Source organism: Tetrao urogallus, assembly GCF_951394365.1.
Source record: "Tetrao urogallus genome assembly, chromosome: 19".
In the NCBI taxonomy this organism is placed as follows: Eukaryota; Metazoa; Chordata; class Aves; order Galliformes; family Phasianidae; genus Tetrao; species Tetrao urogallus.
Window position 1 is genome coordinate 8,955,671 of NC_136832.1, and position 71,505 is coordinate 9,027,175.

General features: G+C 42.0%; 2 protein-coding genes across 2 annotated transcripts; both read left to right on the forward strand.

The window, feature by feature from the left end:
* Positions 1 to 5,210: 5,210 nt before the first annotated feature.
* RABGAP1 (RAB GTPase activating protein 1) lies at positions 5,211 to 57,646 on the forward strand (the record flags this gene model as incomplete). The annotated part of the gene is made up of 25 exons (XM_079544558.1): positions 5,211 to 5,360; positions 9,949 to 10,183; positions 10,707 to 10,911; positions 11,391 to 11,565; positions 11,880 to 12,037; positions 12,999 to 13,109; positions 14,161 to 14,227; positions 14,545 to 14,647; positions 15,435 to 15,604; positions 17,543 to 17,717; positions 19,502 to 19,595; positions 22,427 to 22,577; positions 42,695 to 42,808; positions 43,726 to 43,800; positions 45,945 to 46,070; positions 46,610 to 46,753; positions 48,352 to 48,393; positions 48,741 to 48,869; positions 51,234 to 51,326; positions 51,906 to 52,016; positions 54,553 to 54,657; positions 55,125 to 55,208; positions 55,972 to 56,043; positions 56,540 to 56,737; positions 57,524 to 57,646. 25 exons carry the CDS (start codon positions 5,211 to 5,213, stop codon positions 57,644 to 57,646), a joined length of 3,210 nt encoding a protein of 1,069 aa, XP_079400684.1.
* Positions 29,240 to 30,286, forward strand: GPR21 (G protein-coupled receptor 21; the record flags this gene model as incomplete). Its single annotated transcript, XM_079544575.1, has 1 exon — positions 29,240 to 30,286. The coding sequence occupies one exon, from the start codon at positions 29,240 to 29,242 to the stop codon at positions 30,284 to 30,286; it is 1,047 nt and encodes a 348-aa protein (XP_079400701.1).
* Positions 57,647 to 71,505: the final 13,859 nt, after the last annotated feature.

Sequence of the window (71,505 nt, forward strand, 5' to 3'; positions counted from 1 at the left end):
GGCAGGGCGTGCATGGGGCACTACTGGGCAGCTCCCCCACTCTGCTCTGGGCCAGGCTGCCTGAGGCAGCAGCTGTGTTTCTTCTCTGCGCTGTGGTTCCCAGGGCCTGCACTTTGTTTCTGGGACTGGAGGACCCGCTCGGTACGAGAGCCTAAAGTTAGAGTTCTCTCATCTGAGTTCAAATTAAGGTTAAAAGCAAAATTACAACTCTGCTAAGGAGTGTTAACAAAGATTGTGTTAGCTGAACTCCTGTGTGTTGTCTGATTCCTGGCTTTGCATGAAATGGGCAATGATTCTGGCAGCCCCTGCAATCTATGCTTCTCTGTGCCCACGGGGCAGTGGGGCTGTATGCTGAGGCAGTGCTACCCCCTGGTAGTGTCTGTCTCTTGAGCTTCATGGGAACCTCTGTGGCTGTCGGAGGCTTTTAAAATGCTCAGAAAATTTAGCGTTGTTGCTATTTGTATATTGTTTGCTCTCATTAATCATCCAGAACCTTTATTTTCACATGCAGTATTCCAGTGGTTTTATTGCTTCATTCTGCTTCTCATTGCCTTTGAGAATGTTTTGCACAGGGAAGGCGAGGCTGTAGTTGTTTCCTTGAAGGAGTGGTGGGTGAAGATCAAACATAGGGTTATGCAGGCTTAGCATGTGATACGTGCGAAGAAGAAGGCTGCTGGTGATTGATCTTCCTTGCATGTCTTTTTCCCACAGCTGCAATAGAATACTGCTGCAGGTATATGCTCAGAAGAATTCAAACCACAGCTCCTTTTCCACATCTCTCAGTGTGACACCAGTTTTGTTCTAACAATTTCTTGCTCTGCTCAGACAGAAAATCTGGGCAGCTGCCTGTCAGACAGCTTTAGCACTGTGCTTTAGCACTTACCAGGCTTTTTTTCAGACTCACTGCACATTTATAAAGCAATAAATGTGCATTATTTGAAACCAAGGGGGGAAAAATTATCACAGGTGTCAAAGCCCATAAAGAGCCAGGGATCCTAAAGAATGGTGCCTTATTTGTCATAAACCAGCTTTGGGCAGTCCTTCATAAAGCTTCTGAACTCCTCTACAAATTCCACCTCTCGCCCTGACTGAATCCAGGGAAGGAGAACTTCTGCTGACGTTGGGCTGTGGTTGTTGGTGTTGAGTTCTGTTACAGCAGAGAAATAGAACCAGAGATGATGTTACTTTCAGTGATGAATTTATATGCAGTCAGTCCCCTCAGTGTCCTGGCTGCGTGCTACCTCCTGTATTTCATGATTTTCAACACTGTATGCAGTGCATTTCTGTTATTTTTAGGGGTAGAGGATATAGGTTTGTTCTGCATGCCAGGCTTTTTAACTTTGTTGTTTAAATAATTTTGTTTTCAATAATTTAAATGACATTACTGTATCATTCCTCTTTACCTGGTGCATCCCTCAGCCATGCTGTGCTTTGTGCAATTGCTGTAGGAACTGCTTCAGAAATGTAAAAGCTGAAAGGGTTCTGGATGAGAAAAGATGACCTTTTCTCTCTAGTTTTGCACAGTTATGTTTATTCTCACTTCTGCCCTGAAAACTCCAGGGTTTTTTTTGTTTGTTTTTTGATTGAGTTCACCTCTAAATTCAGTGCTACTTCTGGTGCTGATGTGAGAGTAACTGCTGTTCTAAGCAGCCGGAGGAGTTCACAGCTGAAACCTTGTTTTCTTTTGCTTTCCTTCTGGCATGTTGTGTTACTGTGGCCATTGTAAATACTGCAAACCAGTCGGCCTTTGGAAGTGGGGTAAAGCAGCCCTGGTTGTGTGTGATTTGCTTCCCTTGCTGCAATGTCACAAGGTTTCATTTGGGCCTCGCTCTTTCGCAGTAATACAAGATGGAAGATTTTGTTATATTCTATTTGCTTTAACCTCTTTTAAATTTATTCTGACTGTACTTACAAGGAAAGTTTTGCTTGGGAGTTGCAGATCAGTCGCCAAATTCTTAGGAAAGGGTAGGAGGGTAAAAGATCTAGTTTAGGGGCATGGTGGGGATGGTTGGTGGTTGGTGACTTGAGAGGTCTTTTCCAACCTTAATGATTCTGTGATTCCAAAGGACAAATGTTTCTTAAATCCATTGAACCACTTTTGAACTGTGATGGGTTTGTCTTCCAGTTATGTGAGGTCTTAGCATGGCGCGTGGTGTCTGTGGTCTTAGATTGACATTTTCTTAAATAGCCAGAGTAAGGAGGCTGCTACAGCTGGGTGGTTGCTTAAGAGATAAACAAGAATACTTTTAAAATATAGTTTGGCTCTTGGATTTGCAATGTAATGTGTAACAAGTGCAAGCATAGAGTGAAGAAGAATCCTTCTGAGAATTAGAAATTTAAACAAAACTGAAAGCAGTGACCCAGGAGCCAGCAACATTGCAGTCCTCATTTACAGCTTTTTCCAATGGTCTGTTGTGAGGGGAGAGGCCAGGAAACCTATTTAATTAGATAAGCAGAGAAGTTAATAAAAGTTTGCCTCTCAGTATGCGTTGTGCCCCAGCATCTGTCTCCCATGGAGGTGTAAAGGCACCTTCAGGCAAACGCATTACTGCGGTGTAGTTGTGTGTCAGGGACAAAACGTGTGAAAGCTCGTATTTTATTTGCACTGAAACAAAGTGGGCTGAGATGTTGGCTTCTTCAGAGAAACCTTAAAACTCGAGCTCAGCCCATGGCTGGGTCCTTTCTCCCAATTCCCCATGCTGTAAGAACAGACATTTCGGTTCCTGGGGCGGCTGCGGGCGGTGCTGTGCAGTGCTGTGCTGTGCAGTGCTGTCCCTGCTGCTGCTGTTCTCTTTTTGATTTCAGAGGAGCCATGAGGCTGCTAGACGTCATTGCTCTGCTGGGCTTTGATGTTCATCCTTCTGCACCAGCGTGTGCTTTAATGAGCTCAGAGCTTTCTGCAGTGGGTTTTGCCATTGTGAGTTTTCAGTTCAGGTAGAGGGATCTGTGAGGCAATCTGCCTGAAAGAGTGGTACAAAGCAGTAGGGGAAGTGAAGTGCATGGGAACCAAAGTGAGGGAATATGGAAATTCTCCCTGACTTCAGAAGATATTTTAGTGTTTTTAGTATTTTAAGGCAGTGCTTTTGCAACTGAACCATTTGGGCGTTAATCTCATCCCCTGTTGCTGGTTCCAGAGGTATTGGGCAATGTGGCACATCACTAATAAACAAAAGCTTCTTGCAGTAATCTCCCCTTTCCTGTGCTTTCTTATCTTGTGCAATATCAGTGAGAGTTCTGCTCAGTGTAAAGTTGGTGAAGTTGGGCTAATCGGGACCTTCTGCTGTTGCAATTCTGTGTTGAGAAACTGCTGCAGGGTTGGGCTGAGCAGTGGTGCCCCTGCATGTGTGTGTGCTGTTTGCAGCACGCTGCCACAAGAAGGAGCATACAAAAAGGCAGCGTAATTTACTGTAATTGAAGTTAATGCTGGTAAAAGGTGTTGGATTGAAAGAATTTGGAAATTGGTGAAATTGACACTTCAAGATGGGCAGTATGGCACGATAAATGGCTGACTTGATCCTCGCCTGGTGATCTTTGCAGCTCGGTGTGATCAAAAGCAGCTCTTCTGCTTGTGCTGCCTTTGTGTGGCAGATGAGTTTGCACCGTTTGTATGAAGATAATGCAGCTGAGGGGATTTGCAAATGTTTAAAGCTTACTTACATTGTGTTTCAGTATATTGATTTCACTTATTTTCAGATTCTCTGTAGATGATGCAGTTCTTTAGAAATTAGACAGTGCCAACTTTAAAAATGAGAGCTTGCCCCACTTTTAAGGTATCTGCACCTCGTGTCAGATGGCTGCATGCAGTGGTGAAACTTTTAAAACTGCCTACATTTCTCAGCCAGTGATTGTCACTAAAAGTCAGTGCATCTTTCCAAAAAGGATATGTAAATATCGTACACACTTTTGAACGTGAAAGCCGGCGATCACAGGTATGTGTCAATGAACAGCCCACATCCATTATCATACGCACTGCTTCTGTTGTCCAGTGTAAGGTCATTCAGGACCGTGAAGGGACTCAATTCTGAGTGATCAGGTTAAAAATAACACAGAGGAAAAAAAGTGTTGTCATCCTGGCAGATGTTCAAGTCATGTTGGTGGCTGCGGAGGGGGAGAAGGGTATTGATAGAAATAAAAGCAGGCTTTGCTATTTTCAGATGCTTTGTTCTTGGTTCAGAGAGGAATGTGATGAGCTGTGCTGGACATACCAGCTCACTGCGCTTGGCTGCTCTGCTGCTCCCAGGTTGGGACTGTGGTCCTCCGAGTGGAACGCAGAGCTTGGATGGAAAAGGTGCTTGGGTTTGGGTGTGCTTGGGATTATGTAAAGCCCCAAGCCGTTGCAATAAGGGTGTGATTGGGTTTCTGGGAAATTTGATCAGCCGTTTTTATTGCAACAGTCTGTTTTGAGCCATTGATTCTGAGAATGTGTTGTAGAGTTCAAGGTGTGCAGCTGAACTTCACCTTTTGTTCTTTTCTTCAAATATCTCTGTGCCAGTTCTAGCTTTTTAAAATCCTCTTTTGGCTCTGATTCTCAGTACTGATCCAGCCCACGCTGTTCTTCCTGCTTCTTGGAATCTTTTATTGTTCCTTACAGTACAGAAGATTCAACGTAGGCTCACAGAGCACTGTATGTCCCACGGTTCTAGAGCATCTTTAGTGCAAAATACCAAGAGTTGGCTCTAGCTCTTTTCTTGGAGCTCGGAATGTGGCTGTAGTGTGCTCCAATAGCTACAGAAATTGTTGTGTGGTTTTTTTTGTGTGAGCACGGAGGAAGGGAGACAGATTATCTGAAGAAAGGAAATGGACCTTATAGTTCTGGCCTTAAGACGAGTCCCTTGTCACCGCGTGTAGCAGATGCTCCAAGGGCCCATTTCTGCTGAGTGTGGAGCAGTGTGTGATACGATCATGAAATCTGCAAAAAGATGCTTTAACTTCCCGTTTGTGAGCTATGGAAGCCAGTGATCTAATGGTAGTGTGCTTCTTAGCAAAATCAAAGCAGGACCGTTAGTGTACACGGACAGAAGAGCTGTGACTTGGTTACGCAGTCAGATGTTATGTTTCTTTTTTTTTTTTTTAACTAGTCAGCAGGTTTCTGAAGAGAAACATTTGAGCATTTCAGCATGAAGTTTATATAAGTATTTTTATGATTTTTGTTTTTCAGGAGTTTATAAAATATTTAATCTCATTCATGAGTCGAACTTCCTTTTTAAGTCATGGATGACAAGGCTTCTGTTGGAAAAATCAGTGTCTCTTCAGACTCGGTATCCACTCTTAACAGTGAAGATTTTGTCTTGGTTTCCAGGCAAGGGGATGAAACACCATCTACAAATAATGGTAGTGATGATGAAAAAACAGGACTGAAGGTAAGAATTAATAACCTGAGTTTGTTCACTATTCTTCTAATTCAAACTAACCATCAAAGAGCTTAAAGAGGGACTTCTTTATTGTGGAAAACTTAACAGAAAGGAGAACTTATTCAAGAACTGATTTTGCCAGTAGTTTCTACGTTACTTTGCTGATGTCAAGGTTTTGTGTAAGAGCTTTATCCATCACTACCTGTGGGTTGTTTTCTTTCCCACTTAACTTAATCCTTCATGAAGTCTTCAGTATGAAACAGAACTTGAAACTGATTTCCTCACAGCTTTTGGGTAGAAAGCAACATTAACACACATTTGATTTGAACGTATTTTTAAATTCAATTATGCATGAAAGTTTTCCCCAATGTGAAACATTCTCTTTAAGAAATGTAAAAGTAGTTGTAACTAACAACTTAGCACGAATCTGAGAATACAGGCTTACGTGGGTAGGCTTCTGTGAATTGGAAGGGCATTGACATCTTCTCACTTTTAGAAGGATGTTTCTGGACAGAGACCTTCATCGCTTCTTTTTCTTTTTTTCAGCTACTTAAGGGAAATCTTCCATCCCAATATATATTTCACAAGTCTTTAAGCAAAGTGACGCTAATGAGGTGTTCACTCAGAATTCTGTCTTTTTGATGTGTTAAGGCTGAACGTTTCCTGTAGTGTTTCAGGTTGGTGTGTTCTTGGTGGGAGATGGAAAGACCTATTCAACTGCTGCAAGAGACTACAGTCATTCACATCTATGTCTTTAAGATAATGTCTTTAAAGACAATAAGGAATTGTGTTCCATCTGGTGGACTGGGTATTCCTCTTTTCCGTAGCAGCAGTTGGTGCAGAGACTTTATTGAGTATTTCTTGATGCCTTTGCTCATCTTTTACTTCCAACTGCTTTCTTTGTTTTTCTTGCATGGATTTGAGTCCCGCACAGTTCAGGCCGGTGTAGTGGCTGTTTTCTTCTATAAAAGACTTCCGGTTAATTCTGTTTCTTAAGTCTCAAGATCTTTTGTTTAATCTGGCAAAAATGTTCACTTACAATTTATTGCAGTTGCAGAATTTTGTATCTTCACCTCATACATGGATAGTCTGCAAAAATTTGGAATTTCTTCAGTAATCAGCATGATGTTCTGTAAAACTTGCTTAAAGACTGCAACCTGACATGAGTCTGTAACCTCGTGGTAGGTGCTGCATATACCAGCAGCTATAAATACTTCAGAATGCAGTATGGTTTCCATCCATAGTGGTCCTTTCCTTGAGAATGCAGTAATGTAAGTGATTTACCTCACAAAGTCACAGGGCTTCATTTGAGACCCCAGGGGACGTTCACGGTCTACCAGATTTTTCATTCCATGCTGTTATTCCCAAACAAAGTTTGGACATGCAAAATGCCGTAGTCTGCAACAACTCTCACTCCACAAGAGAGATATTTGTATTGCTTGTCTAAACACTGCCTTACAGTGGCTTTCCTGGTTTGTTGGTATGATAGGATGCATCTTGTTGAGTACAATCAAAGCGTTAAAGTGCATGAAGTTATCTGCATAAGAATTAGAAGAATTTCAGAGAAGAATATCTGCAATCAATTTCAGTCTGACTCCTGAAACTTCCTACTGGACTTTTCTGTGTATGTTTACTTCCAAAGCAGTTTATAAAAGACTAGCTGCAGGTGTGCTCAGCCACTTGGTGAGGAAAGGAGAGCATTAGCGCAGCTGCTTCCCAATAATTAACAATAGCACAGGAAAGTTGTGCTGTTCCCTGGCTTGGTGCTAAATGTCACAGGGTTTTGCAGGTCTTAAAGATAAGCTTCTTTTTGAATTCGGTGCCAGGACTGAGCACAATCTCTGAACCAAGCAATTCACCTTGAGCCTTTCCATTTCCCAGCGTCTGAGCGTACATACTGCTCCATTGCTGGCTGTAAACTATGTGATTAATGGAAATGTTATGCCTCAGATAAGCAGTCAGTTTAAGTTCTGTCAATAGGAAAATTCCTGTGTTAATCTCCTTCCTTCTGCTTAAGGCTAGGAAGACCTTTCAGCGTGCCTTCAGGTCAGAAATAGTATTCTAGTGTTTTTCTACAAGAATATAAAAGCACTACTCCAGAATATAGCTTTCTTCTTTATCCTTTTTTCAATCTTCAAATAGCCTTTCAGTAGACAGTTTTACTGTGTTACTGAACTGCTTATCTGTGTTAACAGATAAATGGAGTTCTCAAGGTTGTCAGAGTACTGAATGTTAAAAGTACTGTCACAGTGATACCTGAGCATTATGAGTGTGTGGAAACAACATAACTACAAAATGAGAGCTGAAGTTAGGCATTTCATAGGAACAAACAAGGAGGAAGGGTTTTTAAAGGAGGAAACAATTGCTTTGATATATGTAACAAGGTTGAATTGCAGATGTCAAAATCCATTTGCTACGATGAGCCCACCAAGAGAAACAGAGAGTAAGTATAGGTTTGTGTTTGAGCACAAGTCTTTCTCTGGTGCTCTGTTTCTTTAGAAAAGCAGTTTGAGGATCCTACATTTGCTAAATGCAGTCTGATGATGGTGCTAGAATCTAGGCTTGTGTTTGCAGATTGCAATAGGCTGTTGAATTTGTAGATCAAACCTAAGCCTTGTATTTCAAGTCCTTTACTAAGTTAGAGATCTGTATAATAGTGCTGTGAACTGAACTGATGCACAGCAGAGTCCAGGAGCACGTGAGTGAGGAGAAGGCAGTAACCAACACTTCTAATAAATGCTTTGTGGCACTGTAAAGAAACCTTTGAAGGAGGCAATGTGCTGTGTGAAAGCTAAGGTCAAATTAGTTTGCAGTGTTGTGAGAAACAGAGAAACCATCAACCAGGCTAAATGGTTTCTGTCTTCCATCTTAAGCAGTCCTACATGAACGTACATTTTAGAGCCACACTGCTTATTCATTTCTGCCATTAGCTCTGCTCCACTCCTCTGTGCTGCCTCTTGTTGGCTTGGGGGTGCAGCAGAGTTTCAAACAAGTTTACACCTCATGTTTGCTCTTCCCACGGTGTGTGAATTTATGGGTTTGTGCAAGACTGGCTGAGGTGAAGTTGGCCTTTGTTCATATTTTAGGTCTTATTTCTTGGGCAGCTGGTTTGTTGCTGTTGATTCTTGGGATTGTGAGAACAACAGAAATCCTCAGTCCAAAAGTGTATTTGATGTTGCTTTCAGACTTCTTTTGGTGGGTAGCATGGCTTCAGTTCTTGGAATGTTTACTAGGAAGATTCTATTCTGCGGGCAGTTGTTCTTTGCTGATGCTGTGGACTTCACCTGTACGTTTTTATGCTATACAGTGGAATAGTTGAATCTAGACTTTCCTCAATTCTTAAAATACATGGAAGCAGGCATTGGCTTTGCTTTTCTTTACATGAATCTTATATGTTAAGTTGAATGAGTGCAGTGCTTCAAAGCTGTGTTCTGCTGCTCATACATTTCATTACATTCCATGTAAATCTTCCTTGTCTTTTTTCTTCCTTTTGTGCCTTTTTACTATTATGCTGTAAACAGCTTGAGCTTTTGCTTTACCCGTTCCTGCTATTGTTAGGAGCTTTTATTTTCAAGGTCATGTTTTATAGGGTGGAATATAGATGTAATTTATTAATATAAACTGTTGTACCAAACACAATAGCTTGGTGTTTGGAGTTGTTTGACTTGTAATCCTGGGCATGAGATGCTGGTTTGTGCCAGAATCCATAGTATATGGTTCCTGTAAAAACAGAAGTTACTTTAGTATTTCAAATACATGGGCTTTAATGGGGCAGGTAGGATGTTTTTATTGATCTGTCATGTTTTGTTGTGAAACATATAGATCGTGTACAGTAAAACAGTGTGGCATATCTTCTTCTATCATCATCTTTTGGAGGAACGTCTGCATAAACCTGGATAATAAACTTGATGCTTGAAGGGATTATGTCTTTGGCCACATGCTCGTGAAAGATTCTTTTAATTGCTTCTATAATGAATCATCAGAAAGAATATTAACATTGGGATGAAAATTTCACACCACTTTGGCTGCTGCATGCTTTCCTGTTGGCTTCATTGAGTACAAGGTCAGGCTGAAGATGAGCGTTAGGAAGTGAACATGACTTCTTGTCTGCATGATGTCAGAATCCTATTCCAGATTCTTCTCTTCCTGTGAAACCATGCGATTTTACCCATGAGCCACTTAGCATATTTAATTCTATTTGGTCTTCCTGGTACCATTTTGAGAATTAAAATAGACCACTGTAGTGGGTTCTTGTCTGAGTTTCCTCTGCCATAAGCCAACCTTTGTAGCCAGTGACTACAGGCTAGTTAAAAGTAATCTCACTTTTTCCTAGGAAATTCCTACTTCCAGCTCCATTTGTTAGTTTGTTAAAGCAGGGTAGATAGAATCTGATCTGTTGAGTGTTTGCATGTTGCAATTTGTGTTTATGGCTGTAACAGTGTTTAATTTGTTAACTGCTGTTTCCCTTGGTGGAGCAGCTGGTGAATGACCCTGTGTCTGGGAGGTGGTTGTTCGGTGGTGTGGCTTTTTTTTGTTTTGTTTTAATTTTTTGTTTTTAATTGAATGGTCTTTTGTGTCCCAACTCTGTGGCTCTTAGATTGTTGGGAATGGAAGCGAACAGCAGCTGCAGAGGGAACTTGAAGACGTGCTGATGGATCCACCTATGGAAGATCAGTCAATTGACCGAGACCATGGTGATGAAGTTAGGACTGATGGTGATGGGGAAGAACCTGTTGTCCTTGAAGCTTCAGCATCTTCTACCATTAACCCAGTGTCGGTGGCAGGACTCCAGAAACCAGAAATGAGTTTGCCAGTGAAACCATCCCAGGGAGGTTAGAACAAAATGGGGAATACCTGGTGGTATCTTCTGAAATAGCTTTATCTGGGGAAAGACAAGAGAGTTTTAGGTGCAGGTGTGGCCAACTGTCCCTGTTTCTCATTAAAATCACCTAATGTGGGTTGGGTGTTTCAAGAGTTACCATTTGCTGAACCATTTTCTTCTCTGAAAACACTTTCTGTACGAGCCTTGTGCAGAAATATTGCGATTATTTGCCTGGCTGTATAAAAAATTCAACTATTTAGCTTGTCTGTACATCTTACTACTGCATGGAAAGTTGGTGCACTAGTATCACAAAGCTCTCTGAGTGAACTCACTGATTGTAGAATTTGGATGGCAGTGTTCTCTGCTGTCAGTAACTTGCTTTCAGGCAGGGTTTATCTGAACTGTTTTGGTCTGGTCTGTCTTTCTGTAATGTGTTTCTTAGTTGCTTTTTACATGCAGTTGGTCAACCCCTGACAATCTTCTTACGTATGCCTTGTCTTTCTTCTTATGTTCAACTTTATGTCTTACCTTAGACTGTGGGGATTTGAGCCCTTTTACACCTGTGACTGATGAGGACAGTGTGGTGTTTAGCAAGCTCACCTACTTAGGCTGTGCCTCTGTGAATGCTCCCCGGAGTGAAGTGGAAGCCCTCAGAATGATGTGCATCCTACGAAGCCAGTGCCAGATTTCTCTGGATGTGACTCTGTCAGTGCCTAATGTCTCTGAAGGAACAGTGAGGTACGAAGCTCGTTCAGTTGCACTCTGGCCTTGTCCATTTGGTATTATTATCTTCCAGCAAAGGAAATAAGTTACTGTTTTCTCTGGGAGAAGTCTTGAGCAACTTAGGATTTCATTTAGCAGAAAACGGGGATTTTAAAGAGATCTGTGAAAAATGGGGCTTCAGATTTTTTTAACCAATATTTTATGCCTAAGGGGTCAGTAGGGTCAGTATGAAAAATAGTCATGACCCAGGGTGCCACAAAAGCCCACAGAAGGTGGGGGTGGTTATTGATTAAACACTTTGGAAATAGCTTGGAAAATATTTGGCTTGTAAGGCAGGATAGCTGCTGGTACACAAGGCTTAGCAGGGATGAGGCCATTTAGTTTCTGTATGATGTATATTCTCCAGTACTGTTGAATTGTTGAGGCTTGCAAGTTAATAGCTGAAATACTTCTTCTAAAACTGCAGGGTTTCCTTTCTGTCTCTCTTTTTACAGACTTTTAGATCCTCAGACGAACACAGAAATAGCAAATTACCCAATCTATAAAATCCTTTTCTGTGTACGAGGGCATGATGGGACCCCTGAATGTGATTGCTTTGCTTTCACTGAAAGCCACTACAATGCAGAACTCTTCAGGATTCACGTCTTCCGATGCGAGATCCAGGAGGCTGTAAGTTGAATCTTTTTGTTAAGTAATTATGTAAACGTAGAAGTTATTTCCAAGATAGAGCAGAATTATATCAGGTACTTTAGAAGTAATACAATTCATTACCTTTTGTACCTCAGATGTGAAATGAGAACATGTTTAATGTTCTGTCCTTCTAAGAAATGTAGGAAAAGTTAATTAGACCTACAGCAGCTACAAGCACTTTTATACAGTCATTTCTTATTGTGTTAATAAGTGAAAATTCAGATCGGTTTTCAGCTGCTAAATTCTGTTCACTTCAATGTTTCTGAACTTTCTTTGTCGCTGTGTGAATGCAGGTGAGCCGAATACTGTACAGCTTTGCCACCGCCTTTCGTCGTTCCGCCAAACAAACTCCACTCTCAGCCATTGCCACCCCACAGACTCCAGACAGTGATATTTTCACCTTCTCTGTGTCACTGGAAATCAAAGAAGATGATGGAAAAGGTTATTTCAGGTATAGGTCCTTCATTCTTGTGCATACAGCGTCTGTTTCTCTTAAAGTGAGAGGAAAGTGAGGGAACGGGTGTGCTAGAAGTTTTCTGTGTTGTGCACAGCCTATATCAGTGCCCTGAGACGTTTAATGCAGCCATTTATAGTCTCCTGTAATTGCTGAAGTGTCTTTATTTCAGCACGGCATGTCTGCCAAATGTTCTGACTTGTTGAGCCAAATATTCTGACTTGGCTCCCAGCCACAGCTTTAGCAGCATTTCTTTTCTTGGGTTTGCATCTAGCTCAAGCTTTATTTATTAAATAAATAAATAAATCACATCTAATAATCCAATATTTATTCAGCACCTTGCATTGTAGACGGTCCAAAGGACTGCTCAAGTGCTAGCAGCTGAAAAATGATTAGCTCAGAGCCCGAGCATGAAAGATACTGATGGTTCTTGGGCTCAGATGCAGCAGCAGCAATTGCCAGGATGTGTAACTACAGCACATGGTGGTGCACTAGGTGATGCTCAGTCCTGCTGGCATGGTACCAATGTTGGTGTAGCCACCATAGTGCAGGTAGTGTAGAGCCATCCCAGCAAAGTAGAATCCTACCTACTTTGGGTGTGCTGTGCAGGTTTTAATTCAAATAGCTGGCTTTAGAGGTTTGACACTAATTCTTGTATGATCTCTGAAGTTCAGACCTATACTTAGTATACTTATAGTAGAAATTAAAATAACTCTTAGAAAGATTTCTAAAAGAAACAGTTTGCCTCCCTTGTGAAAGAACAAAGTGATACACTGCTTTGTGTAAGTAGTAACATGCAATTGCTGTCTGTTAAGTAATATGAGGAATCAGTATTTAGAAACTTTCTTAAAATGCTGCTGGAAATCCCACGAGAATGTCTGATGATGCTTTTGGTACATGTAAAGAACACAGATAAATGATGTTCTGAGTATTTTTTTCCCTTTCTGGTAAATAACAGTGCAGTTCCCAAAGACAAGGACAGGCAGTGCTTTAAACTCCGCCAAGGAATCGATAAGAAGATAGTGATTTATGTCCAACAGACAACTAATAAGGAGCTTGCCATTGAGAGGTAATCATATAAATGAAAAAAGTATATATATCTTTATTTGATGTCTTGTGCTCTTTCTTCCGAGGCAGCAGTTTAATAACGTTTTATGAATACTCTGTTTATGTAACTTAATTCCATGCCTGTGAGTTGAGTGAAACTGTGCAGAAGATCTGGTTGGTTTGTTCAGCATGTGTGTAATGGGGACACAATGCAGGCAGAGTGAATTCTTGCACAGATCTGCTTGTTTAGCCAGTGGTCATATCTCCTCTAACCTGTTCAAAAACATTCCTTTCTTCTTGGTTGCATCTGAGAATATGTCTTGTACATATGCTTTAAATCTGCTGTGGTCTGGAATTCTAGAATATGAAGCACCTTTGTAGGGAAGAGGAGAGTTCAGATTTCAAATCTTTCACTTCGTGGAAATGAAGAGGCAGTTTTTGATGACTGACAGAGTTTAGTGTTTTTTGTAATACAGAGAAAAGGTGCAGCTTCTGCCAAACTTTGCAGTCTGACAAAAAGCAGGAACTTCAGGAAGTGTGGTCAACCAGAAGATGAAGTGCAATATACCTCAGTGAGTGGTATTTATGCAAAGTAAAACCATAGAAGACAGTTCCTTGCACTTCATGTGGAATCTCCTGATTCTTATCAGTATCAAAGGTGAAATTCTATGCAAACATGTCTCATACCCACCAACCAACCAAGAAAAAACGAAAAGAGAAGAAAAGAGGCACTATTGTCCTACCTGCAGAATAGGGAGCCCTTGTTAGGAGATTGTTTGACACGCAGTTGTCTTTGAAAACAGAAATAATTGAACTGTACAGGCCACTGTAGGCAGGATAAAATGGTAATGTAAATATTCTTGTGAAATTTTGCTTGACATTTTTAACATTGGCTTGACATTGTTTTGGTTGACATGCTTGATACTGGGCTCAAATGTCAAGAATTGTTGACATTTCTTACTGCATTCATGGGCTGCTTGTGGTGTGTGGTGGAATATGTACACAGTGAATGCTTATGACTTGTTTATAAGTAGTAATTTTTGCAGATTGATTTCTTTTGCCTGACTTTTCAGATGTTTTGGCCTCCTCCTGAGCCGTGGGAAAGATGTTCGGAGTGGTGACATGCACCTTCTAGATTTGGTAAGGGTCTTTTATTAAAATAATCTAGTAACTAATTGCTTATGATCTCAGGGTAGACAGGAAAGATTTAGATGCTTAGGCTTGCTTGCTGTGGGTTGTTGCTGTGCACCATACTCTTGAGTGTTGCCCTGGAAAATTGGGTTGAGTTGTTAATTCTGTTTTTATTTTCAGAGGTGATCTCTGTTATAGGATCATGCAAAATGAACTTCACGTGCCCTTTTCTCACCTTTGCTGGAGCTGTTTTATGTAGCTGAAGCTCTTGTAGTATAGAAGTTGCTTTAATTTAAATAAAGATTCATAAGCTTCCTTGTTTCCAGGAGTCGATGGGTAAAAGTTCTGATGGGAAATCGTATGTGATCACTGGTAGCTGGAATCAAAAATCTCCACACTTCCAGTTTGTAAATGAAGAAACACCGAAAGGTATGAACCTGGACAGATTTTATCCTTGGTCAAGGTAGATAATTTATACGGGGAGCATTGGATCAGTTCTCCTTTCTTTAAGGTGCATCTTGCACAGACTTTCTTCATAATATGGGATATAATCTCAGAAACAAAACAAGTATAGAAGAGAAGTCCTACGCTTAGGAATAATACCTTCTAGGAGCTGTACAGCTGTGGGGACAAGGTGCAGCCTCATTGTGCTCTGCTAGAGTTTAAGAATCCCATTGGGAATTGCACTGAATGGACTGCTGCAGGCTGCCTCTTCACTTGGTTTCGGTGATCAGTTCAGATTTTTCTGCTTCCAAGTTTTTAATACAAAAAGAAAAAGGATTTTGTACCTATGATAACAACAATGAAATAGTCCAACTGTAATCTGGAAGTAACTGATGCTGCATTGCTCTGTGGAGTTCTGAAACAGATCTGTCTTTACTTCTGTTAAGATGTCAGCTAACTGATCATCCCTGCAATGTATTGTCACAGTTAGCTTCAAAGGTTGGGAAACTCCATGGGAATTGACTGAGCGAAGTCCTAAAAGTCAGGTGCTGGGTACAGTCTGCTGCTACATTTGACTCCTTTTGGAGAATCGTAGTACGTAGTCAATGCTCTGAATTCACACAGCTGAGGGGGTCTTAACTGCTGGTTAGTGAGGTAAGACTTGAGGTTTTTTTGTAGGTAACTTCTAAAAATGCATAAAATATTACTTAGCTAGGTGATAGATGTGCACTGTGGGGTATTTCTCTTATTGTTGCTTGGGGTTTCTCTCTAGATAAAGTACTGTTCATGACTACTGCTGTGGACTTGGTGATAACTGAGGTTCAGGAACCCGTTCGATTCATTCTGGAGACTAAAGTCAGAGTGTGTTCACCTAATGAGAGATTGTTCTGGCCCTTCAGCAAACGTAGCTCTACTGAAAATTTTTTCCTGAAATTAAAACAGGTAACACTTTTTTCTTTTGCTTTTCTTTCACCTGCAGTTAATTTTGATTTGGCAGGGTTGTTTTTCAAAGGTAATCATGACATGTTTGACCATACCCAGAGGTAGGCTTGTGATGTAATGCAGAATAAATGCACATATGCTGAGGGTAAAGAAAATTGTAGCAGCTTTTATCTGTCAGCCATTCGGAACTTCACTACAGTTGTTTCCCATAGGTTGAAATAGGGATTTCACACATGCCCCTGGTTTCTGTAGGAGGAAAAAAATACAAGCAATCACATATAAATCCCTAGAACTTGTTAAAAACTTTACTGCTTCCTCCAACTTACTTTTTTACCATATCTGCTTAAATGGAAAGAATTATGTCTGTCCGGAATACTTACAGTGACAATAGGAGGCAATAACTTAGTCTGAAAATAAGGCTGGGAAGTTGAAGGTCTGGTTACTATAGAAATGAGGAACGTGAAGGAGCTGCCTGCTTTAGAAATTACTGCTTGAATTGAAAGTCCTGGTTAAAGAAATGGAAAGATACAGAAGCAAACATCATTGTGGACGTATGTGATCTTTCAAGGTTTCATAATTCTGGTTACAGTTCAAAAAAGCAAGGTTATGTATTGTTTTTAAAAGAAGATCTGAATGAGGTAGGATGCTTTTCGGTGGTGGCTTTTATTCCTCATTCACTTGTCTTCAAACACTAACGTATTGTGGCAGTATTTCTTGGTAGTAGCAAAGATGAGGTTTGCTAATGATTCTTTTTTGTGTCTCTCCTGTCTTTTACTTAAAATATGAACAAACATTTCAGGAACTGTCCTAAATTTCCTTCAAAAATTCGTTGAGATAAGTCTGTTTGCTTAGGATATCTTTGAGGTGGAATATGGAGATGTGGAGCAGTTAAGGCTGCTGAGCTATAAATATTTTACTACCTCTAAGAGGCACCTTCTTGTCTTGGTGCTTTAAAGGAAGTTTATCTTACCGAGCTAATTCTGTATCTTTTGTCTTACTAAATTCACAGGCGTTGTGACTTATCTCATCTAATTCTTTTCTTTCCAAAGCACTGTCAGACTGTCCAACTTCCAGTGTTTACTAATGGAAGATTATCAGAATTCATAGTGGAAGCAGCAAATATAGAATGTACTGCCTGATAAGCCTGGAAGGGAAACCTGTTTCTATGGAGCTGTGATTAGCCTATTAAAAATACAGCTGTGTAGAGTTGGCTTATCTTACTTTGGCAGTGTTTCTTTATTCGGAAATGGTGAAAGCAGAGACATTTTCTCAGATTACATTTAGTGATTTAGTAATTTTTAGTTTTGATTCATTTCTCCTCATTTTAAATACTCCAAAGAATAAAACTGAGCATTGGGAGCTTACTGTAGAGTATGATTTTAAATTTTATTTCTCTCTTTTCTTCATCCTTCCTTTTCTGTTCCCTATTTTTATTGCTTTATGACAAAAAAAAAAAAATCAAAATTCTTGGACTGCATTAAAATGTGGGAAACATTTCACAAGGGAAAAACTTCTTTTTAAAGCAAAGGAAGGTGTGAAAGTATTGAAAATTAAGGAGGGAACAGAACCACATAATAAACTTTGGAACCCAACAACTTGTGTGCATGTGTTCTCACGGCAGCGCATGCGCAGAGAGCTGACTTGGAAACGTTGCTGAAGGCAGTTGACATGTTGGGAAAGTTAAATGAGAATTTCTCCTCTCTCCAGAAGATTGGAGAAATTAGACTTCTTTTGAAAGGTCTGAGACGTGACATTAGGATGGAAGCGTTTGCAGGCCTGTGTGATGCGTGCAGTGTTCTGCAGGGGCTGGAGGTCATTCGCTGCAGAATGCGAGTAAAAATGTTTCTTTCTCTCCAGTTGTGTTCCGAAAAGAAGTACAACCTGTACGAAGTAACCTGGAGATCTTAGAGCTTTTTGTGGTACTTTTTTTTCCCGTAGATAAAGCAAAAGGACAGAAAGAATAACTCAGACACGTTATATGAAGTTGTGTGTCTAGAAAGTGAATCGGAGAGGGAGAGAAGAAAAACCACAGCGAGCCCCTCTCTTCGCCTGCCCCAGTCGGGGTCACAGGGCTCGATGATTCCTTCCCCTCCAGAGGATGACGAAGAAGAAGGTAAGACACAGATTGTGTGCTTTAAATTCTTCAGCAAATGAAAACCAAAAAACCCCAAAAGGAAACCAAAAAACCCATAGTTGATAAATCTTAGTTATGAAACACGTTGAATTAATTCCAGTCAGAATTTGGCCTACTGCTCATGGTCTTTTGGTTTTTGTTTTATTGTTTCTTTGGTTCTAAATCTTGCTTTAATGCTGTGAGTATTCAGTAACCAGTACCCCTGCATTCCTGGATCAGCCTCTCCCTTGTCTGACACTTCTGTGGTTTGTCTGTGCTGTGCTCTGCCCAGGCCTCACAAAATCTTCAGTGTGGTATATTTGGAACAATGTGAAAAGAGGCTGCTAAAAATTTGGGATTATCATGCAGCTTCTGCCCCTCCCTGAGCAGCTGTGAAAAGACTTGAGAGTGCAAATGAGAAGCTGGTATTTGAAAATGTAAGCAAGCAGTGTGTTTTAGTGAAGAGGAAAGTATAGACATCTGCAATACATAAAACTATACCAGGACTTGTCTGAACCTTAATGCATTTTCAATCTCTTTCTCTTTTTAAAAAAAAAAATAAATCTCTTGAGCTAAAATATGGGCTCTGAGCATCTGGCCTTACAGCTTTGAGCTGAATATAGATGACTTGAGTTTCTGCTTCTTCTGCTGACATTTAATGTGACCTTGAGTGGATTGTTTCACTTCTGTGCCTTACTGTACCTTTATTTAAAAAGCCAACAAAAAACAGATTACTTTCAAATTTAATTCTTTTGCAAAATGTTGTTCGTAAAAAATTCTCCCAGCCTTTGCTATCTAGGAACATACACACATATGTGCATATACATATATATACATACGTGTGTGTGTGTGTGGTTTTGTTGTTGTTTACAGTAGATATAAACTCTTGCATTGCTGACAGTTTCAAGTATCAGTTAAGATAGTATTTTTTATTTTTTTAATTTCAGTAATCTATGCTGTTTCATCAATAATGCAAAGGCAATGTTGACTGCTGTATCAATGAAGTGTATTTTTGTACGTGATGCCTGTTGTGAGCACTTAAGGATATCTGACAGTAGAGAAGTTTAGTACTGGTTTAAACAAAAGTTGTGTGATTGTGCTCATCTAAGCCCTTCCTGCTCAGCTCTCCCTCAGCTGAAAGTCTGATTCAGAAAGTTTAGTTTAAGTCAGAGATTGCATCAGAAAATACTGAGCTCCAAAGGAGAAGTGCAAAACAAAGTAAAATACTTTGTGGGCGTTCATGGATGCTAACAATGTGACAAGCCTGCAGTGGTCAGTAGAACCTCGTGGCTTCTTTTGTCTTTTCAGCTTGTATAGTGCTTTAGCTTTTTAGACAGGGAAGCTTGTGCTCTTTGAGAATTTTTATGATTTTCCAGAAGTTTGGGATATGATTACGAAGGTCTCTAGTCTTGCCTCAGTGGAAATCCAGCTAGATAGGTTGACCAGAGCCTTGTCCTGTTGTTTCTCACATCATCCAGTGATGCAGCACAGAGCCTCTCTGGCTCTTTGTGTCAGAGCTAGGCCATTTTCATGGAGATTTTTTTTTCTGTACTGGTAGCCAGAATTTCACAGGTTGCAGCTTGTCTTCTGCATCTTATCACATCTCTGTGCAGCTCTGAGAAGAGACTGCTTCTGTCTCTTCTGTGTTAAGCACACAAACAGTGCATCCACAAATGAGGAATTTCTCTTGCCACGAGCTAATGCAGTTGTAAAGCAGTGTTTGTATGTGCTGTGGTAAGGTAATGTCTGTTGATCTCATAGCATCCCCTCTATTCTGTTGGCAGACAATGACGAACCTCTCTTGAGTGGTTCTGGAGATGTTTCCAAGGAGTGTGCAGAAAAAATTCTGGAGACGTGGGGAGAGTTGCTGTCCAAATGGTGAGTGGCAAAATTGCATTCTGAAAATAAACATTCTGAATGCTCTCAGTCTGTTTGCTCCTTCTGTCTGGATTTTTTCTTATTTCCAGAAGCGAGCTGAAATTAGTTTGGGTTTAGTCTTCTTTCATCCCCATAACACCCCGTATTCTCTGGCTTAGGATTTCTTCAGGGAATATTTTTAAGTATTTTCAGTTTTGAGTGTGTATTTAAATACAGCATAGAAATTCTTTTATGCTGCTTCCTTAGGTGATTGTCTCTGAAAATGCGTGTTACATATATGTAAACTTCACTGCAGTTTTGTTACAGAAAAATCTAAGCTAAGTAATAAAAGAAGAGGTGCATTTTCTTGTCTTTATTCGCATAGATCTCTTCCATTCCTCTTTGTAATTCTGATTTATTTCACAGCCATTTTTCCCTGCAGCTGTCATATCTTAGTAACCGCAGCTTAAGAACATGGGAGATTTGTACTTGGATAGCAAAGATGCTTTTCCTCCCTTCTCTGAAGGAAGATGGCTCTAGAGCCTGCCAAGAGGGAAGTACATGAGTTCTATATTTTTTTTCCCTACAAAATGCCAATTTATAAAATGAGCGTCTCTTGACAGTCAAGCTGCTAATGCAACACCTGCTTTCCGTTACTGAAGGTTCCTTTAGTCACCCACCTCCAAGTAGCCTGAGTGATTTTAAGAAACTGGTGTTAATTATTGAAGAATTCAGGGTGTTTTTTTTTTCCTTTTTGCAAAAAGAGACGACAAGCACAACATCATATTGAGCTCAAATGTGCCATGTTTCAGCTCTTGCTTTAGTTGTTGCCTTCTGCTACTTAACATAATTGAAGAGCAGGATGAGAGCTGTACAGCAACCAAGGGCACTGGATCTAAGGAGTAGGACAGCAGATTAGATGGAGTCTAATGCACTTTAGCAGAGGGGAAGCACTGATGTGACCTCTTAGCCAGGTCTCATCAGTCTTTGAATTAAGGTTATCACAGCTTAGTATTATTTCTTCTGTGCTTGCTTGGTGCTCATTTAGACAACAGCTGGTTTGTTTTTGCGCTACTGTGTTGGACTTGGTTGATAGGAATGGGCGCAACAGAAATGGACACTCCATAAGAAGGGGGTGGCTGCGCTAAGGTCGTTTTTTCTTCCCTCTCCTGGACTTACAGAAGCTCCATTAACAGCTGAGCTGTGTTCATTTGTTGCTATAAGAAAGTTTCAGCATGAGTTTTTTGTAATTCTTCAGAGGGTTGAAAGATAATTAAGCTACCTGACTCCAATTGAAAATGTTTTGGCAGCTCTAAGAGGATATGAAGTGCTTCTTTGCTAATGCTGGCAACAACAGCTTTAATGTGTGTTAAAGGGCTTTCCTTCTTAACTAACAATGAGTATTTGGAAATAATGATCCTTGAGCTTTTAACATAAGAGGATTGAAAATCATAAAAATCAGAGTTCAGGTAACTTCATGCTAGGTTTTTAGAATCCTGTAATGAGATTTATACAGCAATTAAATGTGTGCTGGTATTTTGTGATTTCTTATTAACGTTTGGCTCCTGCTTTATAACTGGTGAGTCACAATTTTTTCATCTCAAGATAGTTTTGAAAAATGTGATAATGTATGGCCACAGCCTTAAAGTTCATGGCTGTATTCATTAGAATTACTGTTGTACTTACTCAGGTCTAAAGCCTTGATTTAATAGGCCTTTACTGACCAGTCTTTGATTTTAGTATTGTGTATGGTGAGTATTTTCTAAAAACATGTAAACGTGATATGTAAGTTTATAGTAATGGATGTATGTAGATGTAAGTGTAATTGTTGTATAAACATTATCATAATTACTTTGTTTAAAGAAAACAAAATGAAGGAGGATGTAGTGACCGTAGCCCCTGTGTGATACAAACTGAGTTGAATGTCCAGCATGGCCCAGATGGCTGCAGGTCGTTGTGCTGGAACTGGAGGAGGGCAATAAGGATTCCCAGACTGTGTAAAATTTTCTTTATGCCAGACTGTTAAGGCAGATTATTAAATACAAATTTGTTAAAGGAATGCAATCAATATAAATTAAGTTCAGCATTTGCCTTTATTTATCAGTGCTCTTAATCATTTTACATTTGTTGTTGTTGTTTTTTGGTGGTGGTTTTTTTTTTTTTTTTTGTAACTGCAGAAAAATGATACTTCCTTTGATTTAAGGGCTCTGGATTTGGGGCATTTAATGTATGAGCCACAAATGGATTGTTGAGCTTAACTTTCTGTGACTGCATAAATTAAGTTCAGTTTTTACAACTTGAGTGCTGTAATTTATGAGCTGTCAACCAGTCCCACTTGAAAGAAAGGGAACTGTTTAGTTGGGAATAGCTTGTGTAACAGTGGCAGCTCTTGAAATGTCTGGGTGTAGTTTGAAAACCCTGCGTGGTTTTTTGGTAGTTCTGCTACAACAGGGATCCGTGGTTACCCGTCCAGTGTGGTGGAAGGAGCAGAGAGCGCTGTTTGCTTCTGCAAAGCGTTCAGTTTTTTGGTGTCATTTGAGTTTGGACTTTTACAAATGCGGCACCTCTCCCCCAGTTCTAGTTTTTGCTGTGAGCTTTTGGTCTGTTGAGTGTTTTATAATGTATGCTTTTATTATATTTAAATTTCTTAGGAATCAAGAAAATAGTTTGCAAAGTTCTCCAAATCTGCTTTTGCCTTAAGTTCTCGCTTTGTTAAGGATTTCACTTATTCTTGACAACATGTGGAGCATCTTCACGTTCCTGTCATCTGGCAGGTGGTGCTGCACATCACTTGTTCACCTGCTTGTTTATTTCTGCATGGATAATCGTAACAAAGCCTTCCCCTACACCAGGCACCTCAATTTGAGCGTGAGGCCAAAGACACTGTCAGCACTGGTGAGAAGTGGTGTCCCTGAGGCCCTGAGAGGAGAGGTCTGGCAGCTGCTGGCAGGGTGTCACAACAACGATCACCTGGTGGAGAAGTACCGAATCCTCATCACAAAGGTAGAATGCTTTCTTCCATTTCCCTCCCTCTGGCGTGTTAATGTAAGGAAATGGAGAAACTCCCAAGTATGTAACCTCTTGCTTAAAGGCTGGTGTGTTGTCTGAATGTGGTGTGTCAACCAGTGAGGGCAATTCAGTCGGAAAAAAAAAACAAACCCAAAAAACTACCATGCAATATTAGTTATTGCCATATTTCTAGAGAGTTTTCGTAATCCTTGCTACACCCAGATGAGTTCTGAGTTAATTTGTCAGAAATTAATATTGTGTTAATTGCATTCGTAAGTGACAGATTCAGGGAGCTCATTTCCTTTGCTTGTTTGGATTTCCTGGATGAAAGCTGAATTTTGTTGTGTTGTGTTATTAATGTTTATGCTAAAAATCCAGTGCTAGTTGAATTGCAGCTTTTTTTTTTTTTCTGAGATAGAAAAGACAGCACGTTGTGCATTTTACACTAGAAGCAGTTTTTTAACTTCTCATCTTGAATGCTGACCTCAATAACATGGGAAAAATAAAAAAAACAAATCAGTTACAGCCATCATTGAGTGTTTCTGAAAGTTCCAAGGTGACAAAGAGGATGAGATATTTCTTCCTTATCGGAAAATCCATGTGCTGATTTGGTTTCAATCATTATCATTACAGATAAGTTCTATTTTACTATTTTTATGAAATGTGTGTCTCCAGAAGGACTGTGTTGAATTCCTTAATATTGCTACCTGCATAGTAGAACTGTAACTTGTGTTTATGGTGAATAAATCATATAGGTATTATGGAGGTTGAGTGCTCTTGCAAGGAGCATGTCGGAGCTACCCTTGCAGTGCTGTCACAACTGCTTTGTGACTGGATGATTGTGTCACTTTCCCCTCTGTTTCAATATTTCGGTGTCAGGATGGGAAAGGTGGTCGCAGTGGCGCAGTGGATGGCACATCGTGCAGCCATCTTTGTGACTGGAAAAAAGAAAATTGTGTAACATCTGGTGTTTAAGTCTGTGAGACCTTTCTGCTCATTTACGCTGGGCAGACACGAAGGAGATAACCTGGATGTGATGTGCTGGAAGCACCTCTGGAGTCCAAGTGCAGGGGTTGGCTGACCAGCGCTGTGCCCTGCAGCAGGGGGTGGCCTGCAGCGGTCGTTCAGCGTGTAAACTAATTAAGGAATTAAAGACAATGAGCACTCAATGACCATTGTCACGCCCTGCTGCCTACTGTTAAGTGGGTAGTGCACAACCAACAGTAACCAAGTCTAGCAGGTGAACGTGAATTCTGCTTTAGGATGGGAGTGCCTTATTAGACCACTGTTCTGGCTGTTTGCCTCGTGACTTAAATATAAACTACATGGAAATGGGCTGTGATTCTTTGTGTAGGGTGGGCAGAGAGGATTGTGCTTTTAGAGCAGAATTATCTGTTTGGTGAATTCACACTGCAGTAGTGACTTTGTCAACCTGCAGACAATGGAGTGAGAAAAGGTTACCAAAAAGGTTATCCAGAAGGTTATCGCTGGCTATGAGGACCTGAGCCAGGACTTGGAAAGATGATGTGTGCAGACCCATAGTGTGTAGTATCTGCTAACAGTGTGATGAAGCTGCACTACATCTTGTCCTTATTTTTTTTATTTTCAAGTCTTTAATACATTATTTGATAATTTTTAGTTCTAATGCAAATAATTGTTCTTACTGCTTTGGAAACAGCTGCTCAGTTACAGTCAGTATGCACCGGTGGCAAGGTGCTTTATAATGCGCTGCTTTGCTGGCCCCGTAATGCACTGTCGTGTTTTGCATGTCATTAATGCAGACTCCAGTCTAATGAGAGTGCAGTTGTTTGTATTACCATGCACTGGAAATGGTCTGCTGAGGAAGGCTGCTGTGGTGTAGCGTTGAGGAGTTGATGTGAAACCTTTGCTCTTCAGTGCAAGCAGGAGATGCAGTGTGGCGCTCTGAGTGCTCATAATCCGGTGCCCCTTCTCTCTTAATGTTGACCTCTATTTCTGTAGCTGTATTTGATTTCTGCCAGACTGTTCATGACCCCATGTGGCAGCACAGCCCCAAATTAATAAGGATCCGTGTTGACAGCTGCTTCAAAAGCATCTGGCCTCTTTCTGTGATTTTTTTATTGTGAGCAGGGTGTTGGATGTGGTCTCTCCAGCATTTCTTGTGATGTTTGCTGCTTTCCTGTGGAACTGTGGCTTCTGGTGCTTGGAGAATTGTGTTTTTAGCTTTGTTTTGCAAATTAACTGCTGCGAGAATAATTTCTTGTTTACTGTAGAAGTGTGGCTACCCAGCAGTTGAAAGAGAAATGTCTTCCAATGGGTTTCCCCAGTGAAGGCTGTATCTAGTTCTCCCAGTAAATCTGATTTGTGCAAGAAGGTGAAAAACAACACTGAATCCACAGCTTGAGGTGTGCTGTGTGGAGCCTTCGTGACATTCTTTATCTTCTTTCATTCATTATCTGCTCCGTATTGTTTTGGTAAGCACTGGCTGGGTTTGGACTCAGTGCTTTTATTGTTACAGCAGTGTCTGAGTTGCACCACTGTGGTGCTTCCACAAATTACTTTTGAGAATTTGTACACCATCTGTGTGCAATAATGAAGCTTTTAGCAAACTCCAGATTGCCACGCTCATGATGGAGAGTGTGGCTGAAAGCCAGCCCAATGAATTGAGGTCACGTCCCCACTGGGGGCTGGAAGAAAACTCTAGGTGAGACGATCTTGACAATCCTTTGAGAGGCATCTGTTCCTGGTAGGACTTTGGCAGTCATGGTTATGGCTGTTGATCTTTGGGCTTTGGCCCCTGAATGGGAGGAGCAGAGAGAAGGGGACTCGCTGCGGGTGTCAGAGAGAACCTCAAGGAGAGATACTGAATGTTTTTAACAGTCAGAGATGGAAGGAGACATGGCTGAATGCAAGACCTATAAAGCTGGTCGCAGAGGTTAAAAATAAATCATCATCACAGCAAAATAGACAATGCCTACTTCTCAGACCAGATTTTTAGAGGATTAATACGTCTCCTGAATCTTTCAGATCAGTGGAGGTCTTGTGGTTTTCTTGCAGATAAATGCTTCATAATACCACAATTTTAAGAACCTGATATTTGGAATATTGAGGGAACAATAAGAAGCTTTGGGTGTAGGTCTGTGTGGGAGGACATAAGGTGAAAGGATTAAACAAACGAAAAAATCAACCCAAACATGAGCTGTTGTACCAGGTAAATACACTGTATTAAGAAGAATTCAACATGAGAGGGACATCTTGTGGTACAACTTAAAGTAAATAAATAAATACAGTGCAGAGGCAGAGCTGTCCTGGGCTGTCACCCTGGGTAACATTTCTGACAGGAGTTGATCGTGGTTCAAGTTGGGCTCCTTCCAGTTTTCCTGCAGCAGGGCACTTTCTCATTTTCCTCTTCTTTTGTCTCCATGAGCAGAGGATTGCAGTACACAAGTTCTACCAAATACACCCTCAGTCTTGGTACAAATTACACTAATATTTAATGAAGAAATTAAAATGTCAGTACCATTATTTGAGTGAATGGGTTGCTTCACCAGAGGCATGCAGTACAGCAGTGTTCCAGCTGTGGGTGGCTAACATTTATTTTCTGTGAGTCGCAATCAGGATTCCACGTGTTTAAGAGGAATCCGTGTAATTTTCTAGGAGTACAGAGGGCCATGACTGTGTATAATTAATTGAAATAAAAGTTAACTTATGTGAAGCACAGTATGGAAGAAGTATGGCATAGGTTTGCTGTTGGTGCACCTGAACTTGCAGATCCCTTGTTGGATGAGTTTTGATCGTGTGGTGATAAAAGTTTAATTATCTTTTATAAGCAGTTGGTCTCCCAAGAGTTCTCATTGTAATTTTGAGTTCTTGAATACCTTTTAATAGTCTCAGCTGAGGTTGTACTGCATCACTGGGAGAAACGCCTAGATGTTAGAAGTATTTTCAATGATTGGCACCCAGAATCCCGGCTCTCAGCTACAAAAAATACCCATTTTCAGATCTCTTGGTTGGCTGCTTGTGCACTGGACCCCAGAGCTGCTCTGGTAGGGTTATATCCTGCTTGGTCACCTTTTTAGTTCCAGTTCCAGCCTTCCCAGTGCTGCAGGTCAGCACTGAGAGTCAGTGTGAGCTCATGGTCGTGGCTTGGGTGCATGCAGTGAGCAGCTGTAGGTTGGCCTGGACACGGAGCAGAGCTGTTACCCTGTGCTGAGGGAACAATGGGCTGTCAGCTAAAGGAAAACATTCTCTTACTAAGAAATGCCTGATGGCAATGTAGGAGTTAAGCCTGGGCTACTAATAAAAATAAAACATGGAGGACGTTTTGATTTAGAGGAACATCTTTTGTTTTGAAATTTGAGCAACCAGACGTTGTTCTGGGCAGTCTCAGGATTTCCAATACTACCTTATTTTTATATATCTGAGATATATTTAAAGTTCAATGTGTGCTGTTTTCCTAAGGATGTTTATAATGTGCCTATTCATGCCTAAGGAGCCAGAAATACTATGTGAATCAATTGGTATGTAAATCATTCTCTGCTTTGGAAAGATAGGAGATCATTTCTCCGGCAGTAATTCAATCATAGCTTGTTTTTTGTATAACCACAATACACTTGCCTAAATTTAATTCAAAGTTTATGTTTCCTAGCTACAGTTCTAGTACTTAATTTTCCATGGGTAGAAATGCCATAAATTATAACAGAAATGAAGGACAATGGCAAAGTGATCTTTTGGGGGAAAGGGGTGGAAAAGTAACATTTTTGGTTTCGGGATGCTGTAGGAGACACAGTAAAAATCTGCCGAGTCATGGTGTTGTCCAGCCAAGGCTTTTGACCAGTAAAAACACACTGCAAAATGGCTTTTCTGCCTACAGGTCAACTGAAATCCCAAGTGTTGCAATGTGAAGGCTTTGATATTCGTTCCTGTGGCTGTAATTCCATTTCCATTGGGTATCCAACGGTGTGACAAAAGTTTAGCTTACATTAACCAGAACCTTGGGTTTCGGTAAGATTCAGTGTGTGGATTTGAGCTGGTACTGGTGACAGTGGAATGCTTTCATTTTGGACTCAGGTTGCCGAAGAGCCTCACCTTGCTCCACTGCTGGTCAGCTCAGCGAGCAGCTCCGGGCCCTGGGCTCAGATCGAGCCTCTGCCTGTCTCCAGGCTGTGCTTTGCAGCACGTTGAGTGGGTGAGATGCTCTCAGGTGTTATCCTGTCGTTGGGCAAATGAGATAGCAGCATCCCCTTATGACATCCACGCCTTGGGTGCATAGGAGAGACATTTCTGGTCAAATATGTGTGGTGGGATTTGTTGCTGGTGTGACTGCTGTGCACCACTGCTCTCTGGCATGCCAGCAAGCTTTTTGTTTTGCAGAGCTGGTTTAGTTCTCGTTGGGTGCTGTCGGTGATAGTGACGCCTTTGCACTTTGTGTGCACGTACGCAGGAGGTGACTTTCCCTTCGGAGCAGCACCTGAATTACCAGTGAACTGCATCTCTCAGCTCGGATGCCCTTGGTTTCAGGTGTCTCCTAAGCAACACAAACTACGCGGGGAAAAGACGCCGTTTCCCCCCAGAGCTCGCACCGGGGCTCCTATCGAAAAGCCTTAAGTCCCGCTAGACGCTCGCCCTCTCCTCCCTGCTCGGTCCGCGGCCACCCGCCCCGCTCAGGCGGTGGGCGGCAGGGCAGGGCACGGCGCGCCCGCAGGACCGGGCGGCAGCCGCCGCGCTGCAGGGACGCCTGCCTTCGCCGTCGGCTCCGAGGTCGCGCAGGGTGAGGCACCGCGGCGGTACGGGGGAAGGCGGCGGCGATCCCGCGGGGCTCGGCCCTTCCCGGGGCGGGGGCTGCGGGGGAGCCCGGCCGGGTCCCCGCCGGCGCCGCGCCCTCCCCCGCTCTCCTGCCCGCCTCCCTCCCCTTCCTCCCGCCGTCCCCTCCCCCGGCTCCGCAGCGCCGGGCAGAGCGGAGCCGCCGCGCTCGCTGGGGACGCGCGGGGCTTTTGTTCGCCGGCGGCAGGTGAGGGCCGGGCCGCGGCCGCGCGGAGCCCCGGGCCGGGCGGGGGGCGACGGGGCCGGAGGGACGCGATCCCGGCGGGGCGGGCGAACAAAGCGGCGCGCAAGATGGAGCCAGGAGAGCGGGGCTGCGCCCCCCGCCCCTCCGCGCATCTCTCCGCACGGGCGTCCGCGGGAGGTGCGGACCGGGAACCGCCGCTCGGTGGGCCCGGGGCGGGCGGCGGGGAGCGGCGGAGCGGGGCGTGGGGCCGGAGGCGGCGGGAGCGGGGCGGGGATGATGCCGTAAAATGCTTTCCCCTTCTCTTCTGTCAGCGTTCGGGAGGACTCCCATCCGCGCTCGAGGAAGGCTCCTTCTCCCTCTTCCCCGTCCCTCAGCCCTCCTGAGCGAGGCGGCCCACCCGGAGGGCTCTAATAGCCGCCCTGTGTCAGCGTGAAGTTGCTGACATGACTGCCGCCGGGTCCCCGTGCACCGGTAGCGGCGCGGAGCCGGGTTTAAAGGGGAATTGCGCCGCAGACAATGCACAGCAGTGGCAGCTGGAGCAGCCCTGGGGACCCGAGCTCCGGTTCTGACATTGCTGCACGCAGAGCCCCAGCCGCAATGACAGCAGCTGCCTGGGGCGGCTGCAGGCAGCAGGCAGGAGCATGAAGTAGAGATCACTGCAGTGCTCAAGATGAACTCCTCTTTGGTTGGCAACCAGAGTGGCCGGCCATTCTGTCTCCTGGCCATTAGCTATTTGGAGACCATCAATTTTTGCCTTCTGGAAGTGGTTATTATTGTGTTCCTCATGGTGCTGATTATTTCGGGCAACATTATTGTGATATTTGTCTTTCACTGTGCACCTCTGCTGAACCACCACACCACCAGTTACTTCATCCAGACTATGGCGTATGCTGACCTCCTGGTGGGCGTGAGCTGTCTGGTGCCTTCTTTGTCCCTGCTGCACTACCCAGTTGTTTTAAGCGAGTCTTTGGTTTGCCAAATCTTTGGTTACGTGGTATCGGTGCTGAAGAGCGTCTCCATGGCGTCTTTGGCATGCATCAGTATTGACAGGTACATTGCCATCACCAAACCGCTGACCTACAACACGCTGGTCACCCCGTGGAGACTGCGGATCTGCATCCTGGTCATTTGGCTGTACTCCTGCCTGGTCTTCTTACCCTCCTTTCACTGGGGAAAGCCTGGATACCACGGGGACGTGTTTCAGTGGTGCGCCAATTCCTGGAACACCGATCCCTATTTCACTCTCTTCATCGTGGTGATGCTGTACGCCCCGGCAGCTTTCATTGTCTGCTTCACGTACTTCAACATCTTCCGCATCTGCCAGCAGCACACCAAGGAGATCAACGAGAGGAGGGTGCGCTTCAGCTCTCAGGATGGGGAGGCAGGGGAGGCACAGCCCTGCCCGGACAAGCGCTATGCCATGGTTCTTTTCCGTATCACCAGTGTCTTCTACATCCTCTGGTTGCCCTACATCATCTATTTTCTGCTGGAGAGCTCCAACGTCTACAGTAACCGCATTGCATCCTTCTTGACCACTTGGCTTGCCATTAGCAACAGTTTCTGCAACTGTGTCATTTACAGTCTCTCCAACAGTGTCTTTCAGAAGGGGCTGAAGCGTCTCTCAGGGGCGATTTGTGCCTCTTGTGCCAGACAGAGGGTAGCCAAGGACTCCTCTACCTCTAGGAGCAAAAGATCTTCCAATGGATGTCACGTTTAAGACACCTATCAGCTTGACTGGGAAGTGCAGGACAGCTCTGTAATTTGCAAAAAGTTAAATATGATTTTATGATGTCCAGATTTGCAAAAAGGTTTCTGAGAAATGCTGCTGACACAGAAGAATCAGGAGCACATATCATTGTGGTTTCACTTTAAAAAATTTATTGCTGTGGAGGCGGCTGTGGAGTTTCACCTCCATATTCGTTTTTAAGAATAAAGCTCTATCTTGACACTTACCTCTCCAGCTGGTGTGACTGAATGGAGTGGGTGTCTGAGAGCTTCAGCAAAATGTAGTCTTTCTTACAGTTCTGCTAGGTTCTTTTGAGATTCGTGCTTCACATGTAAATGATAGATCTGAAGTGGAAATGTCATGGTGTATGGTATATTACAGGGATTTTTTAATATATGCCAAAGTATATTGACAAAATTTTCCAGCGTTGCAACAGAAGGGGCCAAACCTTGTTTTTCAGTGCTGCATAGACAGGACTTCCAGAACAGTGGGGAACAATGTAATGTTTTCTCATGAGCGTGGTCTCACGGAGCCGTGAGTGCAGCGCTCTGATCTGAGCCGGCCCCGGCCCCATTCCTCTGGTTGGCCGTGTGTGCAGTCAGAGTACAGCGACTGCGTTTTCCTGGTTGTTGTCAAGTAAGAAAAACTTGAATCAGACCACATCTAGCAGTTAAATAAAATGTGTTTTGATAAGCTAAGAGAAAAATACTTGTCATTTTATGATACCAGAATTGTGGCAGCCACTTGAGAATGATGCCAACATGTGAAAATTATTCTCCAAACAGTGGAGAAATGCCACATTTTTGTGTGGAAATTTTCTCAAGAACAACTTTAAAAATAACATGTTCTTCCCCCCCCCCTTTCTTTAATCTAAATTCTTTTGATATTTTACATACTAGAACTTAGGGAGAAAGGAAAGAAAACAATTGTCTTCTAAACAGCTAAGGGAACTATGTTGTAAATTTAACTGTAGTATTTGAGTTATTCATAAGCGCACAGAGCTAAATCAGAGACATTTTTCTTTAGGCTTCCGGGGATTAATGATGGTTCGAATATAGCAGGAGCTAAAGCCTGTTGGCAAACACATATTTAACTGGTCAAACAATGTGCAGTATCTGAGAAACAGTTTCATTGACCACAGCTTTTCTCAGGCTTGCTTAAACAAAGTGTTTTTAGTATTGTGATGCCGTTAAGAATTCAGCACAGCCCTCAAATTGATTGGTTTTTCAAAAGAACGTCTTTTTACTGTGTTGTATTGGAATAGTAAAGCGTTTGTGAGCCGTGTCCTATAGCAGTGCATTACATCTGCATGGCCCTTTGCAGCCCTGGTGCTGCGTTGGGTGCTGTGACTTTGGGGAGTTGTGGTGGGTTTATACTTATCATATTGGGGAAGGAAAAAAAGAATAGGGAAAGTTAGTTTCAGAAATGTGTTTTAGACCTGGGGCAGTTCTCTTGGCCAAAGAAAGGACTGTGTGTATTTGTTCTCAGGTCTGCTGTTGTCGTTGAACAAGATGATCTCTGTTTTTTAGTGGTCCTGCAAGCACACTCATTCACTCCTCTGTGCTCTGTGGGGAGCCCCAGTCCCTGGGTTCATGTGGTTTGCCCCGGGACAAAGCCATGTCGTGATCTGCTTTCAGTATTCATCCATACTCCAGGCTGGTCCAGATGAGCTTCCTTCTTAGTTTATCTGAAAGTTTAAGGCTATCCTCATGCCCTCACAACGTTGCTTGTTGTCTTTCATATTAAGACGTTGTCTAGGTCAAGGGCTTACGCCGTCATCCTTGCACAGACAGCAGAGAGGAGGATCGTTCTGCTAAGCTGTGTCCATCTGCACTTTGGTCAGAGACACCTGGCTGTGCCAGGTAGCCTTGGCGGGTGGAGCAGAGCACAGTGGTGCAGTGAGTCATTTATAAATGGTGCATTAGCTCACAGCTGGCTAATTGCTCTCTAGTGTTTTGTAGGTGTCCTGGCACTGGAGGGCTTTAGGGAGCAGTTTAAGGGCTTTAGTCACTAATATCGAAGCATTCCTGTGTGGTATTTTTGGAGCAGCCTCTCAGGTAAATTCCCAGTAGCTTTTCTCTGACTCTTCACCTTAGCTAACATTTCCACAATGCAATCCAGCATTCAAAGCATTTGATTAAATTCAATAGAAGAAAAAAACCAATCTGCTAGGCTTAAAACCCTAAGTATGATCATTTCAGGTTAAAGTGGAAGCTGGAGGACAAATGTTTGGGTTTTTTTTTCCCTCCAAATTTTATGGCATGAATAAAAGGTTTAAGTAGGATTATTCAGTGCTGGTTTTTGAGAATATGGAAGTTTAGCATAAATTGCAAGGAGTTAATGATGGCATAGAGATTTAACTTGAGTTGAAGCAGTTGCTGCTTAAGCTGTAAGCCTGGACTTGTACTTAGTATAGTGGCTGGTACTGATTTAGATGGAAATTTGCAGCCATTGCTGCTTGCAACTGAACTTTAATTGTAATATTCGTAACAGCTTGGCTTTTGTTCACTCACTCATCTCAATGTCTTCAGCTCAGGTGATTTCCATGAGGTGAAAGTCAGAATCTGGAAGTCTGTTCCAAGGTAAGAAGAGCAGAATTGCAGCCAGCTGAAGCATTCAGGTTTCATCCCGCATTTTCAGGCAGTTTCTAATACTGCATCAGTTGCCTGGTTCATTAGACTGTATCTCTAGTTCTGTCCGTGTTCATTTATCTGTGTTTTAAATTTTAAGTTATATTTTCCCTGTCAGTTAAAGGCTGGTCAAGGTTTATAGGTGATGAAGGGGTTTAAATATCCGTATTGTCTGACCCCACTGTCTTCAGTGAAACTGCATGGAGGTGGTTCTTGGTCCCTGTGCCAACCGTGCAAGAAAGAATTTTGGAAAGTATTACCTTGTTTGCTCAGCAATCCATTTAACATCCTTGCTCACATAGTAAACGTGAGGCACAGTAGTTCTTTCCATCACCATATGTGCTATGAGTTGTTGGGCAGCAGGCTTTCCACTTGGATTGCTTTCATCTCTGTACACATGAAACTAATCCTTCTTGGCCGTATCTGTGTCAGTGTGTGCCTGGCCATTTAGAAATTGGTGCCAGGAGCACTGTGTATGTACATGCCACAATGGAGACAATGCAGAAATCAAATTATATCTTCATAAAAATTGTGTGTTGTGGTATGGTTTAATGAACTAACTTCGAGATTCCATCTTATTTTTTATTAGAGTTCTGCCTCATTTTCACATCGAGCTGCTGCAAGGTCCAATGTATGGGGTAGAATTCAGTAGTTTTTTTTAATGCCACAGGAGAAGATTTCTATACGCACAACTTCTCAGAATGTGAACATTTGCTTCATTGAAAAAAATCGTACTGGAAGTCTGGGCTGTGGTGGCATTGTTGTTTCCCAAATAGGCTGGGAGAAAATCTGTGAATGATCATTTTAATAATTGTTAATGAAGTGACAGTATTTTTAAAAACAACAGTTATCTTTTGCGTGACGCAAACGTTTTGTTGTCATCTACTGTTAGTTTTTTATTAAATATTACTGGTTTCTGTGGTCTTTATGTGCTTTTGGAAGGGCTGTACTTGTATCTCAAGCTTCTTATCACTCAGAAATCTGTTTCTTTCAGTTGGAATTCTGACGTGGCTCTGTATCAGTGCCAAGGGGCAGTCGTGAATATTTGTCGTAAATCTTCTATAGGGAGGAAGCGGGGCCGAGGATTGAGGCACGGGGGATCCAGGAGCTGCAGGAAGGGTCTTTCTCAAAGCAGGAACTTGAATGAGAATTCCCACATTTTAGCCCTGCGCTGCATCTCTGAGGCATCGCTCCTTTCCTCTTTGCATAGAGGTTTTACGTGTAAGAAGTCCTAAATTTCAGGAAAAAGTTGATTCCAAAGGATACGATGTGAAATGGAAATATTCAGTGTGAAAAATTGATGAGCAGCCTTCTGATATTTGTTGTGTTGTTAGCAGCTGTATTGAACCTTTGTGAGCTGGGAGGGCAAACTTTTCAGTCTGCCCTTATTCCACATCTGGGTTTGGAATTGGTTTAACTTGTATCCCTAACTCAGGTTGGTGCTTTAGGAAGTGTTCTTCTTAGGAACTAATATGTGAGCATGGGAGCCAACCTTTAGGTGTGACAAACAAAAGGCCCTTTTTTTTCCAATGGCTTTATTAATCTATTATATTTATAATTCAGTATGAGAAGGTGAAAGTTTTGAAGGTTTTATTTAATCGTTGTTTAAACACATCTTTAGTGCTGCATGCTTGAAGCATCTGCTAAAATATTTGCCTGACCTGGTCCTTGTGTTGTTCCTAAGGTTAAAAACCCTTTTCTTCCCGTCTCCCACGTTGCAGAATGCAGTGGCACATCCTTTCAGTGATACCATTCAAAATAAACTTGAACTTTACCTTGCCACCAATTCTGTCTGAAGCTGAGAAAGCACATTTGTAGCTGATGCAAGAGGTGTAAAGCCTCCACGGTGGGAGGAGGAATGGGCACTTCACAAACCCTGGGCTGTTCTGCTGAGGCTGCCAGGAAGGCAGAAGCTGGGCACGGTGGGGGAGGCCAGGTCCATTGGTTCTCCCCAGGAAAGCAGTGCTTCCTCCCTGTTCTGCAGGCTGCGTCTGTTCCCTGCTCATCTCTTTCCACTCTCTCCAGTCCCTCCTTTAGGATGATGAGAGAGTTCCCTATCGTGGAAATAATACATTTTACACTAGGAATGTTCTGACTTGAGGCCGGCATCTTAAAGCTTCGAGGTTGTCATTTCCCTTGCTGCCTATGCATTGCTGTCACCACTTTGAAAGATGTTTGAAAGCCAAGGCAAGCTAAAGTTATATACATAACAAGCTTTTGGAAGAGGAAAGCTTTTGAACGTTAAGATGTAGTATACGTAGAAGCAGGTCATTGTGTTTAGAGAAAGAAACTGAAAGTTGCTGCCAGGGGAAATAAACAAAAGAAACCTGTGGGACAGCACTGCATGTGTGCACTTCTGGTATGATGTAAGCTGCAGTTGTGTCAACACAATGGAGTATTTAGTTTGGGTCACATCATTTAGAACACATTGTTGTAAAGATGGAGTTAACCTTTCTTGTAGAGCTGCAGTGCTCGGGTTCTGCCCATACTGGGAGCAGGGATTCTCCTGCTCTGTTGCCGCCTGGCTGCAGTGGGGCAGCGTGGTGAGCTGCGTGGCCGAGCCTTGGTGTGGTACAGCTGGTGTAGCTGCTTTCTGACTCTCCTGTGACTCGAGGTTATCTGGGTGTGAAATACTGTTAGGCAGAGAGCTGTGCTCGTGGTTCTGTGCTCCTTACTGACTTGTGCTGCTCTGCAGCTCTTGCTCCCATCGCCGTGTCACACAAAGCCCCGTCTGTCTGCTCTGGGTGTGCGTAGCGCTTGGCGCAAGGAAGTGTTTGCGGCTTTCACCTGTAAACTGTTTGCATCTCTTGAGCTTTGGCACTTAGTGAAAATGTTAATGTAAGCTTTATGTTCTTGCATCCTGACCCAAGTTGTTTATTTACAACCTGACTGCACTGGGACAGTCTGCACAGTCAGAGCTGATCCTCCACCTCGTGAATTTGCAGTTACTGAAACCAAGAGCCAGGAGTGATCCCTCCCTGTGTGTTGGCCTGGAAGCAGATCCCAGCAGCGCGGCCTTGCGGGCAATGGGCTCTGCGTGTGGCACCATGAGGGTGGTAGGTCTGGATTTGAAGCATTGGATTCTCAGGCGTCGCTGGAGACCCTTCGGTTCAAAAGTTACACAGTTGAAGCAGCCCCTCCTAAAGATGAACTCAACAAGTCTTGCTGTGCATGTGTGTCATCCTTCACTGCTAGGGAGCTCACGTGAGATGAGCAATCAAATACTTGATCAAAAAAAGGCATTCCTTCATTGTAAATTGGAAAAAAGTTCTTTTGGGATTTCAGCTGTAAGTGAATCCTTGAAAATCAGTAATTAGATTACTAAAGGGTGACGTTTTAATATGCTGGCAGGAGTACTGAGGGATTTGTCAGGGGAAAACAGCCAGACTTCGCACTGAAGTGGCGTAGGTATATTTATAGTGCTAGTGATAGTTGTGTGTGCGTGAAGACTTTGGACTATTTTAATATAGCATAAGGCTTTGAGCTTTAGCTGACTGAAGTTGCTCGTTTTATGAAGTTACATTAGTACAACACTGTGAAATATTTTAAATATTAGCGTTGCTGGGTATTAAGAGTGTTTCATAAAAACATTTTTAAAAACATTTTCTAGGGATGCTGTCAAAGGAGTTGATGTTTAGCATACAAAGACATAACTCCCTGAGGGCAGTGAGGTGTGGGTGTGTTCCTGATCAGCTCCGTTTTTGGAGGATTCGGTGTTTCTCGAGGATAAATTGCCATTAAAAGCTATAAAAGTAATGGTGCGGTTAATCCTGGGGCCGCAGGAAGCAGTGCTCCCTCCAGCCGTGCTTTGGAACTGCTTGAAGGGATTTGACATCACGCGTGTTGTGTTCACAGCGATGTCTTTGGAGGGGCTGTACAGCACGGTGTTTTGCAAGTTGCTATGCTGATAAATTTCTCTCCATATGTAACCTCTGAAATCAAGTTTCTATTGTAATTCTAGCATGTAAACACTAGATTCAATTTTGTATTCCTTTAATGAATGCAACAGGATGGAAATGAGTTTGCGATTGCTAATGATGAGCTTTCTTACTGTTCTTAATACTCGTGGGTATGTCTTTTCTTCAGGGAGTTCAGAATTGTATTAGTACCTTTTAAATTGTTTTTCCACGTGCTGTTTACAATTAAACTGCAAGCATGGGAGGCTATGCATGCATGTGCTTTTAGGTTGCTTTGCTGAACAAAATACAGTGGAGCTGCATCCTTTGAAGGTTGCTCTCTTGTCTGCACGTTCCACCTCTGTCTGCTCCTTCGCAGCCATGGGGACAGCAGAAGCCACTGCTCTGATAATCTCAGTGTGTTCTGCAATGTTTGTTTGTCTGTTTGAGGGTTGCTGTGAGGAGTCGTACAGGGAGACAGTCCAGCTCTGTACACGAGCAGTGCCACGGCTGGTGCTTTTTCCTGAGTGTCATGGAAAGGCCAAGAATATACAAAATCACACATAGGGGTGTGTGTGTGTTTGTAGAAACTTAGTGCACCTTTCAATGCTGGAAATCGTTTTGTATTAAAAGATGAGCAAGAGGTGTGAGTGCGAAAGCCCTGCTATGAAGGACTGCAGGAAACAAATCCAACCGAAGCAGGTCAGAAAAGCAGACAGGTGAATTTGAGCCCTTCCAACCCTTCGGTCCCGTTGTGACGCAGTGCTGAGCGCTGAGGTCTCGGCGCTCCTCATCTCTGCCTGGATTTGTTTTGTGGGTATCTGGGAAGGGAGAGGAGGTGGAGATGGGAGTTTGGATGTTCGGGACAGCTGAGGAACAGTTATCATTGTGGCTCCAAAGATACGTATTTTGTGGCAACTCAGAGTTGTTGAAATGCAGGGCAGAGGGATCCTCCTCCCCCCTGTTCTCATAGGCGTTTCTGTAGCTGATTTTTTGGCTAAGGGCGATAATAGGAAAAAGTATAGTTGAGCCAAAACCTACAAGTGTTACTGATTTAAAATAACTCACATATTTTTAAATATTAAGTGAACTACGTTAAACTGAACTGTGTAAATACCTGATGCTGAATCTTTGCATAATTGTTTCCAAGAGGTATTTTTGCTATGAGGTATTAAAACTCAAAGAACTGCATTATTCCCTTTGAGATGATCTGTACTCTGGCTGTCATACATCTCTTGACTTGTTTCCTCTTTGCTGTAGATGCACATACATACAAATGTATGTATGTATTTTTAAAGCAGACGGTTTAATATGGTAGTATTACAGTCACACAGTTTAGGGCTTTGTAAAATATGTAATTTTGAGAATGTCAATGTGGTTCTTAGCGGATTTTATAAACACTTTTCTGAATCTATCAGCACTTCCCATCCTAAGAGAAACTGCACATATTTCAGTGATTGTTCCACTGGTTACATCTTTGTCTGCCATTTGTTTTGAATTGATGTAATCTTGATACTACTAAAATTTCAAGGGCTGTTGACGTGTTTCACATAGCCTAGATTGCCTGTTAGCCAAATGTATGGATCATGCATCAACAGTACTCAGTAGCCTTACTGTTCTGCCTAAAGCCTAGCTAATTTATTTGATATTCTCTCCTTAAAGAGAGGTCCTTGGAAGGAGCAGCATAGTTTAGGATGCTCCTTCTCTTTAAAGGGAAACTCAGAATTGAATAGCAGTACTTGTTGATCAGTGATGTTATTGTAGCCAAAGGATGCATGGGTGGTTACTAGGAAGTTTTTGCTTCGAGTTTCTTGATGAAATGTCGTGTTCTACAGAGCTGTGTGAAGAGTGTAGTTTTTTATTCTGAAATGCACTTGTACACTTTATTTGAAAGGTCTGAATGGATCATGAATACGTTTAAGAAATAAATGATACGTCACACGTTTTCACGTCTTGTCTCAGATGACTTTTATGTAAGTGGGCGGTGGTAAAGGTGTGTTCTTTGTGGAGGGGGTGGGTTTTTCACCTCCCCTTTGCTGTTCTCAGTAGTCTGGTTTTAATGCAGTCACGAAGAGCAGGACAACCTTCCATTGTGCACTGTGTGCCTACTGTTACCCATATGTGATGTGGGGAGCTGAAGGCAAACTCTTCTCTGTATTTTTCCTGTGGGAAACTTGAGCCCTAAAAGGAAATGAACACAGCTAAAGGGCTGGATATCACAAGGGATTCACTTTTATTTTTAGAATTGCTCTATATTGCCATATTTGGACTGAAAGTATGCTGTATCAGTGCACTATTGTATCAAATTGCAGGTGTTTCTCTAAACCATTCATTTTATTTCCACGAATCCCTGCATTTATTTGTGAGTGTTCTCTGGGTAACACTTCTGTTCTCAGCACAGCGTATCTCGTGAGAATCTAACGTGCCTGTTGCTTGGAAAGTGGCTCTCGTAGTACTTCCCTAAGGCCTCAGTACTGGGTGTAATTCTGTGTGCTAAAATCCTCTCGCGTTGCTTTGGTCCAAGGCACATGCAGGGAATGTCTCTGTGTAAAAGTCAGTATTAATACTACTATCAAAAGTAATCTTGGGAACACCATCAACCTGCACAGTAAAGAAATTTGGTGACGCGGTGTCATACGAACATCAAAAATAGCTGCCAAGTGACCTTTCAGCATTTTAGAATGTATGTGAAATGTGCAGATCTTATCAGAACCACTTACCCGTGCTGTGTAACGCTGTCCTGTTTCAGACAGCTTTGGCTTTTTCTGCTCCTTGCGACTGCTGGAAGCTGTGAGCTGACTCGTTGATCTCTCCAGTGCCTTGCCTGTGCCCAGCAGCAACGTGCCTTGTGCTGATCAGACCCCAATTGAAGCGTGTAACGTTTGCTGACTGATGGAATCTCCAGACCTTTCTTCTCATAGTCTATATTTCTGACTGTGTGACAAAACCATTGCAAAGTTACTGGGACCTCCCAGAGTAATTGCAATGTGAAAGTGGATTCCGTGGTGACAAGAGTGAGAGTTTTGCAGAGCTTGAGTTTTGTTTTCTTGTGAGGATGGTGTTTGAATTCAAGTTTTGTCAGCCTTGTGAGGAGGCGCTGTCAACTCCAGCTCTTCCAGGTGTTTAAAGTGTGGCTGAAGATACAGAAAACACTTTCAATATGGCTTAGTCTCAATTTCAAGACATGGGTCAAGACTGCAGCTTCATTTGCACATCCTGGGATAATTCTCCCAGGAAGGATCACAAACATGCTGAACTTCAGAGAAAAGCACAAGCAATATGTCCTTTAAGTGTATCCATCTTAGCAGGTGGGAACCAGTATGTTTTTTTAAGGAAAGCTGATAAAGTGGATGGGCTTTTATCTGCTAGACTGCATCCTAGTTTCCGTAATTACTCTCGTAGTTTCTTTTTGATTCAGCAGGAGAGGAAGTTTTTAGTGTAACTCCACTAATATTTTAAAGTGCGCAACAAAGGGGAAGGAGAGGCATGTTGTTAGTCTGAGCATCCACATTTTCCTGCTTTCCTTCGGAGCAGTGAACTCATGTGAGAATTTTAATCTTTATTGCGCTTGCCTCAGTTCTCATGGCTGTTTTCCATTCTGTTTTCTTTATTACTTTCTTTTTCTTCCTGTCATTCTTAGCTTTCTATTTTTCAATCCCAGTTTGTGAAGGGTGTGGGTTCAGAAGGGTTTCCTTCAGTTCCCAGTCCCCTGAAAGCATGAGAAATTGCCCATTGAGCCAATTCTCACAGCAAGGTATAAAAATAGGAGTAAAGAAAAGGTTGCACAATGCTCGGATTGCAGCAGTTTGTACTAATGGAGAGATTTCAAAGCCGGTTTGAAAAGCATTTTTAAACCTTATCATTTCCGCTAATTTTTCTCTCGCTAAGCTGTGTTTCAGCTGCAGGAACTAGCCTTACAGATTGCTTGAAGAGTTGCACTGAAACATAGGAGTCAAGTGCTGAACAAGTCACGCAAAGCCAGAGAGGGGCTGCTGATTATTTAGTTGTAATGACAATGAAGTCTGTCCTGTACGTTTCCAACCAGATGCTTTTGCTTCTGCTATTAAATAAGCAAATCAAAAGGCAAGTGAATTTAAGATTATTTTCTGTAATCTATGCCATTACAGCAGAACACAGGTAACACTCTGGAAATCCAGTTATTCAGTGCCACAGGTGGGTGTTGGCAGTGAACAATACCTGCACTCTTGCATAGCAGGGTACTTCACTGCAATTCAGTCTTGCAGCCTTCCAAAAAATTGGTTGTTATCAGGAAGACCTTATTCAAAAAGTTCTCAGAATTCATTTCTGAGCGTTCTGGGCTCTCAGGTAGCGTGTAGGGAAAGTCCTCTTTGATAGTGGAAAACGGAGCCATGGTAGGCAAAGGAAACATCTGCAGACAAACAGAGGGCTTTTGTTTCTGTGTTCCTATCAACATCCCGGCCTCTGCTTCCCATTTGGTGGTGCTCACAAACCTGTGGAGGGGTCTTCTTTCCATGCTGCAGGGCCCTGAGCCCCACACACAGCTGTGCTGGTGCCAGCTCTGCTCTGAGGGATGCCACTGGTTCCCAGCCACCACTGCTCACAGCTCTTCGAGCCCGACAGGTTGTTGTTCCAGTTTTCAAAGAGTATCCAGGTCTCCATGCAGCGTGATGGAGTCTGGCGTAAGCATCTATAATAGGAACAGTTTGCAAAGTAAACTGAATGAACTGGATGGGATGATCAAAACATCTCTCTGCCGTGTTAAACGTTGACAGAGACCTTAGAAGACTCCACTGTGGGAAGGCCACCTCCTTGCTTTCCCCCTCTGAACCTGAATCTGTCCTAGATGGCACTTCAGGCTAAGCTGGACGTCGTTCACAAATGCTTATGGTTGCACATGGTGTACCTGACACAGACCTAAGAGGAAGTTTCCATATCCTTGCCTGTCCTGTGCAATACTGACAGATCCCATTAGAGCTGGCTGTTTGACGCCAGTCTTGCCCACTGATTTCAGGGAGGTCATGTGGTATTCAGATTGGATTACCATCGGGAGGAAAAGGCCTATGTTTCCCTTTCTACTGCACTGAATTATTATGCTTTGTCAAACTCTTTTAATCTCTTCTAGGAGTTTTCACTACTTCTTGTGTAGGACTTGATGCAGACTCGCATGGTATTTCTTCCAATTACCTTTTCAGTCTGTTGTTCAATCTTAATGGTTTTTTTAAATTGTATGCTATCTGTTATTGTGCAGCTTTCAAAGCACTTTAGACATCTGAAATTGATTGCATCTGAGAAATGTAGAGAACAAAGTTCCATCTTCCTGATGCTGAACTGCCCTGCTCCTATAGGCAGCCATGCCTGCATCTTATTATGTTTTGCTGTATGCAGCTCTTACACGATTTTCTACTTCTGAATTGCTTAATTTTGTGGAAGGAATGGCGAGTGGTTTCACTAGCTGAAGCATTTAGGAGAATGAATGAAAGAACTTAGGACGGCATTGTGCAGCTGCTTGCAATTGTTCGTTACCCTCTGCAGTTTAAGATAAATGAAATGTGACCAGGCAGCATTGCCTTTGGAAGACTCCAAGGGAAGGCTGCTGTCTGCATCGCAATGTCCCGGAATGCTTTTGTGTGTGTGTGCATGTGCGTTTTCTGCCACTCACTGACTGTTCCCAGATGTGCTTAGGTAACCAAATCTATCAAGATTGTGATCTGGAGCTGCCAGCCTGCAGGCAGTCTGTTCTGGTTGAGTAGACTGTATTTGTTAAATTTAGAACAGTGCGCAGAACACGATGTCAGTCCCTCAACTCTCAGCCCTCGCATGTAGTAATTTATTCTCTTCTGACGTGTTTTAGTTTATAGTACCTCAGCTTTTGTTTTTACTTTTTCTAATAGGAGTCTCCTCAAGACAGTGCTATCACTCGAGACATCAATCGAACGTTTCCTGCTCATGATTATTTTAAAGATACTGGAGGAGATGGTCAGGACTCCCTGTACAAAATATGCAAGGTATTCTTTACATTCTTATTCTGGTAACTGATGTTTAAAATCATTGACAGATGTATCTTTGTTACGTGAGAAGAATGTGTGGCTGTTACAATTAGCTCACTGTACCTTGGAGGCAGACTCTGCCTCGTTCTTCATTGCAGTTGTTTACCTGGTTATAGTGCTGTTCAGATGGGCGTTCTGAAGTAGTAAGCCCTCCGGAGTCCTGAGCACTAAGCTTTTAGTACAGAAACTTCACATGATTCCAGATGTGTCAGCCTGGATCAAAGCTGAGGGGAGGAGGTGTGCTTCAGTTTAGAAAGTGTCATTTTTTTTCCCCTGGTATCCAAAGATGGAATGTAGAGAGAGGGACACAACAGATCCACAGCTAAAGGCTAAAATGCAGTGAGAGAGAGAAATGGGATCCATCCCTGTGGTAGCAGGAAAGCTGCTTATCCCATTTAGTGTAGTTGGATAGAGATCGAAATAGAAACCCATATGTGTGTTTGTGACAGGCCTCCCTGACCAACGCTTCTACAGTTCACTCTTACCATAGAGACAGCTGAATTGTTCTGAGTGTGACAAACATTGGCAAAATGCAGATATGAAGAGAGAACATGAAATCCTCTGGTGCTCTTTCTTTGTGTTACTGGTGTTTCTCTTCCACAAATGACCTCCTAACATCCCTGAAGCTGTTTAAGAGTAAAAGCTCTCAGATAAGTAGCTTAATAGACTCCAGCAGTCTTGCTGCATTACTGTAACCAGGCGCTGCTACTGCTTGTCATGGTTTGATTTTCACACAGGTTATCCTCTCCTTTGAATGGCACCAGTGGCACCAATACACCTCTTGAAATTTCATGCAGTTGTGTTCAGTGCAATGTCTTGTTTTCTTTGTGCCTTTAGCTCAGATATGCTATAAAAAAATTGGATTCCTTTTTTAGGCCTATTCTGTCTATGATGAAGAGATTGGTTACTGTCAAGGCCAATCGTTTCTTGCTGCTGTGCTGCTTTTACATGTAAGTGGTGTTTTTTTTTTCCTCCAGTTTGTTTTAAGCTTAAGAATAAATATTGCTCCACATGTCTGGGACAGACATTGGTAACTCCTGAACAAGTGGGGTCGCAGGCTGCTTATCCACTTAAATGTTGGTCAATAATAATGTGATTTTAGGCAGAATAGTAAATTGTTTAAAACTAACTGTAGTATTCATAACAACTCTTGTCTACAGTCAGTGTTCATTTCACTGTGTTTCTGTTTCAGGACCCCTTCCAATTGAAACTCTACAGACTTGTACTCATGATCACTAGTAGGCATGGAATTTGTGTATCAGACAACTGTAAATGTTTCTGTTACAGGGTTTCAAGGTCAGATTTAAGCTTTTTAGAAGACCTTTCTATTGAAATCGGTCAGAAGTATGGTTGGTCATCACCACTGTTGTGCATACACAGAAGTAGTGTATTTGTGGCATTGGTGGGATGTCAGTTTCTTAGTGCTTTGAACATTATATGCCTTTATTTGGGCTCCTGTATTATGGGCCCTCGTGCTTTTTGGTTTTAGAGGTTATTGAAGGATAAAATAGTTTTTTATTTTGTTAAGAATATCTTTTTTAACTTAATGTTATTGGTAAAAGAGGCCTCATCAGAGTAATATCCTTTAATTGCTTGGATGTTCAGAAGCCAGGGAGTTTGATGCTTACTGTAAATCAGAAGCAGAATGCTCAGATTTGCTCATGCTTAGGAAATAGGAGAGGATTTGAAATCAGTGCCAATTATTTGTAGACCATTCTTTTTTAAAACAACGTCTGCTTTTTCTCAGTGTGTGCATTGCAAGTGGGGCGGTTGCAGCTGAACAGTTCCTAAGCCTGTAGTGTTCTGAGATTTCTTCTCCCCACCTGTACCAGTGAGAACTGAGTATGAAGGCATCTCTGCAGCTTTCAGTGGAAGGCTGGTCTTCATGGAGTATTTTCCATAATGTTGTAAAGTCAGTGGAGGATGCAGAACATAACATAAACTCAGTTCTTTTTAAGCATCAGCCAAATAACTAATCATAAAAACCTTCTAGTTCATTGTTCCTGTAATGTGAAACATTTGCTTGATGACCAATTAATTCTTTATTACTGTACTGAATCAGATCAAGAAGGCTGGTACTTACTGATAGGAGAACTGAACACTTCTGCTGAAACATACATGCTTCTGATTTGTATTGTCTTCTATCCATTTCTTGAATATCCATTGCATTAGAGAGATGTGGAGAATGGAGAATTCTTTCTTCAACAGTTAGGTATTGCCTGTGGGAATGAAGTATGCAATAAAAAGGCTGAATTTCAAATAGGTTTCTTTGAAATGAGCCTTTGGAGTACAGCTGCCAGGGAATACAGATATTGAAAAGCTTTGCAGAAATGGAGTCCATCACTACCAGCCCAGTCATGTCAGCAAAGTTTTCAGTTTTAACAAACTCCATCTGCAGATTAATAATAGAATACTGAGGTGGGTGTTCTGGCCTTTATAGGAACAAGTGATTGGCCTGAAGTCAGACTTTACTACAGAAATATTGAAAGCTGAATTTTTGTGTTTGGGAGAAATGTCTAAACACTGACAAGCCGGGATGAGTGTATCTTTGGTTTTTGGCAGGGAAGGGATATTGAACTTTCCTAAACCAGTGATGACTTGTGATAAATTGAGTTTTTGTTAGCAATTATTGCGCTGTCTTATTCATGGCAGCTGAAAAATAAGCGTGAAATGTAATTAATGTCATTTAAAAAGGTAAATATATGGCTAAAAATAAGGGAAAGATCCTGTTTAACATCCTCTGATGATACTGCATTTGTCTTAGTTACGTAGGTGACAGAATTAGGCTGTTGAAAATCTGTAGGATTCTGGCATGATGTGTAGCAAATACGACAAGAAACTGCGTTGGTCTTGATGTCTGTAAGATGTATTTTTAGTTGGCTGACGGGGAAGTGGTTTATTCCACTGAATGTGAATGAAGTGCAGTATCCAACACCAGGCCTCTTTTTGTGTGTTGGTACTCTTGGCTACTTTGGAACTGGCTACGAGGGGGTTAAAAAGTGGTAACAGTTTGGCCTTTCTGCATGAGGGAGGAGACCACAGTAAGGGCAGATGGAACTGCTATGAAGGATTTAAACACGCTTTCTTCTCACAGATGCCTGAAGAGCAAGCTTTCAGTGTTCTGGTCAAAATCATGTTTGATTATGGACTCAGGGAACTTTTCAAACAAAATTTTGAAGATTTGCACTGCAAGTTCTATCAGCTGGAGCGCCTCATGCAGGTAGGGGCTCAGACTTGTGTGAAGTGAATGGATCAGGACCTGCAGTTCAAAACGGCAAAACAAGCTGTTTGTCTTACAAACGAATAGTGTTTGTAGCCTCTTAGTAAAGAGGCCACACTGAAGGCTTTCTGAGAATAGAGGGTGCTGAGCAGAGTCCTGTCTGTCACCGCAGGCAGCGCAGTGGGTTTGAGGCCCCCCGGGGCGGCTCTCCTCCTGAGTGCCCAGCAGGCGCTCGCTGCATGCAGCTGCAGTGCCTTTGCAGGGTCAGCACAGCGCTGCCCGGGTTCCTCACTAGGATGCCAGCTCAGGAACTTGGCTCGCTGTGCGTTCGATGCAGCCGCACTGAGCCCTCAGCATCCCTGGGAGGCCCTGCAGCGTGTCAGGCAGCTGCCTGTCAGCTCTGGGTGGATGCTGAAACCTGCCTTTCTGCACTCCCACATTGGTTCTACCCAACTCCTGTTATACTTCGGGGTTTCAACTGCTCCTCCAAGATAGTGTAAATTAACTTTCTTCCTTTCTTTGTCCATTATTATTATTAGGAATACATTCCTGATCTGTATAACCACTTTCTGGACATTAGCCTTGAAGCACACATGTATGCTTCCCAGTGGTTCCTCACACTGTTCACAGCAAAATTCCCTCTCTACATGGTCTTCCATATTATCGACTTACTCTTATGTGAGGTACGTGTTGTAACTGAAGTCTTGCACTACTGGTAACTTCTGACCATTTCTCACCATCTTGATTCACATCCTTGTTACAGCTGTTCTTTCAGAGCTGGGCAAGTGATACTTATTTCTATGTAGAAGTGTTACATTTTTGCAGTGGAAGAGTTCTCAGCATTTTAAAGAAATGAATTAGGAATATTTATATATATAAAATATCTTATTTCACAGAGTACTGTTTAATGTGGATGTAATTCCGTACAGTGTTCATGGGATGTAAATTACGTTACAAATGTGGATGAAAGATTCCAATTTTCTTCTATTAAATTCTTCTTATTAAATTGTATCATACACTGATAACATTTGTGTTGGTTTGGGTGTTTTTTTTTGTTTGTTTGTTTTGTTTTGTTTTAGAATGTGGATGCAAAAAGGCCATCCCATGTAGAGTAGCTCAGCTAATTTCTGTGCTGGTGATCTCACAAGCCTGGGGCCCTTTTTCCAGGAGACTTGAAGTCTCTTTGTACTTCCCAGCATATATTTAGAAAGCAAAACTATTTACTTCAAGATTTGGACAAATGCATGTTTTAAAAGAGCATATTTGGTAGCGTGTTGGTAAATAGTATAATTTGATTAGGAGCTCATTAACATATATTAAGAATTCATGTTTTGTACCAAAGCATCCATGAGTTATCTCTTGATTTACTGGCTGATTAACATTATTCTGCATTCTCCACCAAGTCTGTAATTGCTTATGTGGAGTGGTACAGTTTGTCTAAATTTTGGACACTGAAGGGTTTCAGCATTCATAAATCTCCTGGTCAGTTTTACCCTTTCTCTGTTATCATCTGCTGCTTACTTTGTCCATGTGCCAATGCAACTGAAGGCAGCAGATGGTATCTAGAAAATCAGTTATATTTGTTTAGAAACACATTTTAAATTCACAAATAGTAAACGTGTTCCTAGTGAACACTGAATTTTTGTATTGCTTTAGAATAAGAGTGAAAAGAAATTCAATGGGAAAAGAAAGACAATCTTGAAATCTGATGAGCAGTGTTTTGTGATCAGGGCAGGCACCCCTTAGGAAGCTGTGTGCTACTACTGGGTGTAGGGACTGCTATAATTAACCAGGCAGCTTAAGCAAAACACCTCTAGCACACAGTGGCAAAATAGATGATGTGAGACTCTGTCCTAAAGTGAGTTACCTTCTTTTTTATTGCAAGAATTATCCCAACTTTTGAATACCACAAGTTAATATATCCATGTATATATTGCTGCATTTGAGTTCAGTGTTTTCAGAAGTTGCTGTATGAAAATGGAATCATCTTGAGCTGACCAACCAGTCCTTAAAAATAAAGTGCAGCACCTTCATCATTTTGGAGTTTGGAGCTATTAAGATAGTAAAAGCTGTGCTGAAACATTGGTTTGCTATCAGTAATGGCAATCCAGTGAACGTACCTTCCTAACTGAAGTCATTTAATGTAGAACCTGTTTGCACTTGTATCCTTGTTCTCATCTTTGCAGAAACTAAACTAACAACAAAATCCAGCAAGTAGATTAAAAACTAGGATTGCAAATACCAAGAAATTAACTTATTTTGTCATTATTTTTCTCTCTAGGGAATAAGTGTTATCTTTAACGTTGCACTGGGGTTATTAAAAGTGAGTATCCAACTTCTAACACGGTGCTTTCTGCACCATGGTGCCATTGTGCACAGGTAGCAAAAATTAAGATGCCTGTTATTTTTCAATTTTTTTTAAGCTAGCAGCTTCCTGTATTGCATGTGCTGTTGTCTGTCATCTTCGGTGCAGCAGAATGCTTTTGGGGGATGGGGAGGCAGGGAAATAGAAAGCTGCAGGAATAGAAACAAATGCTATTTACAGAAGGGTAACAAATAGATAAGTTCTTGGGAGCTTTACAGAACTGTCGTTGCTATATTATCTCTGGGAATTCGGTAATTGTCCAAAATCTGCTTTGCGATTGCTGCTTTTTCTTTCCTTGTCTGCAGACTACCAAGGATGATTTGTTACTGACTGACTTCGAAGGGGCTTTGAAATTCTTCCGTGTTCAGCTGCCCAAGAGATACCGCTCAGAGGAGAATGCAAAAAAGCTGATGGAGTTGGCCTGTAACATGAAGGTAAAGATGTGGTGATAGCAACTGTGAGCACATCTTCAGTGGGTACAATTTCTGAGGCACACAGTGAAGTTTTTTAGTTTGGGGCAGTGGGAGTTACGTTTGTTCCTCTCTGATGTTATCCACTTCATATCTACATATTAGAACACTTCATATCTACACATTAGAACAAACCCTTAAAGTGGAATTTCAACCTAATGTTACAAAGTTAGTAGCTTCTGGTCAAATATACTGGAAGGTTCACAATCTTTTTTTTTTTTTTTTAATTTTTTTTCCCCGCTTGAATAATTCTTCTGTAGCATCAGTGCGCAATTACAGTCTTCCTAGTACATGAACTTCCCTGCACTGAGGGGTACTAGCAGTATTCTCCATAGCACTCAAGCATTTCTTATGACACTAGTGTAGAAATTAGGAAGTAACCAGGAAGCAAGCAAGCTATATAAACATCCAGTCACTGAGGAGTAGCCACAGATCAGACATTCTGTGCATATCTGGTCAAGATGAAGTGTAATGACTGCATTTGCCTTTCATATTTCCAGATAACTTGTTTTTCTTCCCACTCTGCCAAATCTCCCTTCATTCCCAGTGAAGTAGTTAAAGCAAACAGTGAAGACTGTGCACTGCTTCCCTGAGTGCTGTGTTGTCAGGGGGTTAAATGGAAGTTTAGGGAGAAAATGCAAACTGTGTTACTGGGCTGTGCACAGGTGCTGTGTTGCTTCTGATTGGACATTGCACATAATTGCTTTCTTTGACCTAAAATGTAAGTCCTTTGCTGTCAGTAGAAATCTCCAGCTTTGTATCTGGAAGCGTTCTCGAGCAGAAAAGGGCCTGATGTCAAAATAAATCATTTATAGGAAGGGAGAAGTAGCCTAGCTAAGGCATTGTGATTACAACAGCATTCTGCTGAAAAGGAGGTCAGTAAATGATGAGCTTGAGACAGCAGTCGTTTCTTGAAGTGTTCTCTGCCCTTGAAATACTGGTGGGACTTCAGTATTCATTTCTGCCTTCTGTCACCATGGAGGCCCAAAGGCCTTGCTGACTCCTTGAGCATGGATCCTGCTAAGGCTCCAGTATCAAGAACTGGTGACAGTAGTAAATGTTCTCACGATCACCTCATTATTAGTATGCAGGGGCAACACTAATTTAATGCACTCCTGTCTGACTGGCAATGTGGCTTCCTCTCCTTTCAAAAGCTAACCTTTACATAGCTTGAGATTTGGTGTATGAAACCCAACAGTTAGCACAGTTCAGCCGGAGCAGAGCAGTGAAATAATCTAGTTACATGAAGTTACAGGCTGATTGTAAGAAAGAGGTTAATATTCTGGGCTGCTGAGTAAGGATCACTGCTGCAGCTGTAATAGGGCTGGACCCACTCCAGGTACATGGGCTGGATTCTCCAAAAAGACTCAGCGGAAGCGCATTCAACTGAATGTTTCCGTGCAGTTCTCACTAGGGGGAGCCTAGCTACCAGGTTTCTGCTGCTCGTTCCAAGTAAGATTGTTAATGATAAGGAACAAACATAAGAGAAACTGAAGCGTGTTTTCCACTGTCTGTCATTTATGCATATCAAATTTGTTTCTCAGACAAAATATGGGAATGTTTTCCTCTTAAAAAATAACTTCATATTATTTGGCTTATTGAAATAACAATAAGGATTCAGCAGCTTTTGTTACTGGTGATGTAATTTGGATGTGTACTGCTTTGCATGTGAAATGCTGTTAGTGGTTTTAGCACATGCTGTCACTACACTCCTGCAGCACATTGCACACCCAACAGCTGACACCGGGCAGGGTGCTGGTCTGGATCTGATGCAGTTCTTGTGTGTTCTCTGTTCCTGTAGGACTTGAACACTGCACAAAACACTGAATTTAATTCACTTTTCTCTCCCTTCTTAGAGACAGGAAAACTGCTTTTGCATCTGTAGTTTCTTTTAAAGTAAACACTTCAACATGATGGCAAATGCTGCTGCTAAAAAAGCAGCTGAAGAAACCTCAGCATTATGTTAGGTCAGCAATTAAACACGTATGGTGGATATCAAGAGATTCAGTTTTGCTAAGCTACTGTAATATTTTGGGTATCAAACAGCTGTAAGTACCAAGGAGAACTCAGGTAGGGTGCTCTTAGGAATCCCCTTCTAACACTTCTCTGTATTTCACAAAAGGATGAGAGATAGGGATACTTTTGTGATTATATTGAGTGAAATAAATTTTTTTAGACCATATCCAAAGGTTTGACATTCAAGAAAAGATTGTTAGCTGTGTTTTAGAGAAGGCAGGAGTTGCCCAAAGCTCGCAGCATAACCCTTTGTGAATTGTGTATCTTTTTAGTGATGTTTTGGACAGGAACTAATAGGCTGCTTTAATTTAGATTAGCCAGAAGAAGTTGAAGAAGTACGAAAAGGAATATCACACCATGAGAGAGCAGCAAGCTCAGCAGGAGGATCCAATAGAAAGATTCGAGGTAATGCTTACCCACTGTAATCTGATTTAACGTGCAATACCTGCAGAAGTTTTTGGTTTTTTTTTAAGCTGTTTTGTCTTCTGACAAGTCCATGTACACATACATCCACTTACATGTTTTAAGCTGAAGAGTTTTATGTAAACTTTAACATCTGTCGGCGTGATGGGAATTATAAGAGAATATAGAGTGGCTTTCCCAGTACATCCACTCTCACGTTTTTCCAGCATGAAAATTTTACTTTCAGCTATTAGGAAATGAGTGTTTGTAGGAACCTCTTGGTAGGGTGTTGGTGGCGGAGTGGCACTCCTACCACTGCATTCTTCAAAAACATTTCACCATCTCAACAAGGAAGAGATGAGTTATTAACGTGCGGTTTCTTCTCAAGACTAATATTTAATTTGCTTTATTTTGTATTTACTGTATGGGTAGCAGCTCTTGTTCTCATTAAATTTCATGCAGGTGGAATTGACTTTCAGTGTTTGAGATGTAAGCTGGACATTTGCAGTCAGGCACAGAGTGCTGTGTTTTATAGATAAATGCATAGCAAAACCTTTTTCTTGACTTTCTGTCTGCCCATAGCGTGAGAACCGGCGTCTACAAGAAGCAAACATGAGGCTTGAGCAAGAAAATGATGACCTTGCACACGAACTGGTGACCAGCAAGATTGCTCTGCGGAAGGATTTAGACAATGTAAGATGTTTTTATGCTCTGTAATGGAGACAAAGTACTGGGGCTAATTTCTAGTGACTCCTCTCACTGTAGGTATCACTGAGTATTTTCATACTTTGTAATGTTTAATATTTAATAATATGGGTGATAAATCCCATATTCTTTATTCCTTGAAGAATGTATTTTCACTTGTGTCTTGCCTCCAGGGTTAGGGATTGCCTTTGGTTTTTTTTTATGAGACTACTGGGCTTCTTGTAGTCCTGTCAGGGCAACAGGTTGAGCAGATGCAGGTCGTCACATTACGTGGAGTGGAGAAGCACCAGTACAGGGTGTCTGAAATGCTGCAAAATGTGGAACAGTTGATACGGGTGGGTTAGGATTCTTTCCTCCATGTCTGTACTGCAGAACAATGATATATAGATCTGTGTCAGATACCCACAGGAAACAGGACCAGCATCTGAAATATGGAATCTTCTGAAAAGCATTCAGCCTGGAAAGAGAAGAGAGGTTCTAAGCCTGGACTTGATTAGTTACTTTCTTCTCTATGTTCTTTCTATATTGAAAGAAAATATAGCAGGAGCTAAGTCAAGTCTTCAAATTGTTACAAAAATACCAGCATGGATTCTGTATTGTTTTTCTTCAACTGGTATTCAGATGAGTATGAGCTCACAGAAGACAGGCTTTCGGTACCTAATAAATTTGAAAGTCTGAGTCTGTCTGGCTCTCAGTAGGATCAGATCCTCAGATACCTATTAGGCAATTCTAGAAAAGGGTTTGGCTTGTTGAAATCTGCCCACATGAACTCATCATTGGTTGTTTTCCATATCAGCAGAGCTCTCAGAAAGAGGTTTCAGATTTACTTTTTTGTAGTGATTTTTTTTTAAGCTTGCTCTGCATTCCCTTCATTACATAGTGATGTCTTGGAGATTTTTTTAGGATATGCTTTTCACGTTACGTGCAAAGGCACTGGCATTTGTAATGCACCTGATAGGCTGGGCCACATTTAGTCCATCTGCTTGGGGAGATGAGGAACAAAGTTCAAGTCCTTACGTTTGCTGTTCTCATTGTGTGCCAAGATAAGGGTGCTTTTGAAATCTGAAAGAAAAATAACTTTAAAAATCATGTTGTGCAGGAGTTGACAGGCTTAAAAATGTTTCAGCTTATCTGCTTCCAGAGAACACAAGGTTTCCCATGGTCTCCTGGAAGCTGGCTGTTGGAAACATACTCCTTGTAAATGGTGATGCTAATGGATGAAGTTGCTTTTAATGAAGTTTGTTTTATGACTTTCAGGTTTGTTACATCTACTGCTCTATGATGTTAAAAATGAGTGAAACATAGAAGTATGTTCCCTGCGGGGCTTTCAAAAAGCATTCTTATGTTCACCTCCTATTACCTGTGCTTTTTCACTGTGTTGGAGATAGCTCATGGAAGGCTGTGCAGGATGCCACTTGCTATCAGAAGGTGGACTGCAGCAAAAAACCAAACCAAACCAAAACAAAGTAGTGCAGAAGTTTTTGTATCTGTTACTAACTGTTGTTTGGGGCTGCTCTAGCCCATATAAACCAGTTGTGCTTTTATTCCTTTAAATAGAGAGCTAAGAGAGAAAAAAACTGAGTAAGTCTTTGAGATACACCGGTGGATATGTAACGCTCATGCCTTCAAAGGTGGTAAACGATGTTGGTAGCATTCAGGTTATCCCCCAGGAGGAGATAGGTAGGTTTGATCCTATGTTGGAACCCTGATTAATTCTTCTAATTGGAAGCTGCAATGGTAAGTTTCATTCTACTGGCCAGATGTCCTGAAAGAAAAGTACCAAAGGAGATTGCTTGTACACCTTTTCTAATAATTTCATAGTGTCTCTGAAATCTTGCAGCCTAAAAGATCAAAGCAAAGCATTTGGAAATACGAGAATTTCCTTAATAACCTTTGCACTAGACCAGAAAATAGGCTTCATTTTTCTGCTATTGCTAGACTCCCATATCCCAGTTTCCTTTAGCTTTAAAACAGCTTAAAAACCATGTATAATGAAAAGATGTTCTCTTTGCCTTTGCCATCTGTTTTAAAGGATCAGCAGGACTTTAAGGGACTGAAATTCACTATTTGATTTTCTTCCTTTGAAGGGAAATGGTACAGCTACTTTCTGAACATTCTATATATCAGTTGAGTTATTGATCTATTTTTATGTTGAATTCATACACCTATTGGGAAGTACTGAGTTGCTGTGTGTCAGACAGGAAAAGCTGTCTTACTTTGCAAAGCAGCTTATGAACAGCCCAAGATTTTACAGCTATGCACATTTATTCTTAAAAAAAAAAAAAAAAAAAAAAAAAAGTAGTAAGAAAAGATTGTGTGCTTTCTGGTGGGACATCTCTTTTCTTAAAAGAGGAATCTGACCTAACATTACTTTTATTAGCAACAAGAAGAGACTTCTTTTAATAAGAATGAGAGGACAGTGTTCTTGGCTGTGTCCTACTGGAGTTTCCACCCATTGCTGCCTACCAGCATCCGCACAACAAGGAAGCTTCTCTTCAGTGCTGTGCTTTGCTCTGTGTTCCAGGCAGAGGAAAAGGCAGATGCTCTGAATAAGGAACTGCTAATGACCAAGCAGAAATTGATTGATGCAGAAGAAGAAAAGAGGCGCCTGGAAGAAGAATCAGCTCAGGTTAGGGGCACTTCTGTCATTTTCAGATTTCTGTGCAGTGCAGATATGGGAAAAAAAAGTGACAAGTGTAGGAAGAGCTTAATGTTCTAAGTCCTGCTTGTGCCTCCTCTGTAGTGTAAAGAGCGTCAGCAAAACAGAATTCTTTCCTGTCAGGTGCTTCACAGGATAGTGAATTTTTTACTTGAAATTGTGAAGGCACAGACTGTGCCAGAGATTGCTGCACAAAGAGGCAGGACAGAACTTCAGCTGTCAGTACGTTTAATACTTCCTTCTCTAAACTAGTCAATTTTCTAGCAAAGAGAGCCACCGAAGTCCAGCTTTTCCCTGTTTGCACGTAGCTGAGATAGACCTTTGTTCCCTGGAGAGTCTTGCTATGTGCAAAAGGTATTGAAGTTAAGGAGAAGGAGGAAGTACCATATGCTTATTTCTCAGATTGTACAAATATATAAACTTTTTTTTTTCCACAGCTGAAGGAAATGTGTCGTAGGGAACTAGATAAAGCTGAGTCAGAGATCAAAAAGAACAGCTCTATAATTGGTGACTACAAACAGGTAAGCACAACTTAATGATTACATGTTCTGCAGTCAAATTGCAATGTCAGGCATCCTAGGAGATTTGTGTCATTCCTTTGAGGAGACATTTTAGCTATTTTAAGCAGGAAGCTGGCACTTGTATTTGCTGAGATCATGATGGCCAGCTCTGTTTACTCTTAACACAGGTGTTGATAGATCACCAGTTTCACAGCCTCAGTGACAGCCCAACATTGTTCATATGGGCTCCTGTATATCTTAATTTTACTTCATTGCAAAGCTTTCCCATCTTCAGTTCTTCCATCAGATGATAATTGCATGTAAGAAGAGAGAAAGATGCCTTTTTCATTGTAGAGATTTTACTTTGGAATTCAAGCACCTGATCATCAGGTATCAAAGGACTAAACTGATGAGTCTTTTTAATGGAAACTTTCACAATGTTCTTAAGTCACAAGGGTCTTGAGGAACTGACTTCAAAAAACAAACAAACAAAAAACACTGCTACTTTTGGGGTTGTGGCTGGTGCCTTTGTCCCAAAGGACTCATGCTTTCCCTAACCGTTTTGGATTCCTTTAGCAAGACCAAACTTATGTGACCACTTCCTACAGACATAGAAGAATATGTAAGAATGACACAACTTAATGTAGTATCCCAATTTTCCTATTTTCTCAGAGCCATAAAACTGTCCCTGTTAATACTCCTGTAGCATTTATTTATGCTTTAGCATTCATCTGGGATAAAAATTACATTTCTAAATAGTCTGGTACATAACTTTGCTTTTCAGATTTGTTCCCAGCTGAGTGAGCGACTGGAAAAGCAACAAACAGCAAATAAGGCTGAAATTGAAAAAATACGGGTAAGAGAACAGATAGCATCAGTCTACAACATTTAAATCTCTTAGCAGAATCATAACAGAAAGCACATAATTAGTCATCGCAAAAATGATGGTTGAAAGAGCATTCCTTCATGACTTACAGTTTTGGAAAGATTGTAGGAGGGATGGCTGGTGTTCATCTCTCCCTTGTTATATTGCCTACATTCTCATGCTTGGCAGTAATATGTTTTAGTTGTTCTGAGGGGGTCTTATTTTCTTCTGGAGGAGATTTTTTTGGCTGTCTTTTACACAGCCCATTATCTGAGCCAGGCAGTCTTACCAAAAGTACAGCAGTGTTTCTAGAGTCCACAGACCTGAGGGCGGCCAGAGCTCCTGCTTGGCTGTGCTCCCTGGCAGTTCAGAGTTTGCAGATCATTAGCAGTCCCTCTCACATGGTGCTGTGCTGCCAGAGCAGAGGCACGGAAAGGCTGTGCTCAGCACTCTGGTACAGGCATTCACAATCAGGTATTTACTCTAGCAAAAAGTGGATGACTGTGAACACTGCCGGGAGTTCTTCAATAAAGAAGGCCGTGTGAAGGTTGCAAGCTCAGCCAAGGATGGTTCGGATGATGACACGGACGAGGAGAAGGAAACGCTGAAAAACCAGCTGAGGGAGATGGAGCTTGAGCTGGCCCAGACCAAACTGCAGCTTGTGGAAGCAGAATGTAAAATACAGGTAATACTTTGGGGTTCATTCTGCAGTGTATGTGGTGTGTCTGCATCCCTAGAAAAGTGTGTTTGTTTTAGAGAGTTTGGAACAGATCCTGTTGGTTGAAACTGTAACTTGCTGTTTCCTGTCTGACTTACTTAACCATCCCTGGGTCTGAAACTTAGTGTATGCAGATAAAATAATTCAAATTACATGAACTGTATTTACCAACCAGCTCCTTACAACTTCCAGACATCTGTGTGGCTGCAGTGCAGAACTTACTGATATTCTGCAACTTCCTGGAAGAAATCCAAATTCTGACAAAGGACTGAATCACGCAGTTCTTTATCTCACAATCGACATTAAACGAACAGCTAACATGTGACAAATGTTAGACATGTTTCTTAAAACATGACTGGAAAGCACTCCAGGTACTTGAGGTATTTATGGAAAATATGACAACGTTGTTCTTGTAGCCCAAAAATGCAATGTCAGTGCTTCTCCCCAGAAACTTAAAAGTTAGTTTGGAGGAAGTCCACTTCCTTTGGGAATACCTCCTTCTCAGACAGGAAAGAATTAAAGACCTTGCATGTACTGAAGGAAGCTGAATGTTTCACTGAGGGCAATGACACAGGCTTGCTTTGGAGTTTGAAGCTTTTTTCTATTTTTTTCTTTCATCGCCTGTTGTGCTCCTTTCAATTTAAGACTCCTGTGATAGCTGAGAAATTGTAGATGTCCTACAGCCTTCTTAGTTCAACTCCTGTTGTGCTGTGAATACATACCAAGTTATAGAAATCACTCTTCTGTTTGCAGGATTTGGAACACCATTTGGGTCTGGCATTGAATGAAGTACAAGCTGCAAAGAAAACATGGTTCAACAGAACAATAAGCTCTATAAAGACAGTGACTGGAGTCCAAGGAAAAGAGACTTGTTGAAATGCAGTTCTGTCAAACACACCTTCTTAACACAACACCTTTTGTTGCCTTCCTTGGCCAGATGTTTAATTCTGTGACACGAGAGGACCAGAATGTAAATACAATAGAAATACAGCATGTCGGGATTTCAATAGGTCAGTGATAAAAAGGATGGAAACACAAAAATGGCTTTATTGCTAGACATGGGATCTTCATACTACTGATATTTAACAGGTGATGTAGCTAGATTGAAGCTCTTCAGAGAAACACTCCATTCTGCGGTCTGGCTGGAGGCTTTTCACAGACTAGGTACGAGAACTTACCAAACCCTAATTGTTAAGTTTACATACGATAGGTTTTTTTACAGTTATAACCTTTTTTAATATTTTATTTGAAAGGAAAAGTGTCACTAAAGGAATTATAAAAAAAAAAAGAGGAAAAAAAAAAGAAAAACAAAGCAAAAAAAGAAGAAAAAAAAGACAACTACCAAGAACTGCATCAGTGCCAGAAAGCAGTCCCCAGAGGTAGGATATAGAGAGTAGGAGGTGAAGTTTCGTTTTTGAATGGGGATGATTTCAGCATTCCTGTCAGCGCAGCCCCATTTTGTTTCAGTTAGACGCAGCATCCATCTCTGTGTTTGGCATTTCTTTCTGTTACTAATCAATTCTATGCAACTCTGAGCTTTTTTTTTTTTTTTTTTTTTGTGTTTGCCAAACAAATTTGCAACCTGAGGTTCAGGGCCTTGGCTGAATGCTAGATGAGAATAATCAGAATTCTTGGCGAAGTTCTGTTTCACTTCTGTGTCATATTGTTTGATCCACATATCAACAGCGTTAAAATCCCCAGCTAACAAGGACTGCTCATGTGGATGGTCTGACATTTAATTGAGTCTTTTTGTTTGTTTTTTGTCACTTTTTTTTGTTCTGTTCTTCCGTTGTTTTTACCCGCCTGTAGCAGGCCTTCTGTGAAGCTCTGAGAAAGCTTCCAGGATTTAGTTTTGCACATAGGTATGAATGGGACAAAGAAACAATAAACTGAGATATATATGAGGCAAAAATCACTGCGTGAGTGTAGCTGCGAGCATCTATAGCTGTCCAACTGGCTTCCCTGGTAACGCGTTCAGAGGTTGTGTAGGTCATTTTCCATGCTCGATGCAGTTGCACTAATAGGTGCTAAACATGCTTGGATTGCTTATTCTTTGGATTGTCTGAGTTCTCACCAGAAAGCTGTAGAATGGAGTTTTGCACCTTGTTTTTTTTTTTTTTTTTAATTTATAATGGTTTGTGTTATGCTGAAGTATCTATTGCATCAGTGGATAAATTTCGTGTGCAGTGTGAGTATAAGCTGGTAACAATAAGAGGCACTGGTTTGTATATAAAGATATTTGGTTTATTTTGTATTTCTACCTTTTTCTTGTTTACTGTACTAATGCTAGCTAATGTACTCTGTAACTACAGAATAGAACATGCTATGTCCAAGCTTTTTTTCCTTAACTGCATACATTATCTCTATTGTTTAATACCAAAAACAAAACAAAACTTGTAACTCCATCAATATGAAATGCGTGGACATTGTGGTAGCATAGTTGCAGTGTGTATACTTTATGAATTGAAATATAAACAAGTAAAATTGTATAACTACTTCCTTGTTTCATTTCATTTTAACAAATTCATTAAATATTTTGCAATACAAAACCAATTCTCTTCCTAAAATAGAAGTGTTAGGATCTGCAAGCTTCTGTCAGACCAAAACTATATTTGTGCTGCAAAGGACTTTGCTAAAAAAGACTTCATATTCTTGGTGTTGCCAACATTGCTTTATATAATAAAATGTAGGCTTTGCTTTGAAAAAAGAAACTGCTAAAATGACCTTGTGCAGCTTGAGGCTTGTGACTCAGTATTTCTCAAATATGTCCAATTTAGAACATTTTTTTCCATGACCCTCCAAATTCCGCTTGGATCTGCAAAATAAATGCAGCCTAGCTCTACTTATCATCATCAGTAACATAGATTCTGTGGGGTGAAGTGTCATTCACGTCATCTTCACTAGAAGCTTGTAGTCATAGCTGAACTGGGTTTAGCTGTGCAACTGGATGAATGCACTAATTGGGTCACAGTGCAGATCAGGCTCCCCCAACTGTGTGTGTTCTGCAAAGAGATAACAAGGAGTAAAAATGTATTTTTGTCACCAAAGTGACTAAAGGTGACTCTGAAAGCAGCCTTACTCTGGGAGGCTGTTATCATGCTGTCATTTTTCTACCCATACTTTTCCTGTAAGAGAATGGCATTATAAGGTTTGTGTCGTTTTTACTGCTTTGTCTTTCACAGACTGGTGCACCTTGGTAATTCCAGCTCTGCAGTTTCTCAATAATCACAACTTCTGGAGAAAGTTTGAAGGCGAATAAAGGCAAGGTGGGAGGGGGAGAAGCAACCAAAGCAGTTCATTTGTCCATTTGTCTTTCCCAAAGGGAGTGGGAAATTGTGTGTGCTTTCCACTTTGCCCCAGAACTGTGCTGCTTAAAAGAAGGAAAAGTTGCTTTGTTCCACTAAGTAAACATTGCCTCAAAACTGTGCGCTGTGTATACTCATCATTTCAGTGTGGTGGTGGAACAAACGTAACAAAAAGCTTTATAATATTTTCTAAGAAATATTTTGTAGTCAGTTTCCAGTTGTGGGATTATTTTAGATATCCTTCTGAAAGACATTACTCACAAATAAATATTACCAGCATAGTTCAACTCTGACTCCATCTAAGGTATCTGCAACTAAGAAAAACAGATCGTCTGCTGAGAGGCATGTCTTTTGAAGCTCAATTACACGTGAAATATAAGGAAGCAGATCATTTTTAAGATGAGAAAGATGAATTTACAGGTACTCAAGCCTTTGAATGAGCAAGGTGAAAAAAAAAACCCACAAATCACATTGACTCAAAGTTGCTATAGGCAGGAATATATCACAGATCTGTAAGCAAAGAAGAATGAGTTTGTTAGCATTTTTTGCTGTAATAAGATGTTATCTCCTGTAGTTAATTATCTCTCTGTTCACATATGCTCTCAGCTGGTTTTGTGCAGTGAACTCAAAATGAATGCCACACTGCCTGCTGAAGCTTATATATTTTTCTGAAGAGCCTGGTGCGCTCTGGGCTGCTGCTTGCGAATGCTTTGTGCTGGATCGCTGAGGTCCGGGCTCTCTGGCACTGATCCTCTATGGTTACAATCTCCTTTTAGTTTCTGAGATTTTCCTTCTTGGTTGTGCAGGGTCTTCGGATGGAAGCGAATGTTCCAGCTCTATCAAAACTTCACCTTTAAGTGTTGCTGGTAAGCCTTCCTGCAATTTACGTAACCACCTCCTTGACTTTTTTTAGCTGCCCTTCTTATCCGTGGCAGTAATATAAAGTTCCTGCTATCAAGAGGAGGATTTTATTCCATCTGTTCAGCAGCTTGGCTTGCACTCATCCAGCCTAACTTTAGACACTTCAGAAGGGGCCTTTCTGGAGGGCTTAATGGGATGGCATGGCTCGGTGTGCTGAGGGCATGGGGCTCTGCTGGGCTGTGCCTGAGCGAGGGGAGTAACGTGCACTGCCTGCCTGGAGGCCCTTAAATGAAACAATAAAATGAGGCATCAGTTTACACAGCAAGGATTGTTTTCTGGTTTAGATTGCCCTCCTTTTCACTGTGCAATACTGTCTTCATTACCCAAGACCCCCGAAGACTCTGCATACAAAACCCTTTAGGATTTTACCAGATTTTACAGCTATGTGTCCATACTGAGTTGGAGGAATGAGGATTTGGGTTTGCTGCCTTTCTGCATGCTAATGAAACAAAGCACTAATCGTGTGCTCCTGCACTCCAGGTTTTGTGAGGGCATGCGGCTGCAGCCCGCTCACAGCGCTGGGGACGCACGCACTGTGTGAGCAATGCGCGACTGCTGCTAAGGGAGCGTGGAGTATTTGCTGCCTGGCTGGGAGTAATGTTGACAGTCAAGGGTTTTCTTGCAGTGGCGTTGGGTCTTGCAGAAGACAAGATAAACAGAACTGAGCTGGTTTAAAGATTTCACACACAGCAGACTTCTGTGATCAAGTGACTTATGGAAGGACCGCGAGGGCCTCAGCGTCTACGCTGCGAGGTGGGAACGGCATGGCGCTCCGCTCCCGCCCAAGGAGCGGGGGCGGTGCCCGCGCGTCGCACAGCGCTTTCTGATAGGTCGATGCGCTGATTGGCGGCAGAAGCAGCCAGTGAGAGGCAGTGGCTCGTGGCGAAGCGCCGGCTATGAAACACTCTGACGGCGCCATCTTGTTAGCAGGAGGCTATGCGGTGAGCCGAGGGGCTGCGAAGGAGGGCGGCAGGCCGGGAAGCAGCTGGGCCCGCCCTGTGAGAGGGTGGAGCTGAGGGTTCGTGCACTGAAGGGTGGTGCACTGCTAGGAGTTGCTGGGCCAGCCCGGGAGCTGAGGTGAGCGGCGGCCTTTGAGCGCGTCTGTTGTGCTAGTGAGTCTCATCCCCAAATGGCGCCGGTGGTGGCCGAGGAGCCCCTCAGCAGGCAGCGCTCCGTGACCTTCCCTGTCATTGCGGCACTAAGTGCTGGTGAACGGAGAGCACCGGTGTGTGGGAAAACAGCAGAGGCTTGCAAGAAGGTATTAGTTGCTGCGGAGTGAAGTACCTTCTATTCTATCCAGAATATCTATATTTACTTCTATCTTAACTGGTTTTCACATTGCTTTGTCCTTGTGCCTGCTCTCTGCAGACAGTGCTTTGGGCCCTTAGGCCTGAGGAAGGTTGTGGGCCCCGCTCCTGCTGCTGGGAGCTGTGGTTGTGCCAGCATGTCGGGTAGGGTCAGGTTTGCTCCTTTCTTGCACCAGCTGAGAGGTGAAATGAGGAGTGGAAAGCTTGGCAATAGGATGTGAGAACTGATGAAGCAAGGTGCACGCAAACTGCTTGATCTGCAGTGTGATGGATGGCTGCCTGCACAGGGAGACCTGCACAAGGAGGGGCTGCGCCAGCACTCCTGGTGCCTCCTCCCTGGTAGAAGTTCAGCTGTGTTCTGTTGTAAAGGAGGCTGGAATCATGAAAAATGCACTCCTGTCGGTCTTAGAATTGTTGACATAATGTTTGTATGGACAAAGCTATTTCTGTGCAGAAGCTAATTTTATATAGAAAAAAAATTTGTAGCCTGTGTGCTTATCACCTAATGCATAAGAATGCATATACGTGGGGTGAAAACTACTGTAAATAGAAATTCTCTGATTTCTAACCTGGAGGTAATGGGAGGAGAATGTGATTTATCAGATCTCCTCTTGAGAACCGCCGCAGAGTGCTAACCAATTCTGTGAAATTATTTTTGTTTTTAATGGAGCAATTATATCACGAGATTTGCCCCAAATTGGCATAGATGAAATTACTGCAGATGGTTCTGTAAAAATCCTGGACCATGCAAGACTTCTAAAGAGCAATGTTAAATAACAAGATTTGTAACAGAAATAAGCTTTGTAAAATTATCGTTTAATGCTAAATTAAAAGTTCTCCATACTTGCAGGGAGCTACAATCTGTTTTTACAGAATTCAGCAATTAAGCAATTCGGGCAGTGAATGGATCTGTCAGGATGCCAAACAGCATCCAGCCAGAGATGCAGATTTCAAGGTAATGCTTCTGCTTGTGCTGCTTTATCCTTACAGCACGTGTTATCAGGTCATATTAATTCTGTGTACATCAGAGAAGAAATAAAGAAGGAAAATTAAAGCTCAGGTACTTACACTGTACTTAATTTTTTTTTTTTTTCCCTTAGAACACTCAGATCTGCGCTTTTTGTTTCTCTAATGATTAACTCCACAAGTCCTAAGCCTTAAGCGTTACTGAAAAGCACGCTCTGTGATGAACGTGTTTTCTATCTTAAACTGTTCAGGGTGCAGATTTACAGTGTGATAGAACGGATGTAATGATTAGACTGCACCAAAAGGTCCTTCTCACCTGCTTGTTCCTGCTGGCACTCTGGTGACAACACTTGCACCAGGCATACCAATGCTAGCATAAGAGAGGGGATGAAATTGCAGCCTGCCTGATGATTTGTTATGGAATCAAATCCTCAGTCTGCAGCAGCAGAGACAGAGTTTTTATGTGTGCTTAGGCTCTTCTCATTCCAGTTGGATTAATGCATCTTAAGATGATTTTGCAGTTAAGACATTGTGGAGAACTATTCTTGCAAGACTTCTTTTTGCTGTAGATAAGGTTCTTCTGTGAACTACTTAAACTGCAGTGTGCCAGGAGCTTGATGTTCTGTAAGTAGGTGATCCAGAAAAGGTGCTGGCAGGTCTTAGCACAAATGCTAAGGGATGTGCTGCTAGGAGAAGGGAGTACCATAGGCTCTGTCCTAAAAAGCACTCTGATCTAGATGTACACTACTCGTGACAGTGCTTCACTCTGAACCAAACGTGGGTTCTAGATACGCTTTGTTATTATGTGTGCATGGTTTTCCCTTTCATTGGGGTGGAAGAAAGAGGAGCATATCCTGGTGTTCTGGATAGATGTTCTCTTTCAGAGGCAGACGCCAGCATCAGAGCATTTCGCTCTCAAATACAAGTTGTTGTAGGCTATTAGAATAATGACTTCATCGATGTGCTAGCAGTTTGTTCTTTCGAAATGAATAGGGGTTTAACTTTAAATTTTGCTTATTTAAAAAATTAGGGCAAAGTATTTTTTTTTAATCGCTTTTACTGGTAAGTTACAGTTGCTGTGATGTGGCCAAAAATTGTTTGCTTTACCATGATCCTGCAGTATGGGCCTTCTGTGTGCAGAGGAGCCCTGTACATGGCTGTCTCCAGAGGTGTAACAATTCAGAGTACAGTTTGCTTTACAGAAATGAACACACTGTTTTTGTTCTGACGTTGCAGACATCTTCCTCGATCGACAGCTTGTATGGCAAATGTATTTCAGAAAGGTTCTATAGTGCTTCAGATAGAATCACAGCCACTGTGGACTCACAGATGCCAGAAGGTGCAGAAGTGATGAGATTTGCAGGCTGCCAGATAGGAAGCAGAAGCCCTCATCATGCAGAGTGTACAGTTGGTGTAAAAGTATGAATACATCAAAGCAGTGTGTTTAAACTCCCTGCTGTGAGCATCTGTTAATGCATAGAGTTGTCTGTGATCCAGCATAGAGCTGTGTTAATAGATGAACTTTGGGAGGTGACACTATAGTGACTCTGATGAGATTTTCTAATCTGTGAGGCCAGTTTATCCGATAGAATAGGGATAGAAATAGGAAAGAAAGGAATAGGAGAAAAAAATTGTGCCGTTTTAAATCAAATTCTGTGCATGAGGAAAAAAGTAGTAAAATACTGAGACTGAGAGCTGTGTCACTATCAGCTTTCACAATGTGACCAAAGTGTGTGTTTTGTTTTTTTAATCAATCCTTTTAGAAAACTAGAAAACCATTGTGGTTTTGGCACAGTTTTTGGCTGACAAGAAAGGGAAGTGAATTAATGCCTTCTGTGCCCTGAAGGCCTGTGTTAGTTTAAAGAAGTGGTTTTATAGTAATTTAATAATGATGCACCAGAGCAAATGGATGGGAAGGAGGAGGAGGAAGGCTGGCTGCTTACAGTGTACATCTGAGTTCTCCGTCTACCCAGGACAGAGGACCACAGCATAATTCCCTCTAGCATGGAGGGGGAGGGATGGTGTTTCTAAGAGAAGACGATTGTGCATTGCCCTGAAGGGTTTTCTGCACGGGATGTGAAAAGCCCAGTGTGCCAGAGGGGCTGTGGAAGCCTGAGCCAGACTTCTCTGAATTATGAATGAAGTGGCTGCTGCTAGCACAGACATGAACACAGACTCTAGAGCTGCTGTGTGCCTGCAGCATTACAGTAACAGACTGGTTTTAGATTTCAGCAGCTACTCAGCAGCCTCATCTCTGAGCTCATTTTAATGTCTCTAGAAGAGTTGGGACGGAGTGGGGCCAGTAATGATGTAAGTGGGAAGCTCTTCCATTTTTGTCCAATTTTGTCCAATTTTCCTTCATTTGTTCTCAGTGAGATCCATTTAAAATACTTCAATTCAGTTTGTCAACTTTCATCTGAACACAGCTTTTTTTTCCTAGTCTGAGTGTTTTGTTATTGTTTTGTTATTTTTGCAGGGAGGGTGTTGTCTTTCACTATGCAATTCTTACTTTGTTCCAGTAATAAAAGAAGTCAGTCGGTAGTCCCAGACAACCCCTAACAGTCCCTGTGCCCTTTGTGTACATAGCATGCAAGGTGAGAGAATAAGCAGAGTGTAAGATATCCTGAGATAGCTGCTCAGACATGCAGTCCAGTCTTGGCAGCCCCATTCCTTTGGGCTTCTGTCAGGTGTTGTAAACAGATGCCTCCTGTGAGGGACTCAGCTATTTGCAGACAAAATTTACAGAACAGGGGATTGGAATAATGGCAGAGAATCTGTGCAGCTGTACTTTCTGTACAGGGCAGCATGAGCTGGGAGGGATAGATCTTTATTTTTTACTTCGTGCTGTCACTGGCATGGTTTATGGAGCATGGTGCTTTCTGCCTTCAAGTGCAAAGCTCTTAAGTAAGAGCCGCCACCCCACAGTCAGATACAGCACAGCCAGGGCTCCGCCCTCACTCCTACTGAGATGAGTGAATGAGATCTGCCAGCTGTAGCTCCTGACTTTCACTGTCAAAGCACCTTTCTTTTCAGACTGCATGGAAATGGGCCCTCGGAGTCAGTTTGGAGCTGTTTCCTGCCAGTTCCAAGGGTCCTCAACATTGCAGCTGCCTTTAACAGCTCTGCAGTTGCGATCTGTTTGTCATTCATGAGAAAAGGGAACTGACGCCACGTCAATAAATAAAGAGGCAGTAGGGCATGGAATTTAGATTGTTTGGTGTTGGTGTTCATTGAAAAGTGAAACCAGAGCTAGCTGTGTGAATTTCTGGGCAGGCTTGGAGATGCATCAGGTCACGTACAGTGACAAGCTGGCTTGTTCCTTCATGGCTGTCAAACAAATCCTTTATTAGAGTTTTCTTTGTATCATATGCAGTTTTTTAAAGTAGTGCTGATGGCAGCAAGATAAGCTGGACTTCTTGCTTGTTCAGTAGCTGGTTGATTCTGCAGGGATCCCTTCAGTGCTGTGCCAGCAAAAGACAGGACTGGTGCAGTCAAGCAGCTGTGGGAATGGCTTGAGCCTGGGGAGGGCTATTCCTCTTAGAGAGCTCACTGCTTGCCTTCAGCTGCAGGCATTGAGTGTTGGAACAATAAAGCACTATGGTGAGAAAAAGTATATGGACTGAAGTGGTTGTGTGGTTTGTTTTGGAAGGGGGTGGATGAAACAGTAGTGATACAAGGGGTTAAACTAGCAGCCTCCCTGTAGCTGCCTTGACGAGCGATGTCAGGCCAAGGAGTGAGGAAAGAGAGCCATACTCTCCTTTATAGATCTAGAATCGGCATCATATAACTCATGCCATGTGCCACTCTCTTATCTACCCCATGTTTCGTTCCTGTGATGCCACAGGGCATCGGCTTGCTGCTGGAGCACACCCAGTGCATTTCATTAGCTGGCACTGAGCAGCAGTTGAAGGGCTGTCAGTCTGCTCAGCACCTCTGAGAAGCTAATCCTGAGGTAGCTTTCTGAATGACCTCTTAATAAGCTAGCTAACGCTGTGAGTACATAGGTGGAGTATTATGGCAGTATGTAGGGTAAAATGGCTCTGTATGTAGGGTAAACAGTTGGCTCTGTTTCAGCCAACTGTTAATGGGGTTTTCTTCACTGACTACAGCCGGTTCTTCTTTGGATCATACCTTCTAAGTATTTGATAGAGCTGCCTTGCAAAGGAAACATGGTCTAGGCAGTTCTGGTACAGAGGTTCGTTCCCTCAGTAGCTCCTATGTGCCCAGCTGAGCTGTTGGCCTCACAGCTGCAGGCTCAGCTGGCTGCGCGCTGCTTTGCAGAGTGCAGAGGTTGCACACCACTTCTTATTTCCATTGGTATATATGCTAGGCTGTGGCTTTCCAGATAATTTTATTAAGAGCACTCATGACTGAAGTCAGCTCCTAGCCCTTTTTCAACCTCTTCAGAGTTGATCTCCTTTGAATTGGATTAATATCTGTGCAGTCAGATTTGAAAAGTTGAATTAAAGACCAGAAAAAAGCACTTAGAAGATAAGGGCTTCTGATAAAATGGCTAGTGTTAGTTTCTAGGATAAAAGCATGTTCTGTAACTCCAGGCAACTGGACATGTGTGTTCCAGGAAGCTGTGAGTTGCAGCCTCAAAGAAACAACAGCAATCATGTGGTTTTCCTGGGATCCTGTTGTGCCCTCGGAGGCTCTGGACAAAGAAGAGGCCTGGGTTTGCTTCAGACCGCAGAGGGCAAACTGGGACCCCAGGAATTTAATGTTCTAGGAAATAGAATGAAGGGATGGGGGTGGAATAGAATAAAAGTGAGAGGTTTGCTTTTTTTTTTTTTAAATTCTAGAATTTACCTTTTAAGAAAACAGACATCGCATGTTAGCGATCAACGAAATGCTAGAAAATGTCCAGCTTTTATTCTGAAGGAAAACTTCCATTTCTGGCCAGTATTTTCACAGTCTTCTCAGTCTTGTGTTACTGCTCTCATCAGCTGTCGCCACCCCCAGCAGAATTTGTGTGCAGCAGCCCTTGCACAATATCTGTGCCTCAGCATGCATATGCAGACCTTTCTCCCCTATGTTTTATTCAGTTGCAGCCTTTGTGCAGGAGGGCATTCTGCTCCTTATGCTGTAAACATGCTTTAAGTTTCCATCACCCAAAATGCAGCTTTGCTAAATAGCAACCTCTGGTAAGACTGCAGCCTGGGAAGCCTGTGTTAACCTTTTGCTGTGCCTGTTACCTGACTGAAACAGGACAGATGTATGGCTTTCCAGGCTTCAAAAAACCTTAAAGCCAGTTTCCTCACTGCAAACAAAAATAAAATTAAAGAACCCAAATAAGTAGTAAGGACATAATTTTTGTTTACAGAGATATAAGCCTTTATTGTATGCTATTGAAAGCAAGTGGGACATGGCTATGGTTTTATATACAGAGAAGTCTGTGGCATTGGGTTACAATCAGTGGCGAATGAATTAAGATTACAGTGCAAATAGAGGTGCTGTGTACAGTTTATAACAGTGGCTGGCATGTAAACCACAACACAGAAGTCAAATGAAGCCAAATGTACCGGGTACAGCATCACGTGAGGAAGCAACTCAGTATCCCAAGAGCATTCCATTTACTTTACATTTGCAGGTTTTTTTAGCTAGTGAGTAGATCTAGCTCACTTCATTGAGATTTCTCCTGGTTCGTAAATTACCTGTTGTTAGATCACAGGGCTCTCTTGTACTTCGTTTGGAAGTTTATTTCTGAGTAACTTCTTTTGAGAGACTTACTGGGAAGAAAGATGGAACCGTCCACCATATGTACATACTTCTGCAATTTGGTGATACTATTTAATAGTTCAAAGGCCTTATTTTCTTTTATTCAATGCTGTAAGTAATTTAGTGTAAAAATAAACATTCTGTCCTCTGTGGATAAATAAGTCCATCTGGTGGCTGCAGGTCAGCCCTCTCAACTGGTGAAAGAGATTTATAAAAATAGACCTTTGCTTTAGTGTTTACTATGCTGACCCACAAAGGAAAAGTGAAATTCATTCAAGTCTAGAAACAGAAATACAGTACAAGTGATTTATAGAATTGCATTCCTTCCCTCTGCAAGCTTGCTGAGCATGAAACACTGCTCCAAAGCCCTGCCTCAGTCTTTTCCTGGTCCTGGAGTAACTGTCATTAGAAAAGTAGCATCATACTGCACTGCCAGATCACCTGTCTTCCTTGCAGTATGCACTCTCTTAGCAGAGATCTGCCCTCAGATGACTGTTTAAAAATTCTTCAGATGGTGGTGGTGGTAGTTTGGGCTACACAGGGGAGAAATTTTAGCCCAAATTAACAGCAGTTGTTTGAATTGATTCGAGTGGTGGTGATTTTTGGTGGAAGCTCAACCTTTTTTTTTTTTAACTATTATTTTTATTTTTATTTTAAGTTTGTAAGTTGAATGTGGAAGACAGCAGCCTTTCCTCAAAGTCATCTTCCCATAGATACCACGTATTTTTGGCAGTACAGGTTTCATGCTCAACTTTGCCACTAAGACCTGGGCAGGACTTTAGAAAGTGTACAGCCCACGGAGATTTGCTCCACTGCATTTAGCACTTTTGAGAATTACCCCCACAGCAGTGTTGCTCTCTTAGAAGTGCAAGTGTCACACAAGGTTCTGACACAGCTGGAGGACAGGTGACATTCTGCAGTAGAAGTAGTAGTTAAGCACCAGTCGTTGGCCCCTGCAGAGGCTCAAGAGGAGAACAGAATTGCTTTGTAGAGAGCTCATCAACCTAAAAAGCTTAGTCAGTTTGATCAATAAATATTGATTTAGGGTTAGGATCAGAAATAAGATGCTGTACTTTGGAACTGGAAGACAGAGACAACTTCCTTTATTTTCTGTCCAAAGGAGACTGCCTTTAAAACATTCATCCTTAAAGGCTTTTGTGATATCTGATACATAACTCACTCACACGTCTGAATGTACCTGTACCTTTTTTCAGGGAAGAATAAGTGCATGAGCGGACAAAACTTCAAGGCTTCTTCTGGGTCGTTATTTTTTAAACATCTGTTGTGTGTTCTGTTGGCCCTGAAGGCATATTTACCCACTCTTAAATGATGCAGCATTGCCCAGAGAATGGCTCTGTATAGTAGAACATGCTCTCAGCAGTATAAGCTCAATTTTGTTCCAGTACATTTCTGTGTAATAATGTGTTGTTGGAGAACTACACTTGACTTTATCCCATTACTTTGAGCAGGGAACTAGCGATGCTAGTTTGAAAACACAAGAAATAATCTATACAGTGAATTAAAGTTTCATAATTCATATCACTAAATTTCTGAAAGCTGTACTACTCTGAATATCAATGTTCTGCAGCCCACAGCTATTCTGCTTCGAGCATTATCACTCTGCAATTGCTTATAAACAGCCCTTTGTGGGAATAATGAAAGAATAATACTCTGTGCTGAGTTTTACTTGTTCAGTTTGCAGGATGCTCTTGCAGAACTGTAAGTTATACTAGAAGTGCAGGAATACACACATTTCTGTATGCATAGATCATTAAATTATAACAGTACCAGTAGTAAAGCAAACCTGCCAAGATGTTCTGTTCCTCTTAATTAAGCTTGATCTATTTGTGCCTGCTGACTTAAGATGCAGTTAGTGTCCACTGCTGAGATGACAAAGTACCCTGAGTAGCTTTGTGATGGTTATGCTTACAGAAACTTGTGCTTTTCTAAGAACATAGAAACGAGCACAAATAAATAAGTACATCTAGTTATTTCCATAGAACACTATTAATCAACTTACTCACAGCAGCTTTGAAGTACAAAGCTAAAACTTACCTTCTGCTCTACTCCCTTACAGATTAGTGTTATAATTAAACTTGCTGTTGGCTTAATGTAAGTGCACAGAGTTTCAAAACAGCTTTCATGGTAAGATGAACCTACTTTGTCATAGTTATACCAGTATTAGTGATCTGAAATTCATACATTACAACTGTAGTTCTGGAAGCAGTATCTGCTTTCCTTTGTTACCATTCTGTTCTGTGCAAGAGCAAATTGTCTAGAATATTGTACAAATAAGTTGCTAGGATTCCCATACTAGTGTACTGCATGGAACAGTCTCCCCATCTGGATTGGGTTCCATTGGCAAATAGAATTTGTTCACTGGATTTCTCCTGTTTCTCCACCTCCTCTTTTCATTACCTGCTTATTTACAGAAGTGGGAAAAAAATATGATCTGCTGCAGCAGCTTTTAGCTTGTGACATGGATAGCTTAAGCCTCTTACCTAATTTCTTGCAA